The following is a 60948-nucleotide window of genomic DNA, read 5'->3' on the forward strand; positions in this document are numbered from 1 at the left end:
TTAAAAAGTGGGCTGTGAAGGCAGGTGAAAATAAAGGAGTTCTGAAGTGAGTATGTTAATGTATTAAGTAGATCTATTGTATCTAACCAGACTACTCAGCAGTGGGTGATAATGTGTAAACTGCGCTCCAAATAAGAAAATTGATTCTCTTCATTGTATTCCCTCATTTTACTTATCTTGTATGAAATTATGCCTCTTTTGAACATAGCAAAAAATATGTATCATAGAACAGTGTATAATAGAAAGTGAAGTAGTAATTGGCAATTTAATCCAATTAAAAAAAAAAAAAAATTGTTAAACTAAGGCAACTAATAGACACTCCTCATGAACTCAAATAGCAAGTCAAAATACTGCACACAACAACACCTTCATCCACAATTAAAAGATTACTAGACTCAAATTATTATTCATGCAGTTTACATATTTAAAATAATGTCTCTTCTTTTGTACTTTGAATACCTTTTGGTCTTTAGGTCCCAACTTTTATAATGATGTAAATGAGTGGTGTTAGTATGTGTACCCACAGCATACATATAACATATTTTCGTGCATATATGTACATACATTTACACAGACTTGTAAAAAAAAAAAAAAACACACACACACACACACACACACACACACACACACACACAACAAAACACTTCACCTTAATTCAGACCTCAGACACTCTCTCCTCCCCTTTACCCCCCGCCTCCTTCTTCCTTCCATCCTGCCATCTCGCCACAACCGCTCCAAATTAATCTGCAAAATATTGATTTGAGGAGCATGGGTTGGGGGGGGCGCACGATTGCGGCCGCATATTAATACGAACGGGCCGCTCTTCGTCTCTCCTCTATACTTTAAGATCCTCATATCTTCATAATTGATTAATGTTCCTTTGTGAAGTGGGGATGAATAATACATTAGTGGGCCTGCTGCACCCTCAGGCTGATGAGAAAATGTTTAATTTCAGTAAATGTAGCGCTCCCTCTCTCTTTCTCTCTTTCATTTTCCCTCTCTGGTTATTTGTGAGTGTTGGAGTGTGTTTGTGAGTTTTCACTTGTGAGCTGAAGACCAGAGGAGTGTTGTTGATTTGCTTTTTTCGTGTTTACTGTCGGCTTGAAGCGCATGTTAAGCATCACAAACAAAAGGCAGCGATCTGCATTTGCAAACATGAATGAATAAATTGGCGAAATGAGCTTGGTATTGTTCTATTAACTGATATAACTGCAAGAGCTGTGTCACTTTACAAGCTGTTTGCCTTCAGAAAAGAAATCACCCCTTTGGACATTTATGCACATATTGCATCAGAATGCACTGTGACCATCAGCTGCTACATTATCAGTCAGCAATCAGTGAAAACATGCAAATGTGCCATAAACCCACCTGATGGAGACAAGTGTCCTCTTCAACAGCCTGGAAAGGTGCCGGGAGGGTGACATATGTCAGCTGTTGTGACTGGCACAGCCTGGCTCGACTTAGCTCATCTGGTTAACAGTGCTAATTATGCTAATCAGATGCCTAATGATGATGGTGAGGGATTTAAGAGCTACAGCATAGCAAGCTTGTGTGTGTGTGTGTGTGTGTGTGTGTGTGTGTGTGTGTGTGTGTGTGTGTGTGTGTGTGTGTGTGTGTGTGTTGATGACGGGTGGGAGTGCGGGGTGTCTGGCACCTGATGGTGAGCATCTGTGTGTGTGTAGAACAGATAAATGATGAAGTGAACACACACACAGACACCCACAGGTCTCACTTCATGCCTACTTAGCTTTGCTACATATTCATTTGAACTTGTGCCAATGATGAAGGGGATCTGTACACATGCACAGCGTCATACATACACACAGAGTGCTAATTGCATAAATAATACTAATCCGTTAACAAGCATCCTAATTAGTTATGCTAATCAGCCTAGATAACCCAATTAACCTCAAAGAGTGAGGCGGGGGGGGCTCTTCTGTGTGTTTATACAGTATGTGGGTGTGGATTTTTATGCCTGTGAGCATATCAGACGCACTTAAGAAAACACATTTGCCTAATTAGTTTCCAATGACATAGAAAAGCATTTATGTCTTTTCATGTCCTTATTGTTCTGCTTTTGAATGCAAGGTAATAGGCTTAGCAAAGGGAATAAGAGGTATTCAATCCATGTAAACAGCGTTTGTACTTGCATGTGTGAGGATATATGCATTCTCATGTATTTCTGTCTGCCTTCTTCTAGTCTGTCTCTCAGTTAGATCCACATAGACATGTATATTTTTACAACTATTATGGTAGTTTAAACAGAGTGTGTATTTGTTCAGAGAATGTCTGCCTGTTCCATTAGTTTATGTCCTTGGAAATACAATTTGGCCTCAAGTTCTCTCCGTTTATTTAAAGCCTTCAGTCAGCGTTCCCCTCCTAATAGTGAGCCGTGTTTCCTCTCGTTTAGCTTCACCACTCATTATCCTGGCCATGTGGAAGAGACAGTGTTTAGAGAAGAGAGAGAGAGAGAGAGAGAGACAGAGAGACAGAGAGAGTGAGAGACCTGGAGAGGGACACATGGGGGTGGTGGGAGTGAGAGTGGGAGAGAGTAAAACTGAGAGCACACAGAAAGAAAAAGACAGTGGGAATGAATGAGTGACTGAAAGAGAGAGAATGTAGATTGACTTTGAACCTGACCACAGCTGCTTGTGCTTCTAATGAATGGTGAGAGAGAGAGGAGGGAGGGAGACATCCAGACAAGACTGTCTTTGTTGAGCCTATGAGAGAGAGAGAGAGAGAGAGAGAGAGAGAGAGAGTACAACAGATTTATGTCTTACAGGAAGTCTTCCAGAGTTGTGGTGTTGCTAACCGCCCACCCCGAGTCAACTGCGTGCTCTGGCTTTTAATTAATAGTCAGTTTAGGTTTCTGTGTGCGCGCTTGAGTGTATGTTTGTATGTATTGAGTATCCATTAACTTGTGTATCTGTTTGCCTCTGTGGCATGTTCCTGTGAGCCTGTGTTTGCAGTGTTTAGGAATGCAGTTTATCATGTGGAGTTTGTAGATGAGAATTAATTTTGACAGAGTAGTACTCATCTGCTCCTCTGGTTTAGTCTGTATGGCTGACAGTGGGAGGGCTTCAATTAAAACACATTGTCACAATGATTTGACATGATGATAAGAGTTACATTGTGTGTTAGTGCTCAGACATGAGTTCTTACAGAGTGGCAACTCAGATGTTTTCTCATCTCAAGGCATATAACCACCTGTCTTTGGATTATCCTTGCTTTTATTTTTTGGAACAGTTGTAGGGCTCTTTTGAAATTGACTTAAGGTTAAAAAAATGAATAACGTATAAAATGCTACACTTGACATTAGCTTTAGGTCATGACACCTTTGCTAATGTGCTAATGGAATTCACTGTGAGCTAATGAGTTAATTTGACAGGGTTTAACGTCCAGAGCCTGCACTTTTGTAATGGGAAGACTGGATGCTACTCTGTGCAGTACAGGTCTTGAATGAGCGAGTTAGTGAGATGCTAATATTAGCTCATGCTCACATCAGCTGAGTCATCTCCTCTGTGTCCTTGGCTTATTAACTGATTTAAGACTGATTAGATCAGTCTTGCATCAACATGCACTGGCATGCGTACACACATACACACCAAATTTGAATATCAAAATGGAATTGCTTGACCAGTGAAAACTAGATTAATTCAAAATGTTTGCATCAAGGTGTAGGTAAAACAGATGACTGTGCATATTTTAATGCACCTTACAGCATTTAAAGCCATTTATGACATTAACTAAAGCTCATGTTATTCAAACACATTTTGCAAGTCAAAACCACTTATGTTGAGAATACTTGATGCTCCTTTTTACCCCTTTGCCTTCTTGACTTCATGAGATCATCAGCATAGGTATTGATTTTGCACTCCATTTGATGGCGTTTTAGTGAGATAAAATGTGTATACCTCTTTCATTATAACATTACACAGCAACAAAACCATTAATGAAGCTCCGTTGGTGCCCTACTGAAAGGTGCATGTCATGTACTTTTCCTCCTAAGTTACATATACACATACGTTGGTAAGACTTGTAAGAGATTAAAAAGAATATGAGCATTTCTACATGAACACAGTGTTAATTTATTTACCATAACGCCCCATACCTGTTAAAGAGTCTCTTCATCTAGCTTTGTCAAGGTTATGTAAACAGATTGGCCATTGCTCTGCTCCCAGCAAATGCCACAAATAGCTTTTTTCTCTCTAGTCTTCAGAAACTGTCAAGAGATTGCACTGTTGCTACTGGGTCAAATCTCCTGACAACCCAACAACATGGTGGGTGATGTGCGTTTGGCCTAGAAACCTCCCACATCCTTATTCTTCCTTTGAAAAATCATTTTTATTATGTCATTGTTGTGGTTGATGCGAGAACCCAATGCACTCCTGTTTCTTCCTATTTGAATGTCTCGCTCAGTTCTGCTGTGAGATATTTGATCAGCGCAGAACACAATGTTACACTTTCAGATAGTTTTTCTGGTAAACAAGTTGTTTTGCTGTCTGTTAGAGTTTGAAAGTAGAGTGTCAATTTCACTTAGCACTTTTCATGTTAGATGTAAGGTACTGAAGAATACTCATCCAATGTAAAATGTGTACATTTGTGTGTGCCCATGCACAGGATTGAGTGTGTCTCCCTCTCTCTATGTGTGTATCTGTGACAGGTTCCTCTCGAGATGTTAATTCCTCTCCTCCCTGTTGTTGTCATGCTTCCACCAGCAGTGTCTGCACCAGGGAGACGAAGACATATTGGTGTTAATGAAAAGCCCTCCTAAACTCTCCTCCCCACATGAATGTTTAAACATGCTTGTCATAACATTCATTCGCTCACACATGACAGCTAGCATCTGCAGCTGCCTTGCTCGCCCTCAATATTTTATCATACCATCTCCCCTAACCCCACACTAACACAATGGCTGTGTGTTAGCAAACTGAATTATAATGACTCAAAACAGGCTGTGTTCAGACTCACTGCCAGCACAGGCCTACATAATGGCTTCAGCAACACCACAGGTCTCATAATGGTACAATTAGTCATCTTAAGTATGAAGGAAAGAGAGAATGGCCAAATGAAGGAAATATGGTCATACATGAAGGGAAAGGAAAGATTGAAAATAGAGAAATAAACAAAGATGATAAGAGAAAAAAGAAAGAAAAGAGAAAAGCAAAACGACAGCAAATGGGAAAAGTGTAAAGAAAGAAAAAAATGAGAATAGAACAAAGAAGCAAAGAAAGAGAGAAAACCTCATGTCCATATACAGTATGCTATTCAGAAGTCCTGTAACACTGCAGGTCAGCTGTTGTGACCTTGGTGGTTTTGACAGAAGTGGTTCACCATGGTAACAGTTAGTCGGCAACCCTCAGAACACCCCCGCACCCCTCATCACTCCTCAGCCTTCCTTGCTGCCTCTCTGCCAATTTGATTGGACACACAATTGAAATGTCATGCCTCAGCAACACACATGCACACGCACCAGATCAACCAGGCTGAAACAGTGGGATGAAAGAACAGGGCACATTGTACAAGTCAAAGTGAGAGAAACCAGAGAGGAAAGTAACACACTTAAGAGGGGAGAAGGGTTTTTGTCAAGCTTTATATCACTGTACTTTCAGATAGCAAGAAAAAGTTGTTTCAATAAGTGTGTGTGTGTGTGTGTGTGTGTGTGTGTTTATCTGAACTCATAGTTACAGGGTTAACATTATGTGGTGGACGGGGGACCCAGGCACAGAGCATCAAAGCAGAGAGGCTTGTCATAGCTGTCGAATACAGAATCAAATGAATATTAATGCAGAACCAATTACCTCAGGGAAATGTTGTCTGTAGGTTAGCTTTGCTAATGCACGTGTCTCACCTTTAGCAAAGTGGGAGCAGTAGGCGGGTGGGTGGGGGTCCAGGAGAGTGGACAGCACTGATGTATTCATTTTCTTCATAACAAGCTTGTCCACTGCTGCTAAAATAGAAATGTCCAGCATGTAGCTCCTCCCCTCCCCCATTCTCCTTATTTCACCTAAATGCAATTCTTCAACAATGCCTATGGCTAAGTGGGAATTAATATCAGCACCATGCTTGGCAATGTTTTCTTTTTTCCTCAATGATTTGATAAGCAGCAAAAACATCATTTATAAGTGTTTTGCTAGAGTATTGGTTGTGGGATTTTTTTCCTCTATCAAGCTGGTTTAAATAATAGAACTTTTGAATATAAATAAACAGAAATTGGCTTTTAAAGTCCCTTAGAAGCAAATTTTCATTTCACTTGTCACTCAGCAGTGCCAGCAATTATAAAAGTCCCCCATCTTTCCCTATGTGCAGCAGTTTTCAGGCTCTGTAGTGGTGACATGTATACTATCTTATTGTGTGAGCAGCTTAGCACAGTGCAGCACTGATCTGTGCAGGTCTCTAGTTGCTGCTGATCTGCATAAGTGACTGTGCCTCACTTAAAGCCGCTGGCTCCTTAAAGCCCCTTCTAAATCAGTGTTAAAGCCTTGATAATAGACCTCACTGACCAATTGATTGGCCTTCATATGTTTACAGCTCACTTTAATTGCCTCAAAAATACCATTTATCAGCCATGTGTGTCCATGTATGTATGTGTGCGTGCAAGCATGCCTGTCCATCGACAAAAAAGCCTATTGATTTATCAGCATCAGGATTTGTCCCGTTCACCGTACATAAAACCCCTGCATATGTGCTGTTCAAAATGGGAAATGGCCCCATCGATTCCCTTAAGTTGGAGCCCAAATGCTAAAGATTTTTGGATAAGCTTTCTCATTACTTAAGCTGAAATCAATAGGGGAGAGCATGGGTTTAATGAATGAACGGGCCACAGATCAGATGGGGTGTGCTCATCCCTGGCCTGTCCTGGTCGATCTGTGTGGGTGCGTGTGAGTGAGTGAGTGTGTGTGTGTGTGTGTGAGAGAGAGAGAGAGAACCTGTCTATTCATACATCACAAACCTTTTTCTTTGACACAAAAATTCACACCATAGGCCAGTCTTGTCTTTATTTTTTTCTATTCATTTGACTCATCACTGTTTAATTAACTACCATATGTTCTTGCTCCACACTCTCCCACAGAATATATTATTTCTAAACCTCAAATGCCTACAATGTGCCAAAAATATACAGTACATCAAAATTCAGTATTGGTTGGGAAATGTAACCAGCCTGCAAGTAATTAAGGTTTGAAGTATGATAAAAAGGGATTGTTTGAATGTATTTTTTATTTTATTTTATCATTGTTATTATTATAATTGAGCTGTTTCCCTTCACACACTCTCTGTCTCTGTAGTTGGATACAGAGCAGGGAGCTGTCAGAGTTAGACCAGAAGCTGGAGATGCTTCTCTCCGAGGTATGGAAAACACGTGAAAAAGAAACATTGACTGCATTCATGTGTCCTCTTAAACCACATCCCAAGGGGGAAATAAATTTCAAAATAAAACTTACAGCACACCAGTAATACGTACTGCAAGTGATCAGGCAAGTAAGCCAGGAGTGAAGATTTAAAAAACAAAATTACCCCTGATACCCAGCACCTCCAAATAAAACCTAGATTAAACGTAAAATTGCATGGGAATATTATATGCAGTGCATGTGTCTGTGTGTCAGCAAGTCAGCCAGTACACACACACACACACACACACACACACACACACACACAGCAGAGCCAACTACCCTGCTTAACCACAACCCCTTTGGCTGACTTTTTGGTTTTTCCACTTTCCATTCTTTCCACTCTTTTGAAATATCAAAATGATACAGAGTGGTGTATCTCTAGGAAATTGTCTTTGGCCAAGCGTGCAGACATTGCCTTTCAGAGCACATTTACCAGACTGCTGCAATGAGTTTCACTTTGTGGTTTGGCTAGCTCATGGAATTAACTACATTAATTAGCTACAGCTGATATTGCAGACAGTTGTCATTTCAGACGGGGTATCCAATGGTTGCCAGCTAAAAATGAGAAGCCTGCAGTCACTGAAAGTAGATAAAAAATTGATAATATCATAGTCATTAAATACATGTGAAGTGTGCTAACTGTAATGTGGATTTCTGCCATGTGGCTCCAAATAAGAACAATCAGTAATTTGTGCATATCAACAATATCAACAAAGAATGAGTGCAAATATCAGCCCAATTTTCAAATAGTAAACTCCCTGTCCCTTCCCCTCACACCCCTCTAAGGTGTCCCGCCTTTTCAACTCATAAATATGGAAGGCGAGGAATGATGAGATTCATGGACAAGAAAGGAATCAAAATCTATTGTTGCGTGTCCTTTTCCCCGTGTAAAGTTTGGATTAAATGTCACACATTAGCATGTGAACTTTTAAATGAGCTTGTTTGCTCTCTGTGGTGTGGGGCATGTAAATACCCATCTTGAGTATGGAATGGGGATTGCTTAGTTGGGGGTGGGGTGGGGTGGGGTTCACAAGAATTGGGAAGTGTAGGACATATTTGAGTGTTGCACCGGCAATTAGGTCGCAGCAAGGGACTGGAGTACCGAACAGCTCTATTGACTGGTTGCGTCTGGCTGGTGTTCCACATCTGAAGTGGCAGATAGTGGCAGATGGAAAAACTCCCTGATGGCTATGGCTTCTGGTGATTTGAGGGAAGGAGATGACTGACAGGCACTCCCAAAATGAGATGACTGACATGCACTGTCAGAATGAATCTACTCATGGGCAAATGCAGGTGTGGAAAGAAATGTGTGTGCACAAATACTCAGGGATATGGGTAAACACCGTAACCTTGGTGAGGTGTAGCTGCTGAGATATTGACCAGCAAAGATTTCACATACTGTACTTCAACTGTTGTAATATTTTATATACTTAACATAAAGAGATTCATTTGTAAAAACACAAACATAAAGCAATTATAATATTCAGATAGAATTATATTGATAAATCAGGTTGTTGAATAAGAAGCCAAGCAGAACCTACAGGTCTGTTTATTAACTCATGTAAAACAAAAAAAAAAAAAGTGTGCATGTGTGTGCATGCATGGCTTGTGTAAGATATTTGATGGTAACCAAACCCTATTGTATATTTGCACGTTTTTTTCATTGACTATGATTCTCTTTGTTTTAAAATGTGAGGCTGCTTATTTATTGACATAATTTCCTCTCAGTGAAGGGCTTGTGTCTGTAAAACACATTAAAATCATAATGCAATCTTTGCTAACCCAGGAGCAACGTTATTGTTCTATTATACTCACCGAACAACAGCATCTCAGCCTGTTTATCAATCCAATATCTCATAATGTGTTCTCTGCCTGGTCATTTTGAATATAAAAAGATCTCACACTGTTATTGTACCATATTTTCTATATTTAGTATTAATCTCTTGTTCTGACATGAATCTGACACATCCAATATGATATTTGATTAGTTGTTGTTTTTTTTTTGTTTGTTTTTTTTTTTCCATAGTCTCCAGGTGATATTGGATACATGTGCAGAGCTTGTATTATGTTGGCTGTTTCATCTGGGTATAAAAATGATTTAGTGTGTGCTCAGCACGCAGTGTCATTGACTAGCTTTAATTTCACTGCAAGGGTGGGCTTTATTACTCTGCTACTCTCCGAGTGTGTGTGTGTGTGTGTGTGTGTGTGAGTGTGTGTGTATGAGAGAGAGGGAAAGAGAGGGAGAGAGAGAATTAATGTTTCTCTGCATATACAGTATATTTGTGGGTTTTCATGCTCAGTGCTGTAGCAGCATGCCTCACCTGTGCACCCACACGCACTTGCGCATATCTCTGTATATCTTTCCATGCCTGCTGTATATCCAGCCTCCTCAGCATGTAATTACCATTCAATGGAAGAATCAACTAAACCAACACGTTGAACACCTCACATCACACTCAGGCCAAACTGGTGGTCCCAGTGCAAGAAACAGAGGGGCTCCACTTTGCCGTGACAAACCTTACTTCTGATCAAATGCTACAGAACCATAATCATGTTTGTGCCACTGAATTCTTTAACCTTTCCATGACCCCGGTGAATGCCAGCGGCCCAATCACGGAACCTAATTGAATCTGCTCGGCGGCGCCCCCCCGACTGATGAAAAAATAAAATTGGAGGTGAAAAATGAATACAGCAGCAGAGAGAGAGAGAGAGAGAGAGAGAGAGAAGGAGGGAGGTAATGTTGGTGGGAGGGGTGGGGGTCGCACCGCAGTTTTATAAATACACAGATGTGCGCACAAACACACACCCAGACACATACACATAGTCACACCTTTTTCAATCCTGCAGGAGAACGGGGAGTGGGAAATGACAGAGAGGGAGCGAGAAATGGGGGGGCGGGGGGCAGAGAGAGAGGTTGGGCCCAGGTTTCTCATTACCCCCTCTGCCCTATTCAGAGGATATTCCTATAAGATAATCTGATTTATTTGCAATTTTCCTTTAAGCGGCTTAGTGTTTACCTCCAAGATTAATATTTTTCTCTGTTATTAATATCAGACTGTAATTAGGAGTGATGTGTCTCGCTTGGCACTGTTCCGTGGCCGCTAGGCAGCTAGCTGGATGAAACTGTTGTTGCGACTTTGTGATCCCGTTCCACAAGACAAAAAAAAAAAAGAGAGAAAAGAGAAGGAAGTTTTAAAAGGAGGAAAGAGGCTGCAGGGTAGGGATGTAGAATTACAATTGCACGATACCTGCCTCTGTGTCTAAGGGTGTGTGTATGCGGGTGTGGGCGCAGGACCGTACAAATATGTGTGTGTGTATTTCTTAAGATTATGTGCGCGTGCGTGTGACAGTGTGATGGTCCCTTCTGATTGATAGGGTGTCTGTGCCGGCTGCAGATTGCTCTTGCTGATTGCTTCTGAGAGCTCCAGCTGATTTATAATCAGAGCAGGATGAAGGATTGAGCTGTGGATTGCTTATCTGTTTATCTGTTTAGCCCCCTCACAACATAAACTGACAAATTATCATGTTGAACACACACACACGCACACACACACACACACACACAAGCACATGTGAACAAAAAAAAAAGTAATAACGTGGACGTTCTTATTAAATACACACAGACACACCGTCATATAAATGTAATTTTGCCGACACACACCAGCCACACAGAACATAAAGAGCTTTACTCATCAGCATAGTCACATTTTCATGATTGCCCAGAAGAGCGCAATCAGTCTCATTTGTTTACATGTGAAAAAGTCAGCATCAGATATAAGTCAAGATAAGTCGCAATTAACTTGTTTTAAGAGTTTTGATTTGCTCAATTTTGAATTATTCAAAAGTTTATGTACAAGTGATCAGGGATGTGGATGTTGTTTCTTTTTTGAGGGTTTTGTGGACACACATCCATTTGCTCTTTACTGAACGTAGTATTTAACTGCTGCTCTGTACACATAATCCCATCCATAATATCTGCAGCATTGGAAGAAAGATTCAGACAAAATAACAAATGCATGGACTTCAATTGTAGCAGATGAAGAGATTCTGATATGTATTGTGATTGAAAATATTACATTTATACAGTAAAGTAGGTGTTTGTTGTTTTCAATAAAGAGGCTGGCATATTATGTGAGACTAATTCCACTTGGCAAGCCAGAGTACAAGCCAGCAGGTTTAAATGCTGACAGGTTTAGTATGCCCTATGGCACTGTGACAGCTCTGTGAGTGAGTGTATGTGTGTGTGTGTTTGCGTGTGTGTGTGTGTGTGTGTCTGTATGTCTCTGCATCTTTCTGTCTTTCTGTCTCATACTCTTCCCATTCTTACCTGTCTGTCTGATTATTTGTTACTTTCTCTCTTCTCTCCACAGTTGTTTGTAAATGCACAGTGACAGAATCACGAAAGCAGCACAAAAACACAAAGTACAGGAGTGCTTGGCATACAGACACACACACACACACCACCACAGACACACACGCACACTGACGAATGGCAGCAATTAGATGGGGAAACCAAGCATGTGAGGACAGAGGAGCGCTGAGGGGCTGCAACCGCTGTATGGAACGTGTGTGTGCGCGTGTGTTGTTCGTGTGTGTGTATTTGGAAGGCTTTTGTCCTTCCTAATGCACCATCCATCTGTCTAAATATCAACACTGTTTCATATGTCACTGGACAGTGGCTATGATGGGGTGCAGTTGGTTGTGGGGCGGTAACATTTACAATCAAGGACCAAATAAGGAAGGGACAGGATTACAACATTATCACTTCACAAAACTAATTGCTCATGGAGCCAAAGCTGGAACACAAAATACTTGTGTGTTTGGCAGCAGCCACACTTTTGTGCAAAAACATTAGTAAACAGAACAGATCAGAAAAAGAACAGAAATGCTCATGATTTCTGTTTTCTCCTGCTCTGGTTTCAGTTTAGCCTACTGAGTTATTTAACCCATTGACACTGAGACCTTGAGCTTTTTCAGCCTTTCTCCTCGCCTCCCATTGGATGAATAACTTTATCACTCTAGTCAGAGCAGCAGTCACTTCTGATCACAATTTTTAATGCGAAAATTAATCTTTTCAAGAAATTCCTTTCAGCAGCTTCTCCTCTCCAAATCAATCACAACTTAATTTACTCCAATTGCTATCTATTGAACAAATTTCTCTCCTTACCTGGTTCTGTAATTTTTCTGGGATATCCCCGCTTTTGTTGAACATTTTACTAGCTTTACTTGTGTGCACAGACATAATGTCCAGGTAATATAATCTTGTCTCTTAATCATTTTTTGGCCATGTGTAATGTCTTTCCTTATCTATTTCATATTTTTTCCAACCCTACTTTAGTACTAGATGCTGAATTCTGTATTTGAAGGTCACTAGTCATAATATACAGTAGTCAAATAATAAAACATAGTCAAGTTTATTTATATAAAGATTTAAGGCACATTTTAAAAATGCTAGAAGTTAATCACAGTACACCAGCAGTTGTGTGACAACATTTTAAAACAAATTCATATTGGCAACGCCATGACTCCTAACCCTCCCAGACAGATTTGAAGCGGGCTACATAGACTCCAACTTTCCCAAAACATATCATATGTCTGTCAGGTTTTTTTTATTCAGAGTATTTTTGTAGGGTGTGATGTGTGTGAGAGCACATTTGTGAGTGTTTGTGTTATTAGCGGTTTTGCCTTCATGCCAACTTTTTGTGCTTCTGATTTATTCTCTCCTCCGTGGGATTGCGCAGATTGTACAAGCAGGTGTATGTGTGCGTGTGTGTAGATTTGTATTTATGACCAGTGGAGATGTGTACTAGTCACAGCTACTGATGAATTACTTCACTTCTGATTGCTTACATCACAAATCATCCCCATATTATAACCCTTCTCATGCAAATAAGTGGCACTGTGTGTGTGTGTGTGTGTGTATGTGTATGAGAATAAGAGAGAGAGGAGAGAGAGAGAGGGCATGAATACATGTGTCTACACAATAATGCAAGCTGTTATTTACATATAAACTACTAAATGTACACTTTGAGTTCATATATGTATAGTACCTATGTGTATTATGAATGAGTCAGTAAGTATGTATGTGTATGTGTGTGTGGTAACCCTGTATCAGTGGCGAGCTCATTTCTCTCAGAAATCAAAGTTAAATGGGTCATCTATCATGAGAATATGTGACTGGGACACTTGTCTCTGCCTTGCTCAGTGTGTCCGTGTGCACGTGTGTGTGTGTGTGTGTGTATGTGTGTGTGTGCGTGCGTGCGCAAATATGCACACAAATGCAAGGTGTGTGGTGCAAGGGCAGCATGTGTGTGCTTCTGCAGCTTGTGTGTGCGCATGTGTGTATGTGGCAGCCACTTGTCTTTGCCTGTGCTATGATTAATGGTTTACATTGGGCTGTTCAGCCATGCATGTTTCTTGGTTTATCGTTTTATGCTGTCTCCAATTAAAGCTCCATAACTTGAGTGATGGCTTCACGCCAGTGTCCATCAATAGAGGCCATCAATGGCCTTATGCATTCAGGATATGGAAGCCACACACTAACTAATATCCTCTTGTGTCAGAGCCATTGGGCCATCTCTGTGTGTGAATATGCAGATGTCTGTCTGTGTGTGTGTGCATGCGTGGAAAAGTGAAAAATATTGATTTTAAATGATGTAACCAATAACCCTTTGAAGGAAATCTAGTTTTACTTCTTATCTTAACACAAATGAAATTGTCAGTAGGGTAAAAATAATACTACTTTTTTATCAATCAGTATCATTCATTCAGTAATCAGTCAATTAATCCTCCTCAGCAAGTGAAATCTCCTCATCTTGATTTATTTTTTAAAATTTCTTTCTTACCTAAAACAAAACTGAAAGTCTTTAAGTAGCACTATTTTTTGCAGCGTGTGCATAATTTTGAATCTTTGTGTTGCCTTGTGTGTGAGTGTGTGTGTGTGCATGTCTGTCTGTTCCAGGAAGGTGTTTGGGAATACATACATTTGGATGTGTGAGCTTGCTCATGTGTGCACCACACAGGCATGCACGCGCTGCGCAATATCATTTCACGCAATATTATTTCTCATATAGCAGTAATGACATTAGGCCGATATGTTGATTATACTGTCGGCAAACAGCAGCCTGCTGATTGGGTTAGCATATTACCTTATATCACATTTCTCCATTCATCCCTGCATTTTTTTTTTATTGCCCTCATTTTTCCAAATCACTTCCCACTTCCCCAGTTTCCTGGGCAAGGTTCCAGGCTATGCAAGCAGGTGATGTGGAGTAATATGATGATAGGAAGACACAACAATGCAAGGGAGGAAAAGCGAAAGCCTGAGAGCAGCTTGTTGTTGTTACATGTGCGGATACAGGATAAAGCTCAGTGATAGGATGGCAAAGCGTTAACCTGTGTGCAAATGTGGGGATAAATGAATATTTGATCACACTGACAAAAACACAAATAGGTGCGCACAGATTTTGTATGTGATGGTTTCTGTTCAGCATGTGTTTTCCATAAGTGTATTTCACAGGTGTGCAGTTTGGTAAGGAAAAAATAGGGAGTGATTTAGTGGCGACCAAGAGGAAGGGGGGTAGGGAGGCAGGGGGAGAGAGATATTTCAGAGTGGGCCTCTCAGATTGTTAGAGAGAAAGAGATTTCATTTGCAGCTGGGACATTGAGTGATGACACCCGTGGTGTGTCTGTCTTTGTGTTTGTGTCCACATGTGTGCACTGTGTTAATATATATATGCTTTCCTATATATATAGATATGTATACACAAACTACAGGATTGCTCTTAGGATTGCTGGTGTATTTCCTCTGTTTGTGTCAGTGTCTAAGTGACAAAATCACAAAACAGACAGAAAAGACACTACACTACAGTATACATTCACCTCTCTTCCTCTTTTCCCTGGCCAACATGTACACACAAACATCCACTCAGACACATTCTTCATTATTAACTAGTGGGAAACAAACTACACACAAAACACAACGGTCAATATTTATGTTGGTGAAACAGAGACTTTTGGTGTTGGTCTTGTTTGGCTCTTAAACACAGAAACATGAGCATGTCTAACTGTCAAGATAGGAAATTTCACTGCAAATTACTAATGGTGTTATTGGGTATTTGTACCACATGCAGGTAATGATTTAGCCATGCATAGTGTATAGTAGGACACACAGGCAGTAAATGGAAAAACGATAACAATAACAATAACTCACATCAGGCATCCCTAATATATAGGCTGCTACACCATGTCATGGCTATATGACACTCGGAGAAAAATGAACTGTGGTTATCTGGAAATTAAAAAACGGGAACTGATTTAATATTCAGCAGTAGTTGAATGGGCTGGGGGAAGGGAAAGAAGGCGGACCTCTGGATGGGGAAGGGGTGGGGGCGAAGAAGATGGAGGAAATTAATCAGTGGTATCAGCTCCATGGGAGTTTAGCTAACCACCGACCTCAGCGCTTTAGTCAGCCTATGAGGGAGCTGCTACTGTAGCAGCTGCCATAACAAACCAAACCCACCACATCACCACGCACATACACTTCCATGCAAAGACACTCACACTGATATAACCCATAAGACACACAAGCTCATCACCTTCAGACAAGCCCTGTGTCATCAGAAGTCCCACTCTGCTATGTTTGTGTATTAGTGTGCATGTGAGGCATAATTTATGCTTGTCTCCATGGCAGGTATAATCTCAGTGCCCGCTGTCCTTCCCCTGTGTGTCTGGACAGTATCTGTATTATCTATTATGTGTGTGCATAGTGAGAAAATCAAATCCTGGTGACAATCTCAGTGTGATGTGTTTGTAATTTCTTGCCATTTTATTGATATTTTGTCATCTCATGAGGGTAATTCCACATAATATTGCTTATAACTGATTCTTTGTCAGTTTTCACAATAGAGATTCTTTGAGTGAGAACGAAACATAAGCCAAGAAGTGAGCTGCCTAAAAATGCCACTGCTTTACCTACATTTTCTAACAGTGAATAAATATAAACTGCTGACTGTGTTCCAGGCTGAGGCCAAAATGGTGCCTTTGAGGAGCGAGCTCAACGCCTTATTCGAGAAAAGGATGGAAGAGAAAGAGGCGAGGATTAACCAACTAACTGAGGAGCTGAATGCTGTGAAACAGAAGGTGAGATAGCGAGTGTGCGCAAGCACATGATTGAAATGCTTTTGTTGTTTGTATATAATTTAAAGACACAGAGGTTATGCTAAATGTTACAAAGTCTAAAATGAATGTGCCCTGTTGTTAGAACAAGCAAATTATTATTGCTGCATTTCCAGTGATTTGGTGAGTTTGTAAATGTAGGCTGCAAAGTATTAGGATCAGTAGCTTCAAGACATACTCAAATTGTTCACTCGCAGCTCACAAAGTATTTTGCTGTCAAACACTCAAGTACATGAAAATATAATATTGAAAAGCTTTGGAGCAAATTGAAAATTGTATTGTATTTGCAAAGCTTTGGCTAACATTATTGGTTGACCCCTGGGATTCTGTTAGTTAATTTAACTATGCTATCATAGGGTTTCAATCAGTTTTCCACCCACTTATTTTATACCCTTTCAATTATACAGATTACCAATGCTGTTAGAGCTTATTGAGCTGTACTTTTGATTCAAAGGCACACCGGCCCATTGAGGCACAAGCACTGGCAGAAATACACACACAAGTACACACCACTTGATCTGCATATCATTATGCTTTTGATCAAATGCCAAGGTTTCGCTGAGAAAGACATCAGAGTCAAATGGAGCGAACATGTACACAACACCTGTAGGATTTGTGTGTGTGTGTGTGTGTGTGTGTGTGTGTGTGTGTGTGTGTGTGTGTGTGCACCCGTGAGAGAGGCTGCTGTGAAATCTGCACCTGTTTAATTGAATTAGCCTTGTTAATGTATTCACACTGGCTGCCAAAAAAGCGTGGCATTAACGAGCTCGTTAGACCAATTAGTTAATTAATTGTCTGTATAGCAGCAGCTTCCCAAAGAGCTGCGTCTTCATTATCTGATGGCTGCCGCCTGTTGGATCATTGAATGAGAGCTGATAATGCATTGCCATCACACTGCTTTTATGAGTGTGTGTGCTTGTGTGTCTCCTCAAATGTCACATATTTCTGCATATATGTGCGTATATATGCTATTTTTATAATATTTTTTTTTCTTTTGGGAGGGAGTTGCAAACCTGCAGAGACACAGGTACATGTATGAATGCTTGTGTATATGTATTTGTCTGTCTATGTGGGGCACACAGAATATGGTGGCCAATATCAGTGTGCATATTGCAGTGAAAGGTTATGTGGGGGCTGTCACTCCCACAGGTAAAGACAGAGCAGTCCTCCTAGCCACTTTCTAATCTCTCTTTTATTAGAAGTTAATATCTCGCCTGCTCTTTCTCACTCCACACTCCCACCTGCGTAGAAATGGCCCCGCTCCATCTTTTTAATTCAATTATATTAGCCACCCTCTCTCTCTCTGTGCCCATAACTCTGCAACTCACATCTCTCTCTCACACTCTGTCTCTCTCTCTCTCTCTTTTTTTTCCCTCTCTGTCTCTTCCCCTCCTCACCCCTCCTTCCTTTGTCCTCAAATGTTCCACTTCTATTCGTAATCCTAGATGGAGGATAGACTTTGGCCAATCAAGGATTTGTGCAAGCCGCTCTCCCTTTCTCCTCTCCTCTGCCTTGGTGGCAAAAACATATGATGGCTAGGAGAGGAGAGGAGGAAAGATGAGGGAAGGAGGAGAAGAAGGAGGAGGCAGAGGGCAGGAGTTGAGAGGAGGACCCCAGGGGCAAAACTTTGATTGCTAAAGTAATGAGACTTGATCAGATTGAGGTTTCTCTCTCAATAGGGGCTTTACTAATATGAAAGTCCAAGGCTTAAGCACTCATTTGAAATAAAATCACAAATCTGATATTCTTTCTTCCGGACTTCCAGCTAAGGTCCCATACTCCCCCACTGGAGAATTAAGACTTCACACAGACCACATGGGAACTTTTAATCATCTCTGATGGTGGCAGATTTGGAGATGAGAAAAATCACCGTAATGTATTAATTATGTAACAATATTATGGAGTTCTGAAAGTCAGTGCCATAAAGACCTCGGGCTATAGGAGAGATTTTGACAGACATTGTGATCTTTAACTAGCTGCCTGGTGGATAGACTGGACTGACCTGCAGTGGGTGGGATCATAAAAGTGTCAATATACTGTTGAACAGATTATTTGAGTGTACTATATTTAAAAACCATGACAATGACATAAGCAGAAAGAAAAAAAAGACAGCTTTCTGAGAAACCCTGTTTAGGCCAGCAAGTAAAACAACTGCTTATCGTTTTCTAAAATTAATGTGACGTTCATGATCTAATTGTGCTAGATTTCAGTTGCAAAAAATTACAGGTTACAGATTATCACTAGTCCCATCACTTAACATTTTTACATCTTCCTATATATGTGTCCCATGGGTTTCAGTCTTAAACACGTTACACTTTCAGTCTTTACAGAAACGACTTCTATGCAGGTACAGTTGCGGTAGTTCCACGTTGTTACAGAACAAATTGCATCAAAAATGAATGCGATAGTAGATATACATCATTCAAATTAAACATTCAAATTAAATTAAATAAATGTATTGATGGTGGTAATTATGGGAATGTGTTCATGTAATATTTGGATATACTGTTTATAATGTCTGTTGCATACGTCTTTTATCTAATGGCATGAATTGTAGTCATAAATACTGTAAGTCAGTTAACGGTAGCTGGATTTTAGGAGATTTCATTGCTTTAACTTGGTTTAACATTGATGGTAATAATATTTAAAATGCGCAGAAAATGTGCTCTTTTGCTCCATAATCATTTTTCATCTGAAATCCCTCTTGCGCTATAGACGGGTTAACATAAAGAAGATGAACTTTTGCCCACTTACTTAATGTGCTATGCTTTCGCAGTCCACTTGGCTGAAGCACTGAAATTCACACATTATTGTCTCAGTTTTGTAAAACTTATTTTATTTCCCAATAGTCACACTAATATTGGTGGAAAATCCAGATAAAAGAGCAATTTTAATTCAGTGTCGCAATACTGGCTGCCCCATTGCTTATAATTGTTACCATCCATTAACCAGGCTGTAGATGAGTTAACTGCATAAAAGACCACCTTTAGCTTACTGTTACAATACATTGGATGATATATGTACTGTCTGGAGTGCTCTGTGAAGGAGACAGAGGTGGGTTGTGTCCAGAACCACGGTCTGCTGTTAGAAGAGATGATGAGAGACCTTGGGAGAGATCTGTAGTTAGGAAGGATGCTGCTGGAAGGATGTTTGAGTGTATATTGTGGTTATATCAGCATGTGGTCGTTCTGTCTCTCAAATCATCCCATCTGACAACAATGTGTATGGCTGTTTACTTCTGTGTGCATGTGCATACTAAAGTGTGTATGTGTATGTCTATATAAATGTGTTTACAAGTGTGCGTCTGCATGAGCGTTGACTGTCTGCGGAGCCTCCTTACTAATCTAACACAGGGCTAATTTAACACAGTGCTAATGAATAGGGGCTTTGATTTGGCAAGGGGTTCTGAACCACAGACCCACACACACTCATATTCATGCGCGGGGTGAGGAGTTCAACCACTGTCTGCTTCCTTAGAAATAATCAGTCTCGTTCCCCCAATAATTACTAAAGCACTAACTCATGTACAGTAACACAGCAACAGTTATTTTGTTTTAGTTTTGATATACATAGATAATGTTTTGTTGTGTTTTCGCTCAGATGGCGAGTTACATTTTCCATTTTGGAGGTTGATGATAAAAGCATGGGTGTGTCAGTTTTAAACAGATACCACAAGGACTTTTTTAGACAAAATGCCTCAGACTAATACACAGGGTAAAACATGATAGTTTGTGCATGTACTGTACACACAGACTGTTCTCCTGTCCATATATGTGTTAGATGAAGGAGAGAGAGGAGCATGTGAGGCATCTGGACCAGAATGTGGTTGGTTTGCGAGCTACACAAGACTCTCTGAAGAGAACCTTGGCTATGAAGGAGAAACACACACAACAGCTGGTCCAAGACAACGCACAACTCAGAGAAAGCCTGACCTCGCTGCAGAGCAAAGTAGGTAACACACACTCACACACACACACACACACACACACACACACACACACACACACACACACGCAGGAAGGGAGTTCTTCTTAAATAAGGAACAGAATTGGGCAACCTTCTCTAAATCAAATCCAGTCAGGTACATCAGGGAATTCTCCTCACTTTTTACTTCCTTCACAGTTAATCATCCATCCTTCTTCCCCTCCTCCTCCGCCTTCCCTCTCTCGCCCTCTCTCCATATTTAATAACTCATCGCCACCATCTTAGCTCCGCAGAGGGTTGGCTCGTTGTACAATAAAGAACCATGTTCGTATGAATATCACTTAGCCAAGAGAGGGACCAAGAGTAGAGGAGGGTTTAAGTATTACTTTGTTTCTTTCTTTTTTCAATTCATTCTTTTTATTTAGATCATTCTTTTTATGTTTGTTCTTTCTTTCTTTCTTGTCTTTCTTTTTCTCTCTCTCTTGTCCGGTCTCGCCTTCGCCCAGATGAGAACCAATGGTAATGAATGGGAACATTAAAGAGTCATACGCATGATGAATGGAATGGCCTTTAGGTTTCTCTCATTGTCCTTTCTCTCTCTTCCTTAAAATTCCCTCCGTCTCTCTCTCTCTCTCTCTCTCTCTCCTACTGTATTTCTTTTGCTCTCTTTCTTTTCCCCCTGCTTTCACCCCTCTAGGTATATCAGAGTGGTGCGTTGCAGTGATGTGTTTTAGGCTTAAATTAACCCATTTACTGTGTCCTTGACCAGACCAAGTCATTCATCTGCTACTAGTGTTTTAGCAGTACGAGTGCCTGCCAGCCAACTAAATGAGGTACATTCAACATAAAAGACTGTTAGTTACTTGACTTAGGGAATACTTGAAACACCCTTTATGCCCTTAGTTTTCTCTCACTACCTCAATTTCCTTACCTTTCTGACATCATTAGTGTATTTAGGAGACAGCAGCAGTTTAAATGTGATTATTTTAAGATTGTTTTTGCGTTTGCTTATATTACTGATACTTTGGGACTCACTTTCCATACTTGCATTGTCACAAGTTTTGGTAACAGTTTCTGTCAGCCATTCTAGGATTGTGTGTACATGAGCTTGGCAGAATGATCTAGTGTGAGGATTAAAGAAATGTGGTGTTTTACAAGGATTCATGTTAGTAAACACATTTTTTTTCCTATTGTCTGATGGAGAGCAGATAGAAAAGGGGATCACAGCTCCACGTGAGCCCTGCCCCGAAGCCTAAGAAGCAGTAGTCTAAAGTTAGTGTCCTACGATTTTATGATGAGTGGTCAAGCAGTTTTATTGGTCGTGAGTCAAAGCTGTAACTGTAGGGTTCCCCAACCTGGCACAAAGCTTTTATGATGTTCCCTTTCACTGCCATGGAGACAGAGTGAAGGCAAACATCCCTAAATTATACTTTCATCTCCTTCTCCTGCTATAGCCTCATTCTTCTCCTTGTGTTGCTCTCCCCCTCAGCTCTCTCTCAAGCTGTCAGCCCACCAGTCCCTCTCTCAGCCTTTGGAGAGGGTTCATACCAAAGACAACCAGACATACTGTGTTCATTCCTCATTTCTCTCCCCTTCTGTCTATCTCTGCCCACCTCTCAGTTACAAACCAGTGAGTGCATGTTGAGTGACATCACTGAGACCCTGGATCAGACCAAAGGCAGTCTGAACGTAGAGAGACAGCAGAAGCAGCAGATCCAGGACCAGTTGCACCATGGCAACAAAGAGGTAGAGCGTCTTCAGCAGGAACTGAGTCATGTGCATCGCACCACTGAAAAAAAGGTAATTGGTTTCTTCCTCAAGGTCTTCAGTCAAATACTAAATTAAGAAGTCTTGTTCAATCTTGCTTGCCCAATTTTGCCATTTTATTGTAACAGTTAAACTGAAACAAGCACATATGACTTTCCTGTTGTTGGCCATGTACTGTTGACACTGATACATAATCAGCGAGTTCATTTGCTCACAAGGTCAAGACACGTTTTCTACACAAAGTGGACAATGTCAGCTAAAAAATGGTTAAACTGAAAAAACGCAGGTTCTACAGGATGGAGAGGAAATATAATATTCACTTTAATGTAATGCATTGTCTTTTCCCACAATGGAGCTGATAAGAGGGGTCGCACAGGTGAGGGATTCATTTAAATATTCAATTTTCAAATGTAATATTCACTGTGACAGGCATTGTCTATTTCTACAATGGTGCTGATAATAAGGTTTTAGATAATGGGTAATGGGATGTTCTGATATTTAGAGCCTTATTAAAAACACACACTTTTGACAAGGCAGACGACAAAAATTTGGATTATTCTGCTAAAATACAATTTTTCTTCTCTGTTAGGACTACAGTAAAACTCAAAAATCACATTTTCATACACTACATTGCCTTTTAGATGCTCTGCCTTTTTGTGATATACCTAAAGCATATGTTAATACTTACTGGTTTATGTTTAACTTTCAATTAACCAGGTTGGAAAGATACTTTTCACTGAGCCATCGGTGAATTTCAAGGGCTTGGATTTGTAAAAAAGGGAAGCAGCACACAAGGTTAAGTCCTTTTCACTGGCAAGCCTCTTCACTCACAATACTCATGTTCAGAATATTTTTAGGGTTACGGTTAAGGTCAGGATTTTGTTGGCTATCACCGAGGCTATTGTTACATCTGTCACCCATTTTATAGAGTGCACATTTAAAATACTACATATATAACAGCAAATGTGCTTTGGTAAAATAACATCTTTTAATGAAAAATTTAAGAGCATATTTTTGACCTCTTGTAAGTAGGAGTGAACATAAAATTAATTCTCATCCTGCAGGTTGGACATCAACTGTAGCACTGAGATTTCTCTCCTTCAATACAGATATTGTTGGATAAGCCATTTTCAAGTACTCAAGAACAGTGTAAGGCGTGTGTGAGTTTTGTTGTGCATGAGCAATGTATGCAGTAAGCTCTACTGTATGTCAGCATGCATGTGTGGGTGTGTGTGAGGTTGTGTCTTTCATGTTTAGATTGGTTGAGTCAACTGATGGACCATTACACTCTGTCCAGGGATCTGGTTTCTGGTTCACATCTGGCCCTGCTTTGTGCACCAAAACTGCTTTTTTCTCTGATCTATTACGAGCTCTCTCTCTCTCACACATACCCACACATGGACAGACACACACACACACACACACACTTCATGCATTCACTCATCTACACTTCATTCCATTATTGTATATGGATGGTGATAGTGGTAGGTGTGTGGAAAAGAGAGTGAGTGTGCCTGCTTCCACTTGAATGTAAGTGAAACTGAGAGAACTTTGTACTAAGTATTTTCCTCTGCAGCTCTAAATGTCCTAACATTAGCACAGCTGAACAAATACTGTCAACACTCTCTCCTTCATCTGAAATGTACTCTGCTGATTCACTCTACCTCTTACTCTCTCCCTCTCTCACTTAGGCTTCTTTGCTCAGAAGAAAAGGAAAGCAGTTTGCCTTTTTCTGTAGAGAATGAGTAATCCAATCATTTTTTTTTTAGGTAATATTCACTGAAACAGCTGGGAAGCAAACAGGCAGATGGAAGGGGACAGTAGACGAGGAGAGGAAGCATGGTCTGACTTGAGTAGCTGGTAATGATAGAGGGTTGACTTGACTCAACTGCATCTTTAGGCTTGGGTTGACATTTCTTTATGCCATCACAGCAATTTTCAAAATGTTTGATTCTGAATACAGTAGTGGGAGCTGATCAGTGACTCATATCTTCATGGAGACTAATCAAAATAAATAAAATTGGGAATGAGAAATGAGACGATTACTGAAAGTATTCAGCATTTTTGTTCCATTTTGTCGTAGCACGAGAGCTTGTTGTGTTACTCATTTTCAATTCTGTCTGCTTATAGAATGTGGCACAAAAACAAGGATATGTGAATGTTGGTTCAATGTGCAGCGTTCAATCTTTTTATTTATTGTTAACACCCCAGCATAGTGCGGCTCTAGCTTCCCCGCTGGGACTTCAGTTTAAAAAGTATGTACTCGTAGTTATTCTTTAAAGCGCATTGGATAAAAGAATTCAAATTGCATATTATTTGAAATGGACAAGAGGGACTGGGGGGAGTGAGGCAAACAAGAATGAAAGGAGACAGAAAGAGCGGTACAGTGGAAGGTAAGCAGAATTGTGGAAGGTTGTTCAAGCCTTCAAGGTTGGAGTTGGACAAACATTGGTCTTGCTCACAATGCTTTACAACCATCAGAATAGCTTACTGATTTTTCTCTCTCCCTGCTTTCTCTCTTGATCTCACTTATTGCTCATTTCTTTTCTTGCCTTGCCACTTCTCCCTTTCATCCCCCCCCTCCATCGGCACCACCCCACCCCACCCCGAACTGTTCAAATATTATTTCTCCCCCTCCTGTCGTCCTCTCCCCCCTTTTTTCTCCCTCTCTTTATCTTGTCATTGCCTGTCAGTAGGGATTCTATCTGCACTGAGTGTTGTGTGTGTGCGTATGTGTGAACACATAAGACTGAGATACACTTAAGAGCTCATTGATTTAAAAATACCTTCGATATTGGAGGTCCCCTCCTGCAGATTCGTTCAGGAGCTTATCACACACACATAGACATCCACGTAGAGATATGCATAAACCAAAGCGCCACTCCAAAGTTTCTTCTTAAACTTTGTGATTGACCTAGTTAGCGTGTCGTTTTGACAAGTTGTCTGTTTTGACACGACATCCTCCGGTGTTTATCAGCATCCATTCTGCCTATCACATGCTCACATTGGGAATTCACGCACACACACATACACACACTCCAAGATAAATCAAGCAAAGGTTTATAAAATTGGCAGGAATTGAGTGTTGTATTTTCTGTTGGTAAGTTTTTGTAACGTTCATATTCTGGTCATTTTTTTGTGTGCACAAACACGTTTGTACTATTTTATCTTTTTTATCTGATGTCTATGGAATGCAAAACACAACCTGCATTATTCCTGTCCAGGATACTAGGTATTTGTATGACTCCATGTGTTTACATGAGCGCTCATTTGTGATTTAGCTGCTACGTGCATGGCACTGTGTGTGCAGGGTTTTTTTCTTTTTTCCTCCCTCTCCCCTTGCCCGTAGCTCAGGTTTAGTGTGCCTGCGAGTCTGGCCCGCTGACAGCCAGAGGTGAGAGGTCAAAGAGCCAAGTTAACTCCATCAATCCCCCTGGACAGTTACAAACGAGCCCTCAACTCTGGTCAAAACAATCCCTGGATCATGCAGGACGGACAGGAGGTGGAGAGGGATGTAGAAAGAGAGAGTGAGCATTTGGCTCAATTCGGCATGAAGGACTGTTGTGTATATATAAATCAAAAGTGGAAACTTTGTCAGCATCAAATGTGTACAGTAATACATGTGCAGTGTAAATATCACTAAAAAGAGCATTGAAAAAATATATTATTCCTTATTTTTATATTGTGGAGTAAGACAAGTCTGTGGTTGCAGCTCCATGTTATTCAGTATCTATATACATTACATTAACTGACCTATATATTACAGCAGTCCAGTGTCCTGGGTCTTCAACTCCCAGACATGCAAATAAAATTTGTGGTTTTTGGAGGTGATCCAGTTCTGATGTCAGCTTCTAAAAGTCTAAAGGAAAGCCTGAACAACCTAAAAAAAGACATATGTGCTGACAAAAATATCCTAAAATACATTAGAAATCTATTTGGATCATGATACACAGCACATTATAGTAGCTACTTGACCATTTTCACTGACCTCAGATGGAAAAATACCTTGACAAGACACAGTGAACATAGATAGAGGCGATAAAAAAAAAAACAAAACAAAAAAACATTTCCCCAGCAAACTTGTGAGGAATCACACCCACATGAAAGCACGTGCAGACAGGCACACACACACACACACACCACACACACACATTTGGCATAGAAATGAAGTGGGTAATTAGAGAAGGTCACCAAGGAAACAGACAAACACAAGCAATTGTCAGACATGCTGTACACTCAAGAGATGTATAAACACCCATTTCTCTGCACGTAACGTCATCCACCCACCACCATCGCTACCTTAAACACAAGTATGATAACAAGACTGGAAAATTTTATCTCTAGTTTTGTAAACAGTGACCTAAGTTCCGCTGTTTCCTGAGGTACAGTTTGTGTTGCCAGTGAGGCAAGGAGATATGACTTAACATAATGTTACTTTGTCAGAATACCATCAAAAAGAACGTCTGTGTTTTGCAATTAAAGAAATATCATCCAGCATCCTCAAACCATGAGAACATTTTTCTCTCTTTTTCCTCCAGGTGCAGAAGAGGGAGATGAAGATATGTGTGCTGGTGAAAGAGCTCGTAGAGAGTAAGAAGCAGCACTCCGATTATCAGAAAGAGGTAAAAACAGCAGCTTTATTAGTCACCAAACTGATTTTTTTTTTATGCTCATGATTCATATTAATGTTAACTGTGTTAAAAGACAGTCATAAAATGTAATTGTTCATTCCATTATCAAATAAATGCAGTTACTGGAATGTTGATTTGATAATTGAATCAAAATCAGAATCAGCATAATTTTATATTTTGTTTATTGTTATTGATGATGTTGAGTGATCCTAGAATTTATACTATTTTATTACTTTAACTTCTGATGGTGTTATTTATAGCTATCTTTTTTGTTGTTCTACGGTTAAATTGAATGGTTAAATTGTGGCACTGATTGAGTGGCTTAATTTTGCTGTGTGTTTCCCAGTTGTTCCGAAGAGAGCAAGATTTGGAGAGACTGCACCGGGAGAGGGATGAGCTGAAAGCCACGATGGAGGACCAGAGCAGAGAGTGTGTCCACCTGAACCAGATCAAAGAGAGACTGGAGGCTGACTTGGCTCTGAGCCATGAGAAACTGCACAACTCGCACCTGGAGGTTCATCTTTCTCTATCTCTGCCTACATGTGTTCGTGTTTTTCTGTGCATGCATGTGCAAAATCTTATATTATTTATGAAGACTTTATCTAAAGGAATATAATGGGCTAAATGGCAACATACACATTATTGGAATTTTGTTTTTTCTGTGTGTTTAGGTTCGAAGCAGAGAGAAGTTAATTCTGCAGTTAAGAGATGAAATGAAGACAGCTGAAGAGAAGTATCAGGGGACACAGGAACAGGTGTGGTGGCTTGTTTGCTTTGTTTGCTTTTCCTATCTTTTATTTCTTATTATGTTCTTATCACAGCCTTTATGACCGTATTTCTGATTATCTGTGTGTGATTTGAATATATTTTCAGGTTATGTTGCAATTTTAAAAGATTTTGCCCAACAAATTACAAGTGATAAAAGATCATACCATTTAATATGACCAGTTTAACACCTTCCAGCTGTGTAGCATGAAAAATAAATTGGGTTATCTGGATTTGTTTCTGTTTTTTTGGTTTTGTCTCAGGGCTTAAATTCCATTCTAGGTAGTACTACAGAGGTCTTAAACCTATCTTACTATTTTTTGTTTTTTCCTTTTTCCTTTTCATATGATGAGGCTAGGTTCAGTGAGTGCCCTTGTGTTTTTTTTTTTGCCAACAGTGCCCTGCTTTACACCCACAGAGTTGCACACATCCACTCGAGGGAAGTGCCCAAAACCAGCAACAGTCTTCTACTGTTGGCTACTGAGCGGCTCCATTAGAACAGAGGGAGGTGTAGCAGCTTGCTCAAAGGCTCCTCGAAAGTTGGAGCTAAGGAAAGGGGAATCGTTACTCATTCATGTCTGCTGTGCCCACATTTTCCCAGCTGGTCCTGAGACTAAACTGGGAAACTCTCTGACTCAAGCCTCATTCCCTCACTTTTAGACTACTGCCGCCCCCTCGCCGTCTTTCTGTCTGTGTGTGCTTTGTATGCCTACATAAAGTTGTTCCATTTCCATCTTTTTCAGTTTTTCTCTCTTTCTTGCTTAGGTGGCAGCACTAGAGGGTGAGGTAAGACACTTAAACCACAAAGCCAGGGGACACCAGGAAGAGGCCTGTCAGTTGAGCAAAAAGGTCAGAGATACAGAGCGCCTTAAAGACCAGAGGGAGAAAGAACAACAGCAGCTTCATGATCAGCTCCGTAGTAATCTGCAACAGGTAAGGAAGAATTCCCTCCTCTCCTCTTCACCTTTGCTCATCTCCACCTCCCCTACAGGTGAAATCTATAGATAAGTTGAACTCTGACCTGGAAGCTGTGAAAGAGGCTCACAGGATCAATGCAAAAGGAGCATCCTGGCTTCACAGCTGATTGAAGCAGAACAAATCTGAGCTCAGCCAAATGCAGAGCAGGCTGAAGGATTGAGAGTCGGAGGTCACAAAGCTCAAAGACATTTTAAGTTAGTGGCACATAGCCACAGAAGAGGCAGGTCTTTTGTGTGTTCAGTTATCAGTTGAGTGAAAAACAGCCTACTATGCTAATCCAGTGAACAACAAAAAGATAAATCAGATGCACTTATGCATCTGAGTCTGAGTGATCTAGATCACAGCAGACAATCAGGTAGTCAGAGTCTTCCGCCAAGAACGACAAACTGACCTGTTTGCAGCAGACAAGCTTTATTTTGCAGTCAACTTACATATATCCCCATCTACATCATCTGAATTACCAAACAAGACAAGATGATCCCTCTGTTTGTCAACCTCTCACATCCAATTGGACCCAAATATGAATACAGAAAGGGAGACATAGACCAAGAGATTCAGAAAAAAAGGAGAGGAGAATAAAGTTATTATCAGCTGAGGGTCGACTTGGGTATTCATGTGACAGCCATGAATACTCAAATGGCAGGCCAAATGAGGTTCGTCAGGTCATGAGGGTCAAAGTGATGTGTTTTCCAACATGTTTAATGAGGGTTGTTTGTTTTCCCCAAAGCACAAGCTCTTGATTATGGTCACAAGAAAGCAATAATGTTCCCATTAAGCCTTGTTATGAAGCCTTTCATCCAGTGACAGAAAGAAATGCTAAATTCACCATCAGTGTATTGACTGTAGGGTTGTAGATATGTTAAAGGGAAAGACAGAGAGGGAAAAAGTAAGCGTGATTGCCGCAGCAGATAAAGCTGGCATGTGTGTGTTTTATAGTGTGACTGTTACCTTGGGTAACCTTGGGTAAAACCATCATGCATGAATAAAAGCAAGTGTACATGGGCTGGGTCAATGGTTTTTAACAATCCACACACACAGAGATACACCTACACAGGTTGTTCAGTTTTTGACTCTGAAGTAGAGAATGAAAGTTAATAGTGCTCCTCCATCCTCCTCTCCTCTCCTCTCCTCTCTTCTCCTCTGCGCTGGTTTGCGCCTCTGTCTTTCTTTGCATGAGCAAGTTTTCTACTCAGTCATGCTCCCTTCTACCGATCGTTAGTCCTAGATGGGCCCATTTAATCCCTGGTTAAACCAAGCCACGGTGAACCACTGAAATCTAACTAGTTGGCTGTCATTAGTTGTAAACCCTCATGTTCAGATCCAGATTACAGCGGGATTAACGTGGATGAACTCAAGCTGAGTGTTGGAGCGGGTTTAACTTTCTCAACCTCTCCCCTTGAAAGGTGAGCTACGGTAGGATTCCTAGTGTAACACCGGGATTAAGCCTGGTTTCACTTCCTGGGTTCCCCTTTTTATTATGACAGAGGTTACTGTAGAGCAGCACAGTATATTGCACCATGTTAGACAAACTAGCATACATCTATTTCAACATTATACGTGTTTTTTTTAATAACATTTTTTGTCAGGCACATTTAGTCATGATGAAGCATCAAGTATTCTGTTTCACTGATTTTGTAGCATAATGATGATGATGGTTGTTGCTGTAATAATTTCAGCATTTTTTTAAAGCTTATTTATTCTTTATTTGTGCATACATTAAGGCTCCCTACTGCTTTAATCAAAATGTATAGTGTTTTGGCCACTCTTCCAGACCTTTAGATTACGCATGTTTAAGTAACAAGAAAAGGTTTATTCCTTTCAACATATGAATTACATCTGATTGTGTTTGCTTTCAGGTTGAGACACTTGAAGGGAAGCTAAAGAAGCAGGAGGATGAGATGGAACTTCTTCATCAGCAGCTGAAAGGAGCGAAGAAGGAGCTAAAAGATGCTAGTTTGCAAGCCCAGGAGCAAAAACAAACAGTTGCAATTTTCAAACAGAAGTACACTGCAGCAATAGAGAAGGTGCATAGGGTGCAAGGGCAGGTGGAACTTTTAGAAGAAGAACTACAGTATTCACGGCAACAGGTAAATTAGTGGTTGGATTCCATTAGCTTCAGACTTACTCTATAAGTTTTCTCTCACAAAATTCTGCCTTTGCCTTCTTCACTATGTTTAATTTGCAGTTAAGAGATTCCCAATTAGCAACTCATTCAGTGATGAGAGAGAAAGCTGACATGGAGCGGCGGTACCAGGAAAAGGTTGGCCAATGGGAGAGCTCACAGGAGGCTCTTGACCAGTTGACTGATGAGCTCCAGGCCAATCAGAACATACTGAGGGAGAGTCAGCAAAAACTGGACCACTTCAAAAGCCTGACAGGATCATTGCAGGGGCAGGTGGACTTGCTCAAACAGCAGGTCAGGACACACCGTATACATTAGCATATGTAGACACAGGCATAAATCTAGATTCAGATATACATACAGTCCAGAGGTTGTCATTTATCCCTCTGGGCAGATCCTTGTAAAATTTCCATGGAACAGTCAATAAAGCTGGTTGGGAGATGATCATGTTAACATTGTGAGGTGATGTGATCAGTCCAATAGCCAATGGGGACAGTCTTTCATTTCAAAACAAGAAACCTGTGTTATGTCAGTATTCTTATTGTTTGCATGTATTTTTTAAGGATGCAGTTTTCATGAGACATTACCAGAGTTTTCAACAGGAAAATGTGGACCATGTCTCAATGTTTAGATTAGCTGAGATGGGTGTCTGTCTTCTTGTGTGTGCACCCAGGTGCTTGCCTGCTCCATTCAATGTTGTGTGAGTGCATGCATGGGTATATTCCTTTGTGTGAGTGTGTCATTGTACGCATGCATGCGTAAGTACAAGTGTGCGTTTGTGCATGTGTGCAGTGGCGTGTGTCACTTAATCTTTTCTCCCTTTTCTTTCTGTTTTATATTTACTACGTCAGGCAACAAATGAATCATCTTTATTACGGAGAAATTTAATTTGGATGAACTTAACTGCTGCCGCCAAGGTCAGACGGGCAGAATGTCATTTTAATCCAATCAACTTTAATCTGTTGGTTATAAAAGAGTTAGGCTGTTGAAGAATGGCTGTATCTCAGGCCCTTTATTACACTGGCTAATGACTTTGATTGTGAGGCGCCTATCAAGAGGTTAGGAGCTCTTATGGAGCTTCACGTCCTGCTAATTCTCTACCTCATGCCAGTGTTTGGTGCAGCTAACCCTAAAGTCGCTAATTCCTTAATTCCCTGTTTACAGGAAAATCTAAATTGAGAAAAAGTTAAATACTTTTCAGTTTTAAAAAATTAATATAAAATGAACGTACGAGTAATAGCTTTTCATACCTTACACCGTAGCTTGAGTATTGTATCATAATGCTATCTCTATTCTAGTCCATTTGTATTCTCACTAAGGAATATTTCACTATAACGTAAAGATGAATACTAGAAGTTAAGTAAAATTTCCCTCTTTTCATACAAAGATATCTACATTTGAATTAGTTACATAATTTACCCATATAAAGGACAGCAGCTAATAGACTACGATTGAGGGTAGTGATACATTAAGCAATTTTTTTACACAATGAATACAGGCAATTTTCTCAGGGTTTTTTTTTTTTTTTTTCCCCAAAGATTCTTAGGTATTATTGCCTATTGCACTTCACCCACACTCAATTCACTTGTTAGTGTTGGGCTGGTTGTGCTGGGGCTTGAAACACCAAGGCCATGTGTCTCTGTGCTCTGTGATGCAACAAATCAATACAGTGTAATATATAATGATGTGTTTCCTTCATGGCACATCAGTGTCATTTGTCATTTATTAGTAAACCAAAATGCATATAATATGTTAAAATGCCATTCATTAAAATGTTACCTTTTTTTCTTTCGTTTTCTTTCAACTAATTTCACTTGCTCTCTCAATTCATAGAAACTGACGATGGAATGTGACCTACGGCTATATCAACAGAGTCATTCACATTCTGATGACGAGTACGACAGCCTGCTAAGATACAGACAGCAGCTACAGAAGGTAAGGTCATATGGAGTACATTTTGTTCATATTATCATCGCACTTAGTTACAGTTAGTTTCAGATTTACTTGAACAAAAAATTAAGCTACATACCATCATCTGCATTTTTGTGTCTGTCTGTATCTGCATGTGTGTGTGTTTCAGCGCTGTACTGAACAGGTTGAGCGCATTGCGGAGTGTGAAAAGGCTATTCTTCAGATGAAGTCAGAGCTGGAGCGACAGTAATAACTAGTCTATAAAACTCTCATTCTCCTCTGCTGATCCTGGTTCCTGTCCTTGGCTCTCCTCTTACGCCATTCCCTTCTGCCTCCACCCCCTTCTCTCGCTCCTCTTAGTAGTCTGCTTATGAAATTACACATGCATGAAGAATTTAACATTATCTGTTCAAGTAATTTCTTTTACTTTGGCTAGTCTGTAATCTGATTTATTTTTTCTTTCAACTTGTTTGTTGGTTCTAAGCATTCCACTGCAGTTCATCCGTACCAGTCAGTCTTTGCTATCCTCCCCATAGAAGCCAGGAAAAAGCAGGTCTGAAGAAAAGTCTTGCTGCATCCCACCATACACACCTGAGCAATCGTAGCCAGCTGGAACACGAAGTGACACGTCTGAAAAACGAAGTAACACGCCTGGAGCTTGAGCTGGCGGACACCCAAAAGGTATTAAAGTAATGCGTACCTGCTGACCCGTCCTCTAATTTAGAGAGAGCTGTGTTATTTTGACCTTTTCCCCTTTACTTTTGACTTCAGTGGCCTCATCCATTGTCCTTAAATGTTGCTTATGCATGCATCTCAGGCTAAGAACATGAGCTGGAGATTCAATTCAAGTTTCCAAAGAGGAGTACTCAACCCACCTCCACCAGCACCACACACCCACCACTTGTGATTTTCCTGTGATTGCCCGGCAGAAACAAATTGCCTCACCATTAATTAAAGCACCAAACGGTGCCAAGGCTGGTGAAATTGACTCCAATTAAGAGCTCAATGGGACACTAAATATTCAAATTACTCAAAGTGGTGACTGTAGCCTGGCAGAGTGCCAACATTGCTGGCAGTCATAGACACATCATTCGTATGTGTGTGTGTGGGTGTGGGTGCGTAGGTGCGTAGGTAGAAGTCAGAACATTTGAACATTTGATTTTACAAATTGTTGGTTCTCTGGCACATACAAATGCAAACACATTTCATGCTTACCTAGATTATATGCATGCACACACATGCTTTGTCTCACAAGCACACCCATGGACATTAGGACAACTGTAGAATAGTCTCCTCTTGATGTCAGGTCTTTCTGCTTACTTCCCTGTGGAATATCACATAATGAGTCTATGTCATGTAAGGACACATGTATTGAAGGCTACATCTACATCTGTCACATACATTATGCATACACATTATTAATCTTTATTATGCATATATACATAATTTCACAAGAATTTAATTCTTTGCATGAATGCTTCGTCATACATACTCTGGCTGAATTCAGAGCTATTGACATTGAAAGATTATGAAGGAAACTGAAATAGAGAATGTAGAAAAATATAAGATGGTTCACAGACTTAGGAATTGTTGAGAATTAACATTTGCATTTTGGGTGAACCAATTACAAGAAGACAACTCTTGATATATATGTGAACTCCCCCAGGACACATTAAGGACAAAATGAGTGTTCAAGCCACACTCACAAGTCATCAGGGACATGTGTCTACATGCCACACAGTATGTGATGTGTGAGCATAAATCCATCCTTAAAAGACTTCCTAGTAACTTTTTTAATATGCAGAGCCTTCTAAACCCCTCAACACAATTCTTTTTTTTTTTTTTTTTTTTTTTTTTGTTAAGTGTCAGTCAAGGTTTCACATGGATACAAGCAAATGCAAGCAGGGCAGTAAAATCAAATATGTGGTCACTCAAGACACATTTTAGGTTCCTTTTGATGCCACGTGTGAAATGCATTGTAGATAGTCTAGCAATACACCTGATCTGGACAGGGCATGCACACACATTAAATTTAGTCACTCATTCACAGTTCCTCTTTGGCCATTACTTATGCTGCAGGTACCCGTGGCACTCCTCAGGCAGTCAGAGGAGGAGCTGAAGGAGGCCCAGCAGGAGGCTGCAAGAAGGACCAGAGAGTTGGATATACAGAGAGGAGAGATGCAGAGGCTTCAGGAGGAGTTACAGAAGGAAGAGGAGAGGATGAGAGGTGCAGTCAGAGAGAAACAGAGCCTGAGCACTACTGTCAGGCGGCTGAGCCAAGAGCTGGAGGAGCTACGCTGCAAACACCAAGTGACAGGTAACAATCAGTCAATAAATCCATCAGTCACTGATTTTATCCATCCATCTGTCTATTTATCCATCAACAGATAACTTTTAAATCAATGACATACACATATTCAGTGTATATACATATACAGTTTTTTTATTTGACAGCTTAAAAATGTCTTTTTGAAGGAATCTGCTTTCTCACCTGTGCAGTCAAACAAGTGGTGTATAAGCATAAAGTCAACATAAGCATTTTTATATAAACAATTGAGAATTGTTTTTATCTCACTGGCTATGAACATTTGTATGACACTGAACTTTTGTCCATCAGAAACCCATCACAGTCTAGAGGAACTGTATAGTGTGTCCTGCCTTTTGTTATGGAGCCAGCCACACTGCTGTTAGCTCAATCAGTTATCTCAAATTAGCCAGCAGCAGTACAGCAATGTGGTTATTCGGTTGCTAGCTGTCTGCATGCAAAGTTAACTCAGACATATACACAAACGCACACACACATTCACCCACACAGACTGTAGATTGAGGTTTGATTTAATGGTGCACTGCTTTAGCTGTATGGTAATGATCTGGTTTGAGTGTGTGTGTGTGTGTGCACACGCATGCCCGGTGGTGGCCTTTGTAGTAGTGTGTCAGTGCAGGAATGGTGATGGCTGGGTCTCTCTGGGCACAGAAATGTCTCATTAAGAATTAACGTACACATCTACGGTCACGCCAGGCAAACACCTCACATACACACGCACACAGCCATTTCTCCCCACTCCCACTGCTTTAATTAGCACATACACACTTGCTCTCCAAGGTACAAACACACACACACGCACACAGTCACCTATTGTCCGCAGAGAGATGAATCTGAGGTCTCTCTCTGTGGCAGACAGTGGCTGGCTTGCTTGGTGAACACTGCTCATTAACAAGATAGAGACAGAAGGACAACGCTGTGTAGCTTGGCCTTTGTCTGTGATCAAAACGCATTCCCTCAACTCCACGCTCCACACAAAACCACATATTATTCAGCTTTTACCTTCAGCAAATACAATCCACTAACGCAGAGCCTATTGTAATGACTTAAGAAGAATAAAGATGCATTATTATAACAAAGGGGGCATTGTTTACCTGGATATAGCAGTGGCCTGAATAGACTGGGTGAGGAGTCAGCTTGAGAAATTACTGTCATGAACAAAAGGCCTTTTTATTAACATGAAGCCCTTGTCAAGGTTCTTTCTGTATTTTGAAAACATTGCCATGAGTGGTGACGTTTCTTTCTGCCTGATAACAGTAGATATGGTCTAGGATGGAGTGGATTGGAAAAATGAACAGGTTAGACTGCAAAGTTTTAGAACAGTACTATATACAAAGAGGTATAAAATCATAGCTAGAGGAGAGCTAGATGCTCATCATCAGACATTATTCACCATGATCACATATTTAAGATATTTTTATGTTATTTTATATTCTTTATTAACATATATTCTCATATTGTTGTACATAGGCTATATCCAGTTTGTTTATCTTTGCTATTGGCATCCTGCTCTTGGCATCCTGTTTATTTGTTTGATGATGTGAGACTGGTAACATGATACCTGAATCCCACAGTTAACTGGGCCTATAGTGTACAAAACTGTAGTTGGGATGTGACGGGTGTTGTATTAAAAGATAGAGGGAATGTCAAAGGAAGAAAGAAGTAGAGGGTAGGAGGATGAGTTGGGAACCAGGGACATGTATGGGCAGAAATCTAGTGTATCACTAGAAACTGAATTTCAATCATTTATATTTAAATTTGAATTGCTCAACTTGAATAACTGCATTGAAAAACTGAATCTGAGTAATTAGAATTTTTTTTAGCTCTGAAACTGTTTCTGTATACCCCCATATTCAGTTCTCACACCCCATCTACTAGATGTCACGTGCACAGCATTAACGTTAGCTCATATGGCGTGAGTTAGAAACTGTGTGTTTGATTAGTTACTTAAGTCCACATTTGTATCAGCAGAGTGCTGGCACTGTGTGATATCAAGTAGATGGGGTGACCAATAGACTATTAATGTTATGCATAATGAAACTGTCCATTTATTTTGACGTGAAAAAGAGTTCTGTGAATCTGCACTCTGTTGCTCTTTCTCAGTGACCATATGTGTGTCTCAGTAAACTGAAATTGACTTACAAGGACTGAATTCAAATTGTGTGAACTGAATGTAGAGGCATTAAGAGAGTTGAATTTTTAGCGAGGATCAAAGACAATTTCAGAGCAAATTAATTTGATATCATAATATTACATTCAGTCTCAAGTTTATTGGAATTCAGTCCCAAACTAAATAATTCAATTTCAAACTATGGTATTCAGATTCAGTTTGTAAATGCAGTTATTCAAGCTAAACAACACAAATTTAAATTACGTGATCCAAATTCAGTTTTTAATGCAATTATTCAAGTTGAGCTATCCAAATTCAAATGATTCAAATTCAGTTTCTAGTGACACATATTTCTGCCCATAAAAGTGTCACATGGATGAGATTGAAGCATCTGAAGGCAGCTGGATTCAATCAGACTGTGTCAGCAGAGGGTGCAGAGACGAGAAAGAAGGGGGTGATTAAAAAGGAGAGAAAAAAGTCCTTAAACTTGGCGTATGACTGTATGTGTCAGATTCTGTCACTCTTTGACAGCATGCATTTTCTGTATGATTCTCAGCTCACTAGATATCCTGTTTCATACAAAACAGTGAGTCCAGAGGGTAAATCACACAACACTTCACTAAACTACATGTGGTGCTAAGAATATGCCAGTGTGTGTACAGTATTGATCAAGATGATGTAGCACTCATAGTATACGGGTAATGTACAGTCTACTGCTACTGGTCTAAAAAGAGAACAAGACAGGTTTAGATAAGTAAAGATTGCGTTACTAATCAGTTCCATGGAAAATGGTATTTGGTATAATTGAAATGGCTGGTTAATTGTTCAGGGAAAAGAGTTTTCATTCACCTGACTGTGAAATTCAAGCAGAGGCTGATGTTTAAAATATTCAAATGTGACTGATGGTGTCATCTTACATCTTAAATAAGATGTGTTGTAAGGTTGGCCGTAATGTGAAATAAATGTGATACTGTGTGACAACAAATGAAATAACAGCATAAACAAAAACACAATATCCATATTTCCACACTCCCACAAAAACAGAAATATGATATTACCACCCCTCTGTGCTGCTGATGTACATCTGCCTAAAGATGATGAAATCATTATTGTGTGCACGGGTGTGTGCGCATGAGTGTGTGCGTACGTGTGTGTGTGCTGCTATCCAATCTGGATCCCTGGACGCACACGTGCACAGGCCTCTCTCCTCCAATTCACCTCTATTACTAGCTATAATCCCATTTCACACTCTATCGATCCCCAAAACTGTTGTTCACCGGAACCAGCAGCAAACACTGGCATTTCTCCCCATCATTTCACCACCATTGTTCTTTATTACACAAAGAAGCCCCCCTTTGTCTCAGAGCAAACTCAGCCCCACTGAAATATGAATTATAAATGTATGGCTAATAAAAGAGAAGGGGGGAAGAGAGAGAGAGAAGGGGAGAGAGCTAGAGATAGAGAGAAGTGGTTGGTAGAAACATCAGAGAAAATGACTCCTTTACAAGAGTCTATTGATCAGTTTCTATCAAAGGGGGATGTCAGACATGAGATTACCTGGCAGTTTGAGCATTAGGTGCCGTGTGTTATAGCCCCGGGCCCTTGTACCGCTGCCAGAGGATTGTAAATAAAGCGAAGAGGAGAGAGCAAGAGGGGAGTGTGTTGGGGTGTATGTGTGTGTGTGAGTGAGTTTTAGATCCTATGTGTGTGTTAGTCTTTGTCTTTGTGAGTGTTCACTGTTGTGTGCATACGATTTTTTTTTTTCTTGTGGTGTATTTGTGTGCATGACGGTGTGCGGCTGTGTGCCTGCACCTTTTGGCTTATACCCAAAAGCAGTGTTGCAAGCCCATGAAACTTCAGAAAGAGAGAGAAAGAGTCTTGGGAGGCTTTGGGACGTCTCTTGGGAGCACCTTAGCCCGCTACGAATCCCCCAACAAAGCCAAAGGAAGCCCCTATGAAGCCTTATGAAGCTTTTATGAGGGCCAGGCAGGGCCCAGCCTAGCCCCAACCACTGATTCAGGGTTAGCTGGGTTTTCATCCTTCTCATGTTAAAGGTTAGCTGTGAGACCAGGGTAATCTGACCGCAGATCTGTGATTATAGGCTGATGCTGTATGACAGGCTTTGAAGCTCATATGAAGGCGTTGTGAGGGAGAGAGATCGAGAGAAAGTTAGATTATAGACTAATGTCATACCTTAAGTTGTGAAGCCAGTATAAAAGGGTCAAGAAAGTGAGAGAGCGAGGAACCCAAGATCTTAGATTGTGGACTAATGTCATAACTTAACTCATGAAGCCACTAAAAACAGGTTGTAAAAGACCCCAAACCGCATAATATGGACTGCTGTTTTTCTTTAAGCCACTAAGAAGTGTCAAGAAATCCAAAATCCTTTGTGGATCTTCATTCAATGTGAAACATTTTAGTTGTATTTGGTCATCAGTCCCTTCTCAGCTAAATATACCCCTGATGTTATCCATTTATCTAAAGTAAACACCTGGTGTATGTATGCTGCTGTTTGTTTTCTACAATTTTGTGTCTGTTTTTCTATTTACAGAAATTTTTATATTTGTGTGTGTTTCAGGTGTGTGTGTGTTTACGTGTCTGTACCTCTGCTTATGTGTGTCTGGGTGCAAATCGGAGAGTTTGTGTAAATGGTCAGTCTATGCAGCTAATTGCTCTCTCTGTGGCCTCCCCCGGTGGGAGGTGTCACTGAGGTCACCCCCAGACTAATGCCTTGAATGCGAATTTGATCCCCACCTCAAGTTCTCACATCTCTGCTTTATTGATCATTGAGAGTCATAGCAAACCTTTACCTTGAGGTTGGTTTAAAAAAAAAAAAAAAAAAAGGTAGGGCGCATACATGCACATACACACACAAATAAAAGTGTTTGTGCATTGTTGAATATTTAGCAATTCCAGTTGCTGCTTCAATTTTCCTAGGGCTTCAGTTTAAACAGTTTGGATGCTGCAAAACCATGAATTAATCATGGTTTTATTAAATGTAGATTTTCTCTTCTGTATTTCTTCCTTTCTGGTGTTGGTTTTAGCTTCCCTCTATTCAATCTGTCCCACCACTACCATCACAGCATGGTGCGTGGCCCTAAAAGCATTACAGCAATACACTAAGCATTTCTCTATTTCTATTTCATACAGTCAAATACACATGCACACCCACAAAGTCAAGGTCCGTCCTGTAAATATTCAACACACACACACACACACACACACACGCGCACACTCAGGAGTGCACACACCTCTACATATTCAGTGCACACACCTTCTCAATATTCACTAGCCTTGGCCACCGATGGCTGACAGTTTATGTTATATTCAATGAATACTGAATTTAGTGAAAAGGTTTTAAGAGCTATGAAGAAACATTGACTCACAAAACAGCATGCAGAACAAAAAAAGGGGGGAAGGAAGCGAATCCTAAATTTTAAATTCAAACTGAAAAGGGCCTGCAAAAGCAAACCTAACCAAGGAACCTGACTAGTGGTTTATTATGCATCCGCTCGATGTGCTAAACTACTAAGTGTAGGACAATGGGGTTTTATTGCATGTAGACGGAAGAGACGGCTGAAAAGGGAATGTGATTGAAGGGCTACAGTGTATGAGCTCAAGTGGCCTGCTCAAGGTAAAGAGTGCCATCTATTGACGAGGTTGGGGAGAATTTCTTTTGTGTCTCAACAAAAGGGCTGCCGCCCCATCTAAGTGTAAGCAGTGCAATACGTTCACTCCTTCCTTCTCCGCCTCTGAAAGGCATTCAGTGCCTCTTCTGTGGCAGACTTCTTCGTTTTGCTTTGAAGGTGACTCACAGTTCATATTTTCCCACTCGTGTTGAACTTGATGAGAATCACTAATCACCTCGGTGTATGCATGTTTTGTAAATCATTCCATTAACCTTGGTCTGTTGGAATATGTGAAGCACTATGGAAATATTTACTCATGTTGCATATTTCTTTCTTTGAATACACTGAAAATTCACCTCCTGAGGAGCTTGACAAAGTATCTGAAACAATTGTATTAATATCTCAATTGGAAAATGTATTTTTTTTTCTGTCATATGGCAATTTGAATTAGGTCTGCTCTCTAATGAATCTTAACCAAGAGTGTCTGAAGTGAACTGTTGCTCTTTATCTCACACTTTCTTTCTCTGTCTCTCCTGCTCAGTGGAGGATTTGGCAGCCCATGCAGAGGAAGCGAGGCGGATGGAGGGGTGTCTGAATGAGGGAAAGCTAGCAGAGGAGAAAATAAGGTAAGAAGGGAGAGAGGGAAAGAAGCTTCCTCTCTTATCCCATTTCCCATCGTCCCCTGTGTAAGCTCAGTAGTCAAAAACATTTAGCTTTTTTATGTGCGGCGTGCAGTAGGCTGTTTAACTGAACATGTGTTGAACAGAACACCCCTAAACTCTAAATATGTACATTGCTTAAGAGAGTCTACAAAGCAAAATGCCTAACTTTTGGGTTTACCAGACATTACATGATCTTTTCTAAGGATTTAATAACCCATCATGTCAACTCAAAATGACTGACAATTTCTGTTCTCTTTAAACATCAAAATGTGTATTGATGGGACACGGTAGGCAAGCAGATGTTAGGTCACGAAGTTCAGAGTTCAGATGTGAGACCCCTGGTTGACCCCTGTGTGTCACCAGAGCTGCGGTGATGACATCAGCAAGCATGTATCACCCAGTAAAGAGTGTGTTTGTGTGTTTCTGTTTGTGCGCGCATAGCTGTGGTTGTGGCTTTGGCTTCAACATGACCTCACTGCAACGGTCTCCGTCTCAGGGAGTTTCTTGGTTAAGTTGAGCCATGGAACATTTTCCTCGTCAACCGACAATTTAAAACTCGGCATGGAGACTTTATAGGTTACATTCTGAATTATTGCATTTTATTACATTTAAACCAATTTTAGGTACTGGATGGTAAAACAATCGCTGTGTCTGCATATTATATCCATTTGCAGAATCATACTGTTTACTGTTAACCCAGTATTATCTAATAACTGCAAAGACATGAAAGGTTTTTAAGCAACAACACCATACTAATGGCTTCCATCTGTGCTGTGGGAAATCCCCTCCTTTCTCCACAGGATGCCTCCTCTCTTTCTTTCCCGTCTTTCTCCTGCTCTGTTCATCCTATCATGTGTTCTCTCTGTGGACCAATCTATCAGGCATTGTCTTTCCTTTTTGTTTTGGCTGTTCTGATTCTGCTTCAGCTTTTACTACCACCGAGTTACTCTTTTAGTATGGGCTTTAACTTTACTGCTCAATTAATCTGCATGCACAGAAATAGACAAATATTCATCTTTTGATAGTATATTTTAAAATGTATATAGATTTTTCTTGAATCTTTTATTTATTATTTGAAAAGATAATTAAAATTGCCAAGTTGTTGCTGGTTGTACCTTCTGATGTCATGTTATGATGAATTCTCTACTCTGACTTTTTTATTAAAACAAAAAAATACAGCGAGTACAGCTTGGGATCTGTGTTGCATGTGAGCATCCATCTCCCACACTCTTCATTTTCTGTCACCTTCTACTGTACACTGTCTAATAAAGATAAAAAATTAACTCAAAAATACCTCATAATTTGAGCTGAAACAGTCTGTCAATTAGTCAAAAAATTGATCAAAAAATTAATTGGCAACAGGTTAGTTATGTAAGTCATTTTTCAAGTAAAAATGACAAACATTATCCAGTCCCAGCTTCTCAAATGTGAGTATCCAGTGGTTGTATGATTAATTGATCAGCAGAGAAAACCATAGCTTGAAGGATCTATGATAAGTTGTGATAGGCCATTGTTTTTATCATGTAATAGACTAAACGATTAGCTGTAAAAATAACAAAGGATGTACAGAGGGAGAGGGGTAAATATTGAACTGTGCAATATTTTTGGGTATTTTTGGATGTGTCAATTTAACACAAATGCCAATAAAAACTTATAGTCAAATGCTGAGTTTGTGGTCTTTCACTGCATGGTAAAATCTATAATATGCTAAAATCTATAAAAGACTAACTTCAGATCACTGTCGTAGAACTTTTGCCTTTAAAAAGCATGTATATTTTTACTATTCAGAAACGTGTAATGTCTCATTTTCGTATTTGCTTTTAGAGGTGTGGGTCAAGAGTGGGGCTGGTTTGTTTTGGTCTGTGTATGTACGAGTGTGAACGGGGTTGATGGGGGTGTTGAGGCTCACTGAGCGGCTGGAGCGCGGCTGTGGAGGGAGGTTTGTGGAAATGGTAATCATTTGTCGTATTGATCCCGCTGTAGCCAGGGCAGCTGGCACACACAAACTCGCTCGCACACATGTACACAGACACTAACTGACTCGCATACACACAGACGCACAGTTGCGTGGCAGGAATAGACCCTTTCATATTGATCCCCTTCACATTCCCTTAGCTCGGCTGCCACACACACTCACACATACATATACACACACGTACTCAGATACTCACACATACTCTACATTAAACATGTGTGCAAACCTGGAGACTTAATATTCAAATAAAATACTTTAAATGTGTTTGTGATTGTTTTTAGGAACATTTATGGTAATAGTAAATGGGAAAGTCATTAAAGATTGAAATTAGTTTTATGAAGATGCCTAATAATTAGCAATAGATTTTTATTAAATTATCTTTTTTTAATTAACCTTAATTAGGATATTATAGTAAGACATCCCAATGTTGTTGTTTGTGCATGCAGGTCAATGGCTATGGAGCTGGAGACGGAGGTGGCAGAGCTCAGGAAGAACCTTCAACAGGCTGTCAATCAGAAACTCAAGGCAGAGAGAGAGAAACGAGATGCACAGGACCAGGTAAATAAATACACACCAGACCTGAGTGACACAGCCTCAGCAAATAATTCGGAGTGTTTGTTTAAAGCGGCTTGGAGCACTGTGCAGGTGAGGTGTTTGTCATCTCAACTGCTGAGATACTCTCTGTACTCACAGAAAGCTATACCGATTTTACAACTTCATATCATTTAAACGTAATTATCTGCTCTTCCTGCCAGTCACTGTATTGATTTTTGTCACTGACCCGACCAATTTAAGTTAATATTTTGAGCCAGGTCTACTGTACTATATAAACAATACTATTATACCTATGTTAAGGTTTCCTCTCCTCTCCTCTAATGCCCTCCAAGGTCTTCTTCCCCTCTCCTTCCTTCCACTTCTCTCTCCTGCCCCGTCCCCACCCCCCACCCCCCTACCTTTTTGATGATTAGTGGCATATATCCGGTGCTACAGCCTGGATTATCTTGTCCAAGAGAGGGAGGGGTGTATGCGGGTCCTAAACCTGGCAAGGTGATTTGGAGCGTTAATTCCTGGGAGTAATATTCCCTGATATTCCCTAATGTTCTGGCTGGGAGCGTGGGGGAATCTCAGGGGAGAGCAGTTGTCAGAGCTGAGCCGCTGCTGTACAAAGGCAGAATGGATAATTAAGGGTAAAGCCAGGACGGGGAAGTGATGTTCATTTAGATTCGACAAACTTTGAATTCAGTCTAAAGCTTCTGTGCACCATGGTGCTCTCTCGGATCTTGATTTTGCATTTTGTTCAGTGTCTTCTTAAAGTTACTCCTTTTCTTTCCTTTCTTCCTGCCTGCCTTTGTTTCTTTTTTTCTCTGTCCTCTGTTCCCCTTCTCTCTGTTTTGTCTTTCCCTCTCCTTTTTTCTCATGTGTTTCCCTGTCTTCCTCTCTTTCCATTTCTTTCTCTTTCAGTTGCTCTCCCTCACCTTACTCTCTTTTTCACTCCATCCTTGTGAATAATGCAGCCCACATAGTATGGCTCTCCTTTTTTCTCTTAACATTAGTACACCAGGGTTTGACAATAGTGATTGCCCAGGGCCAGTAAGACACCGACTTAGGCCAGTTGATTGGTCAGTCGGTAGCCAAGCTAGTGCTCGCAAAGAGTTCTTCATCTATTTCTCAACTCTTGGAAATCCTTTCATCTCTGCCTTTGCTGTGTGACTGGCCCTCTTTTCTCTGTTGTACAATTTCTGATCAAACATATTGCTTGACATGTCAGAGTTAGTCAGGGGTCCGTCAAGTCAGAGTTTTACATGAAGTAGACATGGCAATGGCTACCAGTGTATGAATAATCAAGCATAAAGTAAAGGTTTGTTTCTTTTGTATTCGAAGAAACAATTTCCTTGAGCTGAAATAGGGGTGGTGCAATTGTTGATATGGTTTCCATAAATGTTATAGTATTAATGAGCATATTTGTATCAAAGTCAAGTATTCTCATTCTTTAATAAATATTTGATATTAGAAGAAATAGGCTTATTATCTTTCTTATCAAACGTTAGATGAGAAAGATTTCTACTACTCTCATATCAGTATGTTCAAAATAGGAAGCAGTCAGGTAGCCTTGTTTAGCACAAAGACATAACATACACTTACTGGCACCTCTAAAGCTCACTAGTTAACATTTTTGTTTGTTTGTTTGTTTAATCCACCCAAAAACCAAAGTGTAAAACATGACAACTTGCAAATTTCTGTCAACTATGTAAGATCCAGAGTTTTTTCACTATGAGGATCCCAGGCATTGAGCAGAGACTCCAGGAAGTTACTGCTCCTAGCCAAGAAATAGTCCCTCAACCTTTGGACAGAACCAGGCTAGCTGTTTCCCCCTGCTTCAAGTCTTTATGCTAAGCTAAACTAACTGCCTGCAGGCTTAACACATATCCCTATATTTAACTGACGAATGTGAGAGTGGTATATGTCTTCTCATTTTACTCTCAGCAAGAAAATGAAGAGGTAAAACATGAAACTACTCATTCAAGGAACTGATGCCACAAGCCTCTAACAAGCAGCAAGCATCATGTAGTCACTGTGACTAGATAGGCGGTTGTGCTCCTGATAGGAAAACAACTTCCTATCAAGTTAATGGAAAGATAACCTGATGAATTCTGAAACTTAGCAGTGTCAGTCATGGACTTCCACTCTGACCTTTGTTTGGGTGATTGCTATTTAAGAAAAGCTTCAGGTAATTTCCAAAGACTAAGTATGAACACAATGTTTACTGTACAACAAAGGCCATTTCATACTTGTATTTAAAGCTTTGCTGTTTTTAAATGATTGAATCAATTTTATGCTTTATGTTTATGTTACTGTAATCGTAGTAAACTGCTTGGGAGTGTGTGTACTTCTCTGTATGTCTGTGTGTATCTGTGTAGTCACTGGTTGAATCCTTCACTTGTACAAAATCCCTTACATTTCCCCTTTGCATCCTTGCTATCTTCCATCATCTCAACAACAGATGAGCTTTTCAATGAATTTGACTCCAAACAGTATTTAAACACCAGTGTGATGGCCGTTCTGACTATGACTCCTTCATTAGGTCCCAATCTCTGTTATTGACTAGCAGAAGATGAATTATCCACTGGTGAAAAAAATCAAAGGGTTTGAAATGGTAAATGGTACACTACAGTGGCCTATAGAGGAAATCTATATTACAAATTGCCTCGGTGCACAGTAGCTGAACCTCAGCTAGCTCTGTCTTTTTCTGTATGTCTTTGTATTCAAGGTGTGGACGTGTGTGTGTTTGTGGTATGTGTGTTTCATTCAGAATCTTGTTTATGTTTTCTGGGTCTGTTTAATGTCTCTTTTCTGATAAGAAAAGGATTTGCATGTTATCTGCTGGTCAACTTTGTGCTTGCATGTAAGCTGCTCAGCACACACACAGACAGACACACACACTTCACTCGATCCTGTCCCTCTGCATGAGTCCAGTTCAAATACAAGTCATGGTAAACATGAGGCATGTTTTTGTGACTGATCTGATCATCTCTCTCTCCTTTTTCCTCTCCCTTACTCTCTCTGTCTGTCTCACACACACACGCACACACACACAATCATAGTCATTAGTGTGTTTACCTCAGCTTCTTTTAGCATGGGGTAAAAAATTTCAAACAGTTTTAATGAGAATTTGCAGCAAAGTTTTCAGACAGCAAAAGTTTATGAGTGTGTTTTCATGCCCATAAACTTTTCTTAGTTTCCCAAAATCTTTTAAACTATTGATGTCATCCCATAGAAATACAATTAGACAGTAGCTTTTAATCACTTTGAGCCAGTAGGGTGCCAAAGACTGGTCCTTGCTTAATCTAGACACTGAATCATAACTGGTTCCAAGATGCTGTTTTATTCTGTACAGTAGACGAACATGGAGGTGGGCAAAATAAATATTCACTTGCATCAGTTTCCTCCATTTTCTTCACCATGTTGGCAGTGATAGACAGCAATTTAGCATCTTAACATTGCTGTTATGTAATAATATTTGCATAAGATGCCCAAATGTACATGTTCACCTGTAAGTGGCTGTGTGGGTGAACTGGATAGAGTAGTATTTTCATTTTGGTGATGCTAGAGAGAGTTGGTCTCTGGAACGGTCTTATCTGTCCATTGATCTCACTCATTATACCTGATAGAAGCCCCAAGTCTGGCCTAATTAGCTTAGAATGACCTGCGGTAAATCAGCATTTTTACACATACACACACTCGCACAGGTTTGATGTTGGAGAAATGAGGACAGATAAATGAAGCTCATTTGTTTAGTTGATGAATCAAGAGAAGTGGACCAATTGTCTGACTGTTTAACCATGGAATGGACTTCCTATTTATTTTGTGTGTGTGTGTGTGTGTGTGTGTGTGTGTGTGTGTGTGTGTGTGTGCACGCATGTGTGTCCTTGTGTCCCATCACTCTCAAACACAGCTCATTAAGCTACACAGCTGTAATTCATTTGAGAGATGAGTAGGACAGTCAAACAGACAAACTAACCCTGTTTTTTTTTCCTTCATGTCGTCTCTACAACTTCCTGTGCCTCTCTTACCTGTCATACACTCTTTGTCTGTGTTTCTGTGCAAGGCAGATGCAGGAACTAACCATGAAACCATGAAAAGTTTCTGCAGGTGTAAAGGTTCATGTGAGGGGCATATAAGGCATGATGAATTGAACTGAACACAGGAAAGAGGAGGATGAGAGAAAATTTGAAATAAGCACATAGATATATAGAGATTGTTTCTCCCTTATTCTTAAATCTCATGTTTTATGGACATTTTTTAAGTGTTGGATTACTGAAAGCTCTTGGTCTCAGATTGTGTATTTACGAAGGAAATTAATTTCGCTTAGTCAGAGTTCAGACTCTTCACTTTTATTTACCTGTGGGTTTGTGAACTCTGCCAAGGCTCACAACACTTAAAATGAGTGAAAATTAGACCAAAATCATAATAATAACATAACAGAGGAAACCTGTATTTCCATTTCAACATTTTGCCCCAACATACTTTTTTCTTTCGATGAGATTTTTTTTCAATTTTACATAAATGCTTCTGTCCAACAGAACCTGTAACATTATACTACAAGTGACAAGTGACTTTCTTTTTTTTTCCCCAAAGAATTTGTGTCCTACAAATCAATCATTAGAAATTAAATATAAACTCCTCCCACTGCTCCATATTCTTTTATTTTCCAACAATTTATTAAGGTGTTGAAAAAAGTTATTTGCAACAAGACTGGCAGTGTCTTTCCAAACTTGCAGCATCAGCTCATCACTAAACAATACAGCGATGATAAAAACTTAAAATTGTTCTTTTGTGTTGCGGCTGTCAGCTAAGTGCTGCTGCAGGCTGGTCACCTGAACAACTAAATGTCTGTCAGTCTGCCAAATGGGAATCCCTCACATTTAGGACACATTTATAGCCTTCTATTGTTGGAGGCTTCCAATAAGAATTGCATTCTCACAAGATGCATGACAATATTTGCATCTTTTCTCCAGTGGTCCTGCTGCACTACTTCAACCTCAGGGACTAACCAACCTAACCTAATGCAGCATTGGTGGACTCACACAATGAAACTGAGTTATTTCCAAGGCTGGGTATTGTTTGAAATTATAGTAGTTGTGAATTTAGAACAATACAAAAACAACACCTTAATGGCATATCTTACATTGACGATTCGATTTTCTATTAATTAAAAGAAGCTTTTCAAAAATGAAATGCTATCTAAAAACAAACATCCTTGCAAGAACTAAAATTAAAATAGTTAAAATTTAATTTAGAAACTGTCTGATCAAAGACTTAGTAAAGACGATTACAAAGCTGAGAGCCAATGCCAGCTTTTTGTGTTTACTTCTACAAGTTTTCTGAACAGTTTTATAGGATACCTACTACTCTACATGGGGGGGGGGGCTTCATCTAGCTGGGAAGTGACTGAGAAACTTCTACTAAAGCTGGTAATGTAGTTGTGCTCATGCAGGCTAGATGCAAGATAGGGGACTTCAGTAATGGCAGCCACTGATAAACAACCCAGCAGCATGCGTAGGAGAGTATGTGATGAAAGGGCTCAGGGAAAAGGAGTCAGGCCATACAGCAGCAGACGAAGGTAATTAAAGAAGCCATCATCAGCATCATTAATATGCTAGATCTGCTGTGGCCCACTGACTAGTCTAATGGAGAACATGTCATCATCGTCACCATTAGGGAGAGTGGGACACACACAAACACACGCACACATGGTCTTAATGTTGGGTCACGCCATGATTATCACCATTAAGCCTAGAGTGAGAAGACCTGCTTAGGAAACCTCATTCTCTCCTGCCATCGCACATGCACACATACAGTACACACACACACACACACACACACACAGACACACGCACGCTTGTAGATCTTTAATTCAAACGCTGTGAGTGATAAGTATGCATATTTAAGTGATGTCAGGCCTGTTGGGTCTTTTAATTAGACAGAATGAATGAATGTTTTATAAAAACGTGTTTAACAATAAATGTGTTCATTAATTTGATGAGAGGATGTGCTCTGATGAGCTGAGTGGAACAGAGTAATGGCCCGTATTCAACTCTGGTGGTTTGATGGTGGTAGCAACAACTAGGCTGTTTCTGATTTTTTTCTTTCTTCCCCCTAATCTTCATTTTCCTCTTTTTACCCAGAAAAGTTAACTTTGAATTATGTTTCTCCCACGACGTTGGACAGTTTGGTCTGTTTTAGTGAAAATGCACTTTTGTCCTTTACAGCTAATGTGCAATGTGATACTGGTCCACAGCTCCATGGAGAATAGAGAAGACGGAAAATCCATTAACTGCTAAAGTCCCCACAATTTTTTTATTTAATTTTTTTTCCTGTCTGCAGGTATGCTTTGTGGTTTGTCATGAAAGTAAATTCAGATGTAAAAGTTCAGAAAAAAAGACCATGTGAGTTCACAAAGTCCATCATGTATCTATTGTTAACGAAAAGTATGGGCTGTGGACTGGACAACTCTGCCTTATTTTGATAAAATTATGCTATCAAAATGATAAATACTGTTGAAGCAGCTGTAAAGATTCCAAATCCTTCACCAGCAGCGCAGTAGTCAACTCATATTTTCTAGCAAAGACCTGAGAGGACCAGCGGTATCACCAAACTTGATTATAAGTGTGTCCCAAATGCATTTTGTTGCCCCTTTTAGCCCCCATCATCTGCTAAAATATTTGTGCAACAAAACCAATCTAAATGTTAAGCAGGTATGCTACTTTTCTCCTCCCCCTTCTTGCAATCGCACCTCCTTGTCCTTTTTTCCTTTTTCTCTAAATGTCCCTCTCTTTCTCACACACACACGCGCGCTAACACTCTCCCCCTCTTTCTCACACACCCTTTCACTGCCTCCCTTGACACTGGTGGAAACAGAGTGATGGTGTGTAATTTAGTCCTAATCACAACATCAGACTTGCGCTGTGATTTACATCCCTCCACCAGCCGAGCCAGTCAGACAGTCAGGAGGGAGATGTTAATGTGAGACCACAGGTAATTACTGTCATTACAGCACGCCACAGATCCTGTCGCTGTCTGCGTGTGTGTGTGTGTGTGTGTGTTTGTGTGTGCTTGTGCATGTGGAGGTGTGTGCAGATGCATTGTGAGTATTGGATGTGTTTTAGAGCTTTTGAATGGTACGGTTTGATTTTTTTTTGAAGACAATTAATATTAGTATATTAACGCGTGGTTTTGACCAATAAGTTCTTCACATGAAGGTGCCTCAATGCGTGAGGCAAAACTCAAATGAAATCACAAACAACAGGGGACTCACAATATTTATTCCATTGTTGATAAATGTAATTACAATTGATGCCCTGACTCAGTTTACCCTTCGAAATTGAATGATTTGCTTGATATGATTTCATTGTTCCCACGGTTTTTCTTCAACGCTGTATTTGTTGAAATGCAGCCATTCCTTAATCCAAATGTAATTAAAAGTGTAATTTTTCATCATGTTATGAAATTTTAATTATTGATTATGTGTCACTATCATCCTCACAACTTCCCTTCACATCTAAGACAGCCTATTCATTTCTCTTCTTGAACTGCACCTTTATTATTTGGTATATATTATATATTGTGACAAATGAGAGGCAGCCTAAGTCACATAGCTCACAGAGTATCAAGTAATACACAAAGTCCTTGGTTTTTCTCTGACTAAAACTTGAATTTACTGACAGTCACCTCTTCTCTTCAGTGAGTCCATTTATCTAACACGCGAATAAGTGTGTATTAGAAAATTGGTGCAGCCTTTAGCAGTGCTTTCATATAGTGCCCATACCTGAAATGTCTGAGATTGCAGCAGATTTTATTAGATTATAGATCACACAAAAAACCACAAACAAAACCCGTTAGTGTACAGGGCTTGATGCTTACTTGTGCATATGTTTTTTTTCTTTATAACAGCATGCAAGGAGACACTACTGCCTTAAGCTGTATTTATTTAATAATTATTTAATAATGATGTAATTATTTATTCTTAAACCAGCTTTAACTGTATAAACAGTATAAATGGTATGAACACATCTAAAATAAAGTAGTTCCTCTTAGTTCTAAATACTAAAAAAAAAATGTCTGCTCAGTCCATTTAAGAATATCACTGATTCAGCAACTTCTGTAAGTAGGTCCACTTTGGCCCACTTTGAGCTCTGCCAGCTGTCTACAGCAGTACAAAAAATAGAGGCTGCAGAGGCTGATTTTTGTAGCACTTTTATTCGCACACTTGCACCTGAATACATTTTATAGTTCACACACACCTATTATCGCTCACTCACAAATATGAAACCCTCGCACCACAGAGCCATGATGCATTCCTCTTATAGTGTATGTAACAAAAATGATCAACTTTTAAACTGGTCTGCTTTTAAACTGGCTGCCCACTCTGTAGCCCAGAGCTGATGTGGTGCATGTGGACATTAAAGAGTGCCTTCTGTTGGATAAAGTTGTAAATAACTCAATGGCTTTTGACCTCAGGCAACTAAAAGAATGTTATTTTCACTTTAACCTTAGCAGTGCACAAACAGTAGCCCTCAAATCCATTTGGGTGTGGCTCATAGCAGTTTTAAAGTAGGGATGCAGACAAATACAGACAAATAAGCTCTTATTGATCTTATTCTCTATATTTTCCTGTTCCATGAAGCTCTTTGGTGATGAAATGAAGGCTAATTGTTTTGATAATTGTGTCATAATCCTTTTTTATCACTCTTTTTTTTATTGAGCTCTGCTTCAGCAGAATCAGCTTTCTTATTATCCTTGTGTTACACAGTGGTGTTTCCCAGATACACACCAATAGGAAAATATTTTGGTATTCCAAATACACATCCAGACATACACGCATTTGTACACACTACATGATTCCTCTCACAGAGCAGTTAATATTTTGACATTTTAGGTTAATCATATGACATTTTTGGATACTTAAATCATGGCCCACATATTGGAAACTTTTTTTTCATGTTTGCCCAAGTCTTTGTGGGAAGATGGTATGGTATATCAAGGTGTTTCCATGGCGATAAGGGTAATGTGTCAGGGTCCCCAGAGTTTAGGCCTGGAAAGGTCCTGACTGATAAGCAGAATGAAAAAGTCAGCAGTTTGGCCAGTGCCATCTCATCCCTGTTTTCACTCCAGCACCCGTCTTCTCCTCTCTCCAGTCTTGTCTTCAGGCTGCTTCTGCTCTACCTCATCCTCAATTTTTCCTGTTTTGCACCTGGTTAATACCTTACCCTGCGATTTATACCTGCGTCTGCAAATGCCACCTCTTCCATCCACCATTATTCTCCATTTACCAAATTTTTCTCTTGTGTTGCTATTATGCTCTATTTTTGACATTTATTTTCACCTTTTCCGTGCTTCTCATCTTGGAGCCTCACTTATCCCCTTTTTTACCACCTTTGGCTCCCTTCACCCCACATTTACGTTGTATGTGTGTAAGTGTGTGAAGAATGGCCGAGACACTTAAAACTTAATGTGGGAAGCAAATGTTAGATGTTAATAATTTGATATTTTTAATCTCCAAACCTGTATTTTAACTCAAATAAATGTTGGAGTGAAAAGAGTGAATGTTGGCCTTCCAGGTTTTGTTCATCATCAGTCCAGTCAGAGGAAAAGATGATGGTTTCCTTGAGTTAGGAAAATAAAAGAGGAGCCTTGAAGAAACTTTGAAGCACAGCATTTTACATCGTTGCCGTTTAAATTGTAGTATAACTACTTACATTGTGATATTTTATACTTGTCTTTGTATTGTAGATGGGTGCACTCCGGTCGGAGCTAGAGGGGATGCGGTCTGACAATGCAAACCTTCGCCATGAGAGCCAGCTGGTCATGACTAATGTCAACCTGTTGGATTACTGAACAGAAGTATGATCATACTTACAAAACTTTTAATTTCATTTTCACATATTGTATTGCATTGTCTTTCTTCCTCTGACATTTTTCCAATCTTTACATTTGTCATTCTTCACATTTATCACCCATAACCCCCTATACATAAATACAATAAACACTCTTATTTACAAAAAAATATTCATTAGTTTACTACATTTTGTTGTCCATTTTTTATTGCTGCAAAAGATATTTTTCAACTTGAAGGTGTGTGTACCTCCTTAAGAGTCTTACCTAGTGTAGTTTTAAAATTCAGCAGTAGATTTCAGAAGTCTGTCCTCCTCTTTCAGGGCTTCCAATGAGAGCCTCACTGCCCAGATGAAGGCCCAAAACAAGGTGCTGCTCATTGTCACCGAAGAGAAAGAGTGAGTATTTTTGGGGTACACTAGTATATAAATTTTTGTTTGTGTGTTTCTTGACCGTGTGCGGTCTATTTGTTTGCTAAACACGACTAAAGATTGGGAGAAAAGCAGCTCAGCTAACTGCTACACTTGCAAACAAGGTCACCTTTCTCACCAGAATATGAGTTGGTGATTATAGTGCATGTGTGTTTGTGTATGTGCATGTGTTGGAGTGATTCAGGTGGACTCTGTGACATAGTCGCACCTGACAGTCTTTCTGCATGTCTACATCATCATGACTCATGCACATACACACACACACACACACACACAGTACACACACAGACATGGGCGTGACATATTTCTCTTTCCAGAGATCAAAGTGGTCTAGCCGTCTTCTGTCATCCCGCCCCCCTGCGGTGCCATACCTCCCTCAGCCCCGCCCAGCAGCAGCACAGCTGCCTGTGTCTGCTTTTTTCCCCTCTCTCTCAGCTTACACTTTGTGTTTGTGTGTGTCTGTGTGTGTGTTTTGTTCTTATGTTTTTGTTATGGTAACCTGTGGCAATGGTAATAGTCTTTATAAACCTGGAACACACAAGGTACGTGAAGTTGTGTTTCCCAGAACGTTTCCTCCTCATACTCTGAACCTTCCCCCAATATTACATGAATGGGAAATTTCTACTCCCACTCCCATAAAATAAAGCAATTTCATGTTGGGTAGTAGTAAAATAAACATCCAAATAAGGATGTTTGATAGCTCTGGAGTCTGAAAAATTGGTGGCATTACAAAATACTGAAATAAATAGCCATAAGAGTAAGTGATAAATGGCTGCAGAAATATAGCATTTCATTATAATGGACCATGGTGTGTGTGTGTGTGTGTGTGTGTGTGTGTGTGTGTGTGTGTGTGTGTCAGAGATAATGTCTGAACTGCTAGTTAAAGGCTGTTCTGAAAAGAGAGAAACACAGACACCACTGCAGTTGCGTGGCAGAATATTTTGTCTGCCATGTTAACAAGAGTCTCTTGATGATAATAGGTGTCTGTCTCTCTCTGTGTCTGCCTCTCTATGTATATTTTTTCCTGCTTAACTCTGTCTCTGTATCTCCCTCGCTTTGTCAGACATCTTCAGGAGGCTAATGACACATTGAAGGTGGAGGTAAAGAGACTGAAAGAAGTGGCGGATAAGAAGGAGAGAGACATGGAACGCTTCAAGGTGAACAAGTGCAGAGTGGAAAAGCAATGAACTACAAATAGGAAGAGACAAAAGAGAGTCGATCACAAACAGGTTTGTTTTTCATTTTATAATTGTTTGCAGGCCCAGATCCGAGACCAGGGCATCCGGCAAGATGAGAGAACGTGAGTCATCTACATGTGCGTGTGTGAGCGTGTGTGAGCGTGTGTGAGCGTACATATAAGTGCATGCATTTGTGTGCATCCACCAGCTGATCAGAGTTTAGCATTCACGTACGACAAAAGCGTTGCCCGCCGTGTTTCGCTCTTTCACACACAATCTAGCCCGAACAAAGCTGACAATGATAATAACAGCAGGAGTGCCAAGTTGTGAATGAGACACCCCATGGGCCCAGACACCTGTGTGTGTCTGCATATGTGCGTGTGTGTGTGTGTCATGTCTCTTCTCCAATCTGAATACGTTATTCATGCTGGGCCTTTAACAATGATTACACTCCAATCAAGGGCCCATCCTCTCCTGCTTGCCACCCCCATGGCTGTCAAATAGCATTCATCAATAGAGAGGAGATATATTTATTATGTTCATTAAGGCAATGAAAATGAATGTGGCACAGATGGCATTGGGTGTAGGATGGAAGTAAGAAAGGGGGGTGTATGCGTGTGGGAGAGGGTGTTTGTGGGGGCACCTGCCTGCAGCAGTACTCCCCATACCCCCAGTGTGACCCCCTAAGGTCTCCCTCATTAACAACCACCCCCCCGCTCCCCCACCTCACCCTGTTTTTTTTGTTTTTTTTTTTTTTTCTTACACACATGCACACACTCATGTTGCACCCCTCACCTAACGAACCACCAGGCTCTGTTTCCAAAACGGATCAGATTTGTTTTGACTGGGGTAGGTTTCCAATGCTATTCAAAGCTGTCAGTCATTTTAATGATATCATTAAGGGGCCGCGACAGAAAGATGAATCGCTTTTCTTTGTCTTTCCCTCATAATTGCGAATGAACGAGAGAGAGGGACAGAGCGAGAGAGGCAGTTCATATAGATGTATGCATAAGAGGGGTTTTGATTGAGCGAATATAATAACATGGAATGAGATAAAAACAGTGAATGAAAGCCTCTTCCATAGTGTCTCCCCATCTATTCTCTTTTTTCTCTCCCATTTTCTTTATTATGAGGATTCTAATTTATTTCATTTCATTATTGTACAACCCCACCCCCCACCACACACACACACACACACACACCTACCTGAAATGCATATGTATGAAATCATACATCTATAAGGCAACAGATGTGTCATGATATTTGCATGGCAGCCATATACATTCAGTGTATAAATCTCATTACTTGTGGCAAAGGGGATATCTTCACAGTGTCTCTCCACTGTCACTATCACTGACAGCAGTCAACACGGCGTGGAGGTTTTGTCATTAGATATGCCTTTATTAAAGAAATTTATTAGGATTACATGGCCTGCTGTTCCAAAGCAGCTGGAGTGTCACGGCTTCACATTGTGGTTGGCATTTTGTACCAATAAAGCCACAGAAAGGTAAGCAAAGATGAATAATGAGGATGGAAAGGATAAAAGAAAGAGGCCTTTGTTATATTTAAGTTAGAGAAGAACAAAATAAGTGCCAAACACCAAATTAACAATGTACACCAGTTATCTCACACATCTTCATCAGCAGATTGAGTAGCAAAGTTGTAATGGAACTGGAAATTGTAGATTGTCAGCTTAAAAAGCTGAGAGACAGTACTTTTCAGCATTATTAGCTAAAATTGGTTGCACTCCTAATTGAACAGTGAAGGCACTATCTGAAATAAGGGTTTTGAATTTGATCAACAACCCCATCAAAAGCCCACAGATCATGGTCAAGTTGCTCAGTGTGCCTATAAAAACCTTCTCCAAGTGCTATGTGTGGCAGTTTGTTTGCCAAACCTCTCCTGCTGCAAAGGAAGGAGGACGCCATTTGTCCTTCCTTTCCCTCCCTGTCTTCCATCCTGAAGTCCTTGATTCCAGAGTCCTGCGTGGGTCCAGTTTTGAAAACCTGCACCTGCGAATCTCAGTACCAGAACTGACCTGCTTCCCGTAACATTAATTAACCACACAGGCTACACAGTCACTCACTTTAAAACTCATCCTGATCTTAGTTAAGCAGAACTTGCAAGATGGCTGTTGTTTTGCATAATGTACCTTCTCATTCAGCTGAGCTGAAACACCCACTCAGGCAATTCCCACTTGTTGTTAATGTAATTTAAAGTGACAGAAAGACAACCAATTTTGCAGTGATCATCACATATCCAAAGTCACTACCCTGTTGCTATCAGTCAACCTGCACTCTCGGTTCTGAAATGATGATGAGTTTAGGGGTGAAAGGTTGCGTCATAGACATTCAAAATAAAAATCACATCTGTTTTTTGTGTAATTTATTTATTTAGTCATTTATTAACAGCAGTCTCACATTAATGAAATGATTTGCTATCAAAATCGTTATCATTTCACTTCAAATTATCTCAAATAATATCTGAAAACATTAAAATACCAGTCCACATTGAAATGCACTGAGTAGTGAAAGCAGAGATTGATGCTGTTTGCTGCCAGCGGCATTGACTCAGTGACTGTCTGACACAACCCATCTGGGGGAAGCGCTCATAAAGCATCAGGCTTCATCAGTCGCACCACTAACGATGTGCTTCCAATTAAGAGCACCCAGAGATCACTGCAGAGAATTTGTACAAACATGGAGAACTAAAGTGACAGAGAAACAGAAAGAAGAGATAAGAGGGAAACTGTGTGAGAGGAGGGTCAAGTCTTGCATAAAATTTACAGCAATACGAAAGCAGTAAATAAGAAAGATGAGCGAGAGATTGGAGCAAGAGAGGAGCCGTGTAGTTTATTGCCTAGTTTAGAGAGCATGGCAGCTTGGCTTTGACACTAATGACTGTAATTATACACACACTGATTGGGTTAGGCCGCTAATTACACACAACCATGTTTGCGTGTAAACACAGGAACACATGTTTACACAGGCATCATGCCAAGCACTCAGCGCATCGCTGCCTTCTCACATCGGGTGCATAAATCTCTCACAGTTGTCTCAGTGGTGGTGATGTTTCATGATCTGCTGAGGACCACATTACCATCGAGGAAAGAGTTTAAATCATGTGAAGAATCTGGGGAGATGTGGCGCTTCAGATTTTTATGGAGTTGGCTCGTGCTTAAAGTTTATGCCTCCTGTTTTTCCTTCGCTGTAGCAATAGAAACTCATGGAACCCATCTTTTAAAAGGCGTTTACAATTTAAAAGATCAAAGGAAATTTCAGCATTTCTCCTTATTAATGTTCTTTGTATCATCATTATGGTGTGAAATTAAAAGATCTGAAAGGGTCAGTTGCAATTATGTTCAGTTTATGGATGTCATCTTCAGGAAATGAGGCTTCTTTAAAAATGCTGCATTGGCCAAGCTAAATTAGTTAGTTGGTTAATAGGCAGTAATTCACATTATGTTTTAGTAACTGTTGTATGTGTGGAGTTTTTTCATGTGGTTCATTTTCTGTTTGTGCATATGTATACAGTATATATACAGCATCTAAATATATATCTTTTTATTTAGTTGTCTTTGTCATTCATCTTTTATCTTTTAGTGACAGGTTTGACTAATCATTTACTGGATTATATCTCTTCCTTGAACAGTTTATTACTGCACATGAGCAATAATACTTTTGTGTTTATTTTATTGTCTGGAAATTGGTTTTATTGAGTTGTGTTGTAGCTGTGTTGTCGTTGTGTTGTAGCTCAATGTTGCATCATTTTCTATAGAAAAAACATCAATATAATTGAATCACTCCAAAACCAAAAGAGAAATCCCAGTCAAGAGATTGTTGGGTTAGTAGATGGCAGTGGTGTTGCTGCCACTGTTGTTTATGTTGCCATTATTGTCTCTTGGTTGAGGTTCACCATAGATGGATACAAATACATGGGAGCTGAATTGTCCACTAATGAATCTCATAAACTTTTCAGACAAAAATGTCAGTTCACATATTAGCATCTCCCTCAAGTGTCTCCTTGGATCTTAAATGTTTTAAGTTATGGCTAATAGGGGCAAAAGTTTGTGTGTGTGTGTGTGTGTGTGTGTGTGTGTGCTCACCCACATCTACGGGAACAATGATGCATTTATTAGCGTCTCGATGAGCGTGTGCGTCTTCTCAACTGAAGCAAAACGGCATCGTCTTTCCATCCGTTGTTCTGATAGAAAATCCCAGCTTGCTCTTTTACAAGAAAATTAACATTGGAGAGGTACAGTGGTACTTTAATGGGCTAAGAAGTCCTCAATAAAGTATTTAGAAGGTTTTTTCCGAATGCTAACTGGACAGGTTCACTGGGGCATGAAAGAAAGAGCGTAAAGCGGGGGCAGCAAGCTCTTCAGCCCGTACAGAGCACCATTATCCACCGTCGTTAATTTAATAGACATTCCTTAGTCAGCCCTGGGTCTGAAGATAGCAGACCCTAACATTTGTTTGTCATTTCCCAAACATTTTTAATAAACAGTTAAAATCTTAAATGGCTTCTTGTACTCTTAATGTTCCCTGGCTGCGGTGGCGTTCATTTTGTTTTTGTATTTCTTATTTTTTTATTTTTTTCTAGTTTTATATGTGCTTTCATATATAATTTAATGATTCCTGGAACCCATTTGCTCACCCATCTTTGAGTTTAGTAATAAGTTAAAATGAAGATGGTTATAATGAAGATGATGTACGCCAACTTCTTTATGCCCCAGATTTTCGAGGACATTTGATTGGAACTGCCATGCAAATACATAGCACTGCACAAAAATAGTGGAGTTTAAAAGTTTACCATGGTAGAAGCAAGTGTATACTTAATATGCTTTTTATGGTAAACTACAAATGAGCCACTTTTAAGCAAGAGCAGGACAGTAAAGTTTTTATTATTTTGTATATGTATGTTTATATGCATGTGGATATTGTGTTACAGCATGGAAAATCAGAGTTGTGTGGCTCTAAACCTCAGCAAAATCGAGGAAATGCAGACCAGACTGCGTAGCAACCTGGAGGCCATCGGAATGCTAAATCAACAAGTAAGAGCACACACACACACACACACACACACACACACACACGCCAGGTCCTGACAGTCCTTTTACCCGACAGATAGAAACACACACCCACACACTAGCCCACCTGCTGTTGAGCTCACACAGAAGAGGAAGCTTTCATGCGTCCAACTTCAAACACACACACGCACTTACACACAAGCACACAGAGACATCCATTTCCTCTTCCTACGATAAAAGTGAAAAGTCGGCAGCGGGGTGGGGGTGTGTGCATGGTGTGGGGAAGGGGGGACAAATTGTATCGGGAAAAAGCAGTGACGTTTCTTTCCACTGGTAAATGATTTCCCTTTCATGAAACTGAGAGAAGGATGTATATCAATACAGCCGTGCTGATCTCTCCATGACAGCATAGGGAAATAGCCCGCTGTGATAAAACAATGTGGGGGAAAAAACACAGAGGAATATTCTGAGGAAAAGCTGACATTTTTTACTGTGTTGAACTTCACAAGAGTCAACAAATCACCAAAGGAGAGACGAATCAAAAGTACTCCTC

The 60948-nt window shown here is 40.1% G+C and overlaps 3 protein-coding genes across 4 annotated transcripts in view; all 3 read left to right on the plus strand.

Annotated features, from left to right (window-relative positions):
* Positions 1-1170, plus strand: part of LOC127139251 (uncharacterized) — a 23351-nt gene extending 22181 nt beyond the window's left edge. For both annotated transcript variants that reach the window (XM_051066892.1, XM_051066893.1), the window contains one exon: positions 1-1170. This exon is cut by the window's left edge. The gene's annotated coding sequence lies outside the window, so the exon portion shown is untranslated.
* A 15248-nt stretch (positions 1171-16418) lies between these two features.
* Positions 16419-23341, plus strand: LOC127139260 (probable DNA double-strand break repair Rad50 ATPase). Its single transcript, XM_051066930.1, has 4 exons — positions 16419-16532; positions 20349-20516; positions 22113-22292; positions 23324-23341. The coding sequence occupies exons 1-4, from the start codon at positions 16425-16427 to the stop codon at positions 23339-23341; spliced, it is 474 nt and encodes a 157-aa protein (XP_050922887.1). The 5' UTR covers positions 16419-16424.
* A 3456-nt stretch (positions 23342-26797) lies between these two features.
* LOC108900771 (cingulin) lies at positions 26798-55317 on the plus strand. Its single transcript, XM_018701988.2, has 15 exons — positions 26798-26881; positions 27237-27404; positions 27562-27645; positions 28421-28588; positions 30490-30720; positions 30819-31049; positions 32589-32690; positions 32836-32912; positions 33203-33347; positions 34746-34983; positions 41270-41354; positions 43812-43923; positions 53656-53766; positions 54081-54155; positions 55252-55317. Exons 1-13 carry the CDS (start codon positions 26813-26815, stop codon positions 53758-53760), a joined length of 1815 nt encoding a protein of 604 aa, XP_018557504.2. The 5' UTR covers positions 26798-26812; the 3' UTR covers positions 53761-53766; positions 54081-54155; positions 55252-55317.
* The last annotated feature ends 5631 nt before the right edge of the window (positions 55318-60948 follow it).

The sequence above is a fragment of the Lates calcarifer genome, linkage group LG24 (genome assembly GCF_001640805.2).
Source record: "Lates calcarifer isolate ASB-BC8 linkage group LG24, TLL_Latcal_v3, whole genome shotgun sequence".
In the NCBI taxonomy this organism is placed as follows: domain Eukaryota; kingdom Metazoa; phylum Chordata; class Actinopteri; family Centropomidae; genus Lates; species Lates calcarifer.

What these genes read in the sequence shown, in the direction of transcription:
- LOC108900771 (XM_018701988.2), top strand. Translation starts at nt 26,813, where the DNA reads ATGAAGATATGTGTGCTGGTGAAAGAGCTCGTAGAGAGTAAGAAGCAG. An exon ending in ACTCCGATTATCAGAAAGAG is followed by an intron (nt 26,882 to 27,236) that starts GTAAAAACAGCA and finishes TGTGTTTCCCAG; the next exon opens with TTGTTCCGAAGAGAGCAAGA. An exon ending in CTAGCAGAGGAGAAAATAAG is followed by an intron (nt 41,355 to 43,811) that starts GTAAGAAGGGAG and finishes TTGTGCATGCAG; the next exon opens with GTCAATGGCTATGGAGCTGG.
- LOC127139260 (XM_051066930.1), top strand. Translation starts at nt 16,425, where the DNA reads ATGGTGCCTTTGAGGAGCGAGCTCAACGCCTTATTCGAGAAAAGGATG. An exon ending in TGAATGCTGTGAAACAGAAG is followed by an intron (nt 16,533 to 20,348) that starts GTGAGATAGCGA and finishes TATATGTGTTAG; the next exon opens with ATGAAGGAGAGAGAGGAGCA. An exon ending in TGACCTCGCTGCAGAGCAAA is followed by an intron (nt 20,517 to 22,112) that starts GTAGGTAACACA and finishes CCCACCTCTCAG; the next exon opens with TTACAAACCAGTGAGTGCAT.